Source organism: Phaethon aethereus (assembly GCF_964289735.1).
Source record: "Phaethon aethereus genome assembly, chromosome: 1".
Taxonomy (NCBI): Eukaryota; Metazoa; Chordata; class Aves; order Phaethontiformes; family Phaethontidae; genus Phaethon; species Phaethon aethereus.
Window position 1 is genome coordinate 85,184,262 of NC_138575.1, and position 71,573 is coordinate 85,255,834.

At 47.6% G+C, this 71,573-nt stretch overlaps 3 protein-coding genes across 3 annotated transcripts; 2 read left to right on the plus strand and 1 right to left on the minus strand.

Annotated features, from left to right (window-relative positions):
• Nucleotides 1–21,207: 21,207 nt before the first annotated feature.
• MFAP5 (microfibril associated protein 5) lies at nucleotides 21,208–30,529 on the plus strand (the record flags this gene model as incomplete). Its single annotated transcript, XM_082013053.1, is given in 10 exon segments — nucleotides 21,208–21,226; nucleotides 21,229–21,327; nucleotides 21,466–21,528; nucleotides 24,304–24,351; nucleotides 25,455–25,490; nucleotides 27,161–27,196; nucleotides 27,996–28,031; nucleotides 29,235–29,322; nucleotides 29,750–29,823; nucleotides 30,408–30,529. Coding segments are annotated over 10 exon segments (621 nt in total).
• Nucleotides 30,530–48,021: 17,492 nt separating this feature from the next.
• Nucleotides 48,022–49,794, plus strand: AICDA (activation induced cytidine deaminase; the record flags this gene model as incomplete). Its single annotated transcript, XM_082002684.1, has 4 exons — nucleotides 48,022–48,348; nucleotides 48,802–49,072; nucleotides 49,323–49,438; nucleotides 49,741–49,794. Exons 1-4 carry the CDS (start codon nucleotides 48,208–48,210, stop codon nucleotides 49,792–49,794), a joined length of 582 nt encoding a protein of 193 aa, XP_081858810.1. The 5' UTR covers nucleotides 48,022–48,207.
• Nucleotides 49,795–55,138: 5,344 nt separating this feature from the next.
• On the minus strand, nucleotides 55,139–64,214 carry APOBEC1 (apolipoprotein B mRNA editing enzyme catalytic subunit 1; the record flags this gene model as incomplete). Its single annotated transcript, XM_082002796.1, is given in 4 exon segments — nucleotides 55,139–55,299; nucleotides 62,342–62,381; nucleotides 62,383–62,543; nucleotides 63,767–64,214. Coding segments are annotated over 4 exon segments (810 nt in total).
• Between the last annotated feature and the right edge of the window lie 7,359 nt (nucleotides 64,215–71,573).

Below are 71,573 nucleotides of genomic sequence, written 5' to 3' on the forward strand. Positions count from 1 at the left end.
AATAAGTATAGGATATATAAGGGGAAGAGCAAATGTTTCAATGTCTTCAAGATGGCCAGCTGAAATGCAGTTTTCACTCAAAGCTACTGCGGTCAATATAAGTACATCTTTCAATAACTATTTAAGATTTATAAAATGAAAAGGAAAAAAATCATAAACTTGACTGCATAAAACAGACTGGGAGAGGTAAAAGGGTGTTATCAAAGTAAAAGCTCTATGATAAAAATAAAACTGTGTGTCACATCAGCCAAGCAGTCGCTGCTGCATTCTGTGAACAGATTCTTAGCAATTTCTAGAGGGAGCAGAACGCTCACCTCGACTTTGTGCTGTGGCATCCCTGTATTGCTTAAGCTAGGCTTTATTCCGGCATTCACACAGCAGCTTCCTCCCCATCACATGCAAACATTCTTTCTCCTGCCTTGAATCTGTCACACACGTCTAGCAGCTGTTCTAACAAAAGCATTCCCTGTGCCACTTTTCTACTTTACATCATATGCGAATATATTTCATTGACGTAACAAGGAATTCAGCCAATCAAGATTAGCTGTCTAGAGAGATCTGGAAATCCTCTCAGAAGACCATCCTTCTTCCCTTGAAGGGATCTTCTCTTCACAGAGTGAGCCTTAGAGACCTGCCTTCAGGAATGGGAGATTGGTCTCCACTGCCCATTTACTCCTTCTCCTGTCTTCAACATCCAGAAGCAGGAGTAAAATGGACTAGCCTTTTTTTCTTCATGATATATTTTCCCCTAAGCTGAAACAACAATAACCAGTTATTAGCAGATACTAATTCATTCATGTATTATTGATAAATGTGTACATAAAAGATACCCAGTATGGAAAAAGAGCATTCCACATCCTTTCTGTTCAGAATGAAGTACTCAGTGCCTTTGTAAATTAAAAAGGCTAGGTTGTTTCTTCCCTATGGGAATGACGAATGAAATCCCAGATGTTTCATAGCATTAGGAATCAATGGGATCGAGCTACCTCAACTGCTCAACTTGTGGTCTGATGTTGTAGAACACTCCCATTGACTGAAGTGTGATCTGGGAAACAAGTTAGTGGAACAATTATTACCATCAGCCCCTCCCGGAACCACCTCTTTTTTAGACCTTGGCTCACTCTCAGCCTCAAGTCAGAGCACTATGCAGCTAACACAACTCCATGACAGCTTTAATAGAGAGGTAAAACCTAATCTTAAATTTTACCATACCTCTAGGCATGTTTAATCCCTACAGCTCAGATAATGATAATAAAAATCTCATGGAAGTGAGAAGGAAAGAGCAAAGAGACTGACAGCATGACTGCCATGGGAAATGGAGAACTAGGAAAAATACAGCTCCAAGCTAAATAAGACTGCACCTTCGCATTTATCATTAATGCATATCCCTAACACTTGTTTCCAGAACAGTGTTATTCAAGTTGAAAAAGGTATTTTGCTTTCCTTTTTATCATAAATTAGCTAAGGCTTGAAACTAAGTACACACTTCCAATAAACCAATTGTCTCTACCATTACAGCAGCTTCTAGAATGCTATTTTGGAGGCCACATCTCAAGAACACCGAAGACCTAAGATCAGTTCGCAGATGTTACTAAGTCATCTCCTTTAGGAGATACCTCAAGGCAGATCTGATTTATAAAGTCAATCTTAGGTAGTAGACCGATTAAACAGCTAACAAAGGGTCAACAGGCATATGACCCAACATATGATCCATCATATGCTGTCACGGAAGTCTCCATCTCATCTTAATGAAAAGAGAGCAGTATTTGAAACATCCCAGAAATATGACTTCCTATGTCATAGGGAAAGCAGATCTGAAAACAGTCCACAGCTGTTTCAACTACAAAGCATAATTAATTTTTTTCCACACACAGATACCAGAATGATTATCATCTAAAGAAAACCTTAAGGAAGTATGTGTGGATGATGAATATAACTCATGGTGATAGATACACAAATAAAAACTGACATCTTGAACCACGTGTTAAAATTGCTTTAGAAAAATAAAGATAAATCCAACTCACTCCTGACACTGCTGCTTCATGGTGATGCGTAAGGACAACCTCAAGAAAAATTCCTCTCTTACCTACCAGAGACTAGTTTTTGTAAGACTGTCACGTAACTGTTTGCGAATTTTTGGAAAGAACACATTTTTAAAAATTGAAGAATCTGAAAAATTAAAATATTTATTTAAATGCATTTTATGTAATATATTGAGCATCTGCAGTGCAATCTGTCCAGTGCTGCTGCATTATCATCCGCCCTCTACACATGCATCATAGAATTTAAAGTCACTGCAGGCAGGTGAACCCCAAGCACATCTCTTTGAAAGCATTATCACAGTATTCACCTCCTTTTTCCCTGCAAGATCTGTAGACTGCAACAGTCGAAGGGTATGGGAATATCTTAATCGTTCCCATCCATTCCTCCACCCCCGCAGACGGGCAACTGCGCTCCCTGCGATGGCTTTCATCTGCCTGTCCCCACCTTTGCACCGAGCAACGTTGAAGATGCTAGCAGCAATCCTTCCAGGCACAACTGCCTCTCAAAGGCAGACATCCACACCCCCACGTCTTTCCTCTTCTATGTTCATGCTTGCAAGTAGGTGATAACATTCCTCATTCACACACCCCAGTTCCTCATCTCCAGTGATTAATCCAGCGATTAATCTTCCCGCTCTGCAGCACTGGCCCGATACTGGTCAGCATCAGCTATCCTTCTACTTAGGTCTCAGTATTTTTTCCCTGCCACAGGCTCCCAGCTTTTTCACCCCCTCTCTGCCCCGCCTGTGCGTGCACGCACGCCCGTGCAAGTGAAACACACATTTCCTCCCGCACCAGCAGCTTCTGGGAAGAGAGCTCCTTCCACCCCTGCCCAGGCTCCCCTGCAGTGTAGCACCGCAACCCCCTCCGCTCCCCGGTCCGTGTGGACACAGCCAGCTCTCCCTCCTCCCTTCCCCCACCCCACTCCGGCTCTGTGCGTGCTTCTCCCAGCGCCGGGAGTGGGGGAAGGGAAACATGCACCGTATGAATGAATGGGCTGAAGAGACTTACCAGAAATTTGGTGAGGGAGGAGTGGTGGAGGAAGAAAGATACCAAAGACGGGTGCTTCTCTCAGCGTGCCAAGTGCTGCTTCAGTCCTGGCTCCCTGCCCTGCTAAGTACCCCTTTTCCTGGGTCCCCTGCTAACCAAAAAGGGTGGCTAGGAGGTCTTCTGGGCGCCTCCCTGCACCGCGCTCCGAAGGAGGGAAGGGCGCTTCCGAAGCTCCCAAAGCAAGCAAGGGAGGAGGAAGAAGAGGAGGAGGAGGAGGGCAGCGTTCTCCCGGCCCTGTAACGGGCAATACCGGGCGGGTGCCTCGGGGACCAAGATGGATTTACGAGGGGGGGACGAGGGAGGAGATGACTGTTAAAATAATTCCCAAATTGTCCTCCCCTACAGGGGAGAAGGGATGGGAAGGAGGAAGAAGAGTACTGGTGAAGAGCTGTAGCTTTCTGTGGGAGGCAGACTCAATCCTCGTGTCCCTACTTCCTCGGAACTAAACCCCTAAATGACTCTGAAGTCACCAACACCTAGGGAGACAAAAAGAGGAGAAACATCCCTATTAGACATAAACACAGAAAGGTATCTAAAAAAGATAAACTAAATCCTAGCAGAAGAAAAGGAACCCTACAAGACAGCTAGCAAAGCCAAAAGATGGGATGAACACAATTAGGGGAAATGTACAACTTCAAATAATCTACAGAAACATACTACCACAGAAACCCATTGGGGGTTGGGGGGGAACACCCCCAAGCAGAAGGTTAAACAGTTTGTTCCCTTACTGAAGAATGTGCATTCAAAGGAAAGATGAATCTGTATCGCCACGTAAAGATATGAAGAAATTGAGTTTTAAAACCTATGAAAACTATCCCTATTTATTTGTGTGAGTCTTTAAACCCCTCCCCCAGAATAATATTTCGAATTCAGATGAGGAGACTGGAGAAAAGTATGTTTCAGGTCAGAAGCATGTAATCCTACGCGTCAGACCCCACTGCCACAGAAATAAACAGTCGTTTATAAACGGTGACCAAAAAAAAAAAACCCCAAAATAACATATCTAGAGGATGTTTGTTTAAACGATGGAGTTAATTAAAGATTAACAGTCGCACACTTTGGAAACGGAGCCCCTGGCAGATGGATGCCAGGCAGTTAAGTCACCCATGGGCAATCAGCTCTTTAAAGAGCAGAAAACAAAAGAGAAGAAACCTAGTTGTAAAGACTTCGTTGCAAGACTCAGCGGCAGGCACACACCCCCCTACATCACGTGAATAACTGCCCCCCACAAGCGCAGGTTCTCACATCCACGCTCACGGGAGCGGTTTTTCAACCCGTTCCAGCGGCCGCTCGCACCCACGAAGGCGGCGTGCATACCCGGGTGTGCAAGGCGGGAGGCGAAAGACAACCCCCCCGCCCTCCACGCAGCGCTACACGCGAGCGCGACCCGCCGCACGGCCGGCCACCCGGCAGCCGCGGCGCGGAGCGCACCCCCCAAAGCCCCGCGCGCACAACGAGCGGCCCCGACACCACCCACCTGGGCGCCCCGGCTGGCCGGCCCGCGTGGGCACGGCGGGAAGGCGGCGGCAGCTCGGAGCGCTGCTGCCCTGCTCCACGCGCGGCGACGCACAACCACCATGGGCGCAGCGCGGCGGCGGGGCGGGACGGCTGAGGGGACGGTCCCAACCCCCCCCTCCCCACCCCCCCCCCGGGCACGGCGGACCCCACCCCCGGGCTCGCACCCGCTCAGCCCGACATCTCACCCGCCCTGGGCACCGCCGAGCCCGAGCCTGAGGGGACCCGCAAGGGTCCGCGCGCCCCGCCGGCGCCTCCCCCCTTCGGCACCGGGCCCAGGAAGGGAAGCCGCGGGGCGAAGAGGGCTCCGGGGAGACTCGCCCCTTCCTCCCCGCCGGCGGCGGTCGCTCGGCGGCGCGGTCCTAAAGGGGAGCGGGCGACGCGACGCGACGCTCAGCCCCCCCCCCCTTCCCCCTCCTTGGTGTCCCTCCTCCTCGCGGCTGGGGAGAGGAGGCCGGCTGTTCCCTGCACCCAGACCCCCGCCCGCCGCGGCCGCAGCCGCCTCCTGCGCTTGCTCCCGCCGTCTGACTGAAGCGGCCACGGCGCTAACGGCCGTGCGGCGTGGGCACCCGCTGGGGGGTGGGGGGCCGCAAGGCGGGGCGCCCGGCTCCGGGGTGGGGCGGGCACGGGGAAGCGCGCGAGGGCAAGGGTGGTGGCGGCGCGTTCCCGCCTGACGCCCCGCGCGCCGCCTGGAGGGGCGAAGGCGACGGGGGAGGGGCGGTCGCGCCGGGCCGAACCGAAGCGCTGTTCGCGCCCCGCCCGGCGCCGCGCGCAGGCTGAGGCCGGCCCCTGTCTTGACGGTCGAGACCTCCTGTTCTCTGCTGCCCTCCCCCAGCGGCCCCACCCGGAGGTTTGGTCAAAGCCCCCCCGCCGTAGCAGGCCCCGGTCCAGGCGAGAGCCGGCTCGAGCTGCAGCAGCCTGGCCCTGGCGTGCCCGCCCGGCTTCTCCTGCAGCCCAGCCAAGCACCAGGCAGCCATGCCGGGCTGTATGCCCCACCTTCCACCCCTGGCTGCCCACTCGTGGGTGCAGACATAGTCCCACAGCCACGGGTGACCAGCTACAGAGCAGCACAGGTAACCAGCAGCCACACCATCAGGGGGCATGGCAAAATGTATGACGCCTGTTGCGCTCGTTGCTGCTGCTGTTGATACGTGGCACGCAAAGCGAAAACCTTTGTTCTTCATGTGACAGATAAACGTGTGACATGTCCCACACACCACCTGCCATACACCGTCGCGTGTCTGACATACCCAGTGTGCAGCCAGGGCTGCATCATCCCTCACTGCCATCACATCTCTAAAATAAATAACTGTTGGCAACAAATGACCATGACACATCCAGTGCATTAACCAACACATCTTGTTTACCAGTTTCTGTGGCACACCTCCTCAGCCTCCTCTATACCACACCCTTTTTATTCACTACATCATATCAGCTGTATACGCCATGCTGACAACACGTTGCTGCCAAAGCACACACCAGGCACACTTTGACACATAACACCTGGTGCATCCATCAGCGGTCCTTCCTCTTCCCCATCTCCTGTACTTCCACAGATGGTTGAACTGGCACTTGCAATAACGCTAAGCAGCGCACGTTGAAAATACCCTAGCTTCTACCTTACATCTGGTAACGGCCTTATTTCTTCACCTGAGCGGTATAAACAAAATGCTGCCTGTACAAAACTGTCACGTATCTGACAGTCCCGGTGCAACCAACAGCCTAGTCCAACATGACAGTTAGCAGGATATTCCCAAGAATGCCCAGATATTCACTGGTGGTGATGGGTTTGACGTCTGCCACATGTTACAGCAAACCCACACTATAGCCCTGCAGGCACCAAGGGGCACATATACAAACTGCACATATATGAATCGTCATTCACATGTGACACACTGATCTCCATTCCACCCATTGCCACAGGATCATATAGTAGTTGAGGCTGGGAGGCATCTCTGGAGACTGTCGAGTCCAGCCCCACTGCTCAAAGCAGGGTCAGATAGAGGAGGTTGCCCAGACTCATGTCCAGTCGGGTTTTGAGTACCTCCACAATATCTCTGGGCAACCTGTTACAGTGATGGACCACCATCATGGAAGGAAAAAAAAAAAAAAAAGAGAGAAAAAAAAGGTTTTCTCATGTTTAAATGGAATTTTTTTATATTTCAGTTTTTGCTCATTTAATAGACAGGACTGTTCACTGGGCATGACCGAGCAAAATCTGCCTCCACCTCCTTCACTATCTCCCAAAAGGTATTTATACACATTGATAAAATCTCCCTGAGCCTTTTCTTCTCCACACTGAACAAACCCAGCTCTCTCAGCCTTTCCTCACATGAGAAGATGCTCCATGTCCCTACTCACCTTCACAGCCCTTTGCTGGACTAATCCAGTATGTCCATGCCTCTCTCATACTGGGGGGAGCCCAGAACTGGACACAGGACTCCACATGTGATCACCAGGCTTCACTACACACACCAAATATATTGAACTTACTGCCCCAATTCTGTCCTCTGTGAATTTCTCCTTCACCAACCTTCATAACCTCTAGATACAGCACACACAGTCTGCGCCCCAGGTGAACAACCTATATATTGCTCAGCAATCTGTGTTACACGCCCAACTTTGCAGATACGGGACATACCCACTTGGTCATATCTGACACCCCCAGACACCCATCCTGTCATGAATTCAACCTGCTTGCTTCTGCCTCGTCAGCATGGGGTGGTTCTGTCCTAACCATCTTAATTCTCCCACCTGAATGACAGGCACTTCACATACCCCTTGCCTCCTCAGTGTAGTTCATCTACACATGACACATCTAGAACCATTTCAGACAGGCTCTAAAACCTGTGGTTGAAGAATAAAGAAGTGCCATCCAATGCACATCTTTTATGCAATACCCCCGATATTTAATTGGCATGATAGGACTGACTTCCACAGTAGTAACCTACATATTACAAGACAGAGTGCCCCAAAATCTGCTGCAATGTTTATTCTTTCATACTGCAGAACGATCTACCATCGTATCACATGCTCCTACTCTGGTATACCTTCTGCAAAATTACAGCTGGTAGTTAAAACGTCACAATGTAAACACCACTGAGCATTTCTAAGACTGACTTTACGGAAGGGTATATGTTTGTTCATTTGGTTGTGCAAACATCTGGGTCCCACTCCCCAAACCGCAGCTGAGATTTAGACAGCTCTTCTGAAAACTATTTGCCTCATAAGTATGCTATAGAAAAGGGTATCTCACAGATTATGTCAGTGGCCAAAATCCCCGTTTACCCAGACATCATCAGATGCTCTCCTGGCTGCTTAGGTTGCTTGCCAATACTTCTGGCTCCTCATGACTGCAAGCCAGAGACCAGTTCTGAATTCCATGTTCCCATTTGCCCGACTGTACAACAGTATAGGGAAAAATACACTATCACTCGCTTAAATGCCAACCGAAAGTACAACTTGGGAGCAGGAGGCAATCGTAGGCAAGTCCCAGCAGGGTAAATAAATAAATAAATAAAACATAAATTACACCAGAATGCTGGACAGTATTTTTATTACTTTGACAGTAACAAAATAATACCTTCTTTGACAGATTACTATATTCTAAGCCTTCTGGAACAGAGTTCCCACGTGCATCAAGTTCACACTTCTGAAAGTTGTAATTTCGGGTTGTGAGGTGCATGGGTTTTTTCACACAGGGAATTTACTGACAGAAGGCTACTGTGGTATCGCTGCTCTGCTGATGATGTGTGTAACCACCGCACATCATCTAGCAGGCACACGTATCTCAGAGTGAGAATTCTTCTGGATTCAGGTATGCCGCTTTTAAGATAGTATAAAGCAAAGAAGAAAGAAAATGCCCACATTAGGATTTACATAGCTGTAACCACTACAGTGATACAATAATAGCAGATTTTTTTTCTTTCGTATTTCCATAAGCAGCCAAGCTGTAAGGCATGTGCCTCTACCTCCCAAACATGGTTAGCAGTTTGTGGAAAGAAGAGAGCTGCACAGCTGAGAAATTCAGTAACATAGATTTTTTTGGCCACACAAATATGCATTTGGTTATAAGGCATCTGAGAGGAATGACGGGAGAGACTCAGCACGGTGACGGTAAGACACTTCATCTGCATCTCACACCGTTCGGGGTAGTCCAGCTGGGTCTTACGCTCGGCAACTAAATTGTTACTGTAACCAATTCCCAGCACTCTGGCATGCAAAATGTAGCCTCGTATTCCTGCTATTACTGTTTGCGGAGCTGCTGGAGTTGTCATATGTCGAAGTCGGGCACAAACAAACTTTGAGTGTTGAAGCGAGAGCAGCGATGGGAGTCAGCTGAAAGAGCGGGGTGGATAACCTGTGCCGCTAGAAAGATTTCCCATTGTCTAGAAACTGCAGTCAGTTTGGAGGGAGTCCTGGAAGTCTTTTGCTATCCCTTAGAAAGGTGGAGCAGGAGAAAGTGTCAATTTATTGTTCAGGACGTGCCCACTGCTGCAGTGCCTTTGGGTTCTTTTTAAACAGTTGTCACTGCAGCTGAGTTGGATACAGATGTTATACTTCCCTAGAATTAGGCAAGAATTATTTTCTTTTTTTCTTTTTTCTGTTCTTTTTTGCCAGCAAAGGTGAGGTCTCTCCTGTCACCTATAAATCCGCTCTCGGGACAAAATACTCGCTATTTGATAGTGCAAGGAGAATATTGGCTAGTGCCCTCAGTGTCAATGGTCCAGAGTACCAAGTTTCACCCTTTAAGAAAGAACTGTAATTGTAGTATCAGTGAAGAACGGACACCTCTGAACACTACACATTCCTGGCACCTTTCTTTTGAGATTTTTCCCATGCACTCTGAAATGCGTAATGTAAGGACTGGTCCAAAGCCTTAATGTATGCAAAATCTGATTTCACGGTTGATTCCGTGAAACATCTTTTATCACTGAGTTCACTAAAAATGCAAACCAGACGTTTCGTCCTGAAGCCAAAGTCTGCAGGACGTTATTCCATCATTCACATCAGAAAGTTTCATATACTGTCTCTGGTTGGATGTATCTGCTTGTGATGGAAAAATGGTAGAAAGTCCGGTCTGCACATGCTGCTAAGCTTAATTATTTATACCAATTTGCTTAAGCCTGCGCGCTGCCTGTGTCTGCAGTAGCTACTCATTTCATCAGCTAAGTCTCATAGCGATGTTTCTGCTTCCCGCTTGGATGACTGAATAATAAATATAAAATAAATAAAAAATATAAGGCAAGGTAAATGCCTTTGTTCACACATGAATGCTTGGGTTCACATATGAGCACAGATGGTCCCACGGAGGGAAACAATTTCTGGATTGTGTTTCAATGAGAAAATGGCCGTATCGTCCTTGTTTCACACTAGGACTATGCAAAATGGTGCAAAATCATCTTTAATTTCATACAACCTCAGTTTCTCACTGGTTCTGACTGTTACGCTAACTCCTGCTCTGAATGAACTACTGTAAGAGAGCAGAAAATGGAGGAATTACTGCCAACGCAAAGGACTGCCAGCTAAGGGGGTCTGCGGTCGAGTTCCAGGTTTCGCTGACTCAACCCCAAAAGTATTTCGGCCCAGCACCACGCGCGTCTCCAATCTCATCAGCCAGCTGCACCGGGCTCATCTCCCGGAGGCGGCGGCAGCGCGGCCACCACACGTCCCCTCTCCGGAACGCGCCACCCGAGCTTGCGCGCGGCTCCGTCGCGCGCGGCTCCGTCACGGACGTCCCCCACCCGGTCCCAAGTGCTTCGTCACCCCGAACCCACCGCCCGTCCATCGCCCCCCGCACAAGGGCTGCCCACGCGCGGCGCTGCCCCGCTCCCCACGTACAGCTCCACGCCCTGCTGCGCGTGGCACCAACCGGCCAGTTGCTCCTCTGCCCCCAGCGCCCCCACGCGCGTTTAGCTGAAGACCAGCCGCTCGCTGGCGGGACCGGGCCGGCCGCCGGGGCCTGCCCGCTGCTGCCGGCACCGACAGGCCGAGGGGCGGGGGAGGAGGGAGAGGGAGGGCAGGCTGAGAGGCAGGGCGCGGGAGGGAGCAGCCCCGGCCTCGCCCCCGCAGCCCACCCGCACGCGAGGCGCGGGCACAGGCAGCCCCGCACCCCGGGGGGGAGGGCGGCATGCGCATCCTCGCCGGTGCGCGAGCGCGCGGCTGCAGGCAGGCGGGCGGGGCGGGGCGCTGCGGGCAGCGCGCGCGGCCTGGCGGGGCGGCGGCGGCTCGCGCCCAGCGGCAGCCGGCTGGAACCGGCGCCGGCGGCGCCGGCGGCGGCAGCGCGGTCCCTGCGGGCGGCCCGGCTGCCCGCGCCGCCATCCCGCCCCTGCAGCGCCGGCCGGGCTCGGAGAGCGCCGGCGGGGGCGGGCTCGGAGCTGGAGCGGTGCTGCCCATTTGTCCCGGCTGCAGGGGCTTTGCGCCCGCCCAGGGACGGGGAGGCTGTGCTTAGCGCCCTGGCGGGGGGCGGGCGGGGGGAAGGGAGCGAGCAGGCCGCTAGGGACGGCAGGTAATCCGTGGGGTGCAAATACTGGGGCAAACCAGAAGAAGAGAGGCCTGTGCAGGTGGTGGAAGGTGGTGGGAGCCCCCTTCTTCCCGACGTTTGAAACGAGGACTGCAAAGGGCCGGGGCACGATCCTGCCAGAAGGCAGGGGCTGGCAGGAGCGTTGCAGGAGTTCTCCTGCCAGGCAGCGGCCGTTTGGGGATGCAGGGAGAATGCAACGTTGGAGAAGGTCGGAGGCCTCCGCTGTCCTTACTCAGGGCACGGTGTGAGAACCGAGAGACACAAAGAAGCTCAGGCGGGCAGAGTTAGACATCAAGACAAAGGGAGGGATGAATAGCGGCTGGTAGGCTCCAAAGCCTGGTATATAACCAGCAGCTCCCAGTTCCAGGAGGCAGGAGTGTGTTTCTCACTGCTAAGTTGCAGCTGTGGTGCAGGGAAAGAGAGAACAGTACTGAGGAGCTGGACAAAGAGAAAAACGTGCTTTTGATGGAAACATGTTTTAGAAAGAAAGCCCTTCTGTATCTCCCTTCTGCCTCTCCTTTTCACCTGCCTGGCCTCCTCTCCAGCTGTTTTTCTCACTCTGCATTTTCCTTCACCATCTTGAGAAAGTTCCTTTCTCTTTTCTGCCTGCTTTTGTTTCCTGTTCCCGTCCCTCTTTTTGATTCCTGTTCTGCCCTTCGCTGTCTCTTTCTCCATTGTCTCTTGATGAATGCTGTTGCAGTGATGACTTGGGGTTTCAGTGCCTGTTGGGAAGGATCTGATGCAACCGCACGGCGGCTATACCTTGCAGGCGTTTTGCTGCATTAAGATTGATAAACATCTGCCCTGCGAGCTGAAGAGCTCCAGGCGGCGGGTTAACTGTGTCCCCGAGTTCCTCCCCGTCGTTTTGGTGTTTTCCTCCTGTGTCCGGCGATGCTGTGCCCGGGGCCGACTTTTGAGACGCCTCTCCTTCGCGGGGCGTGGGGTCTTCATCCACCTCTGACGCTGCCGCCGGCCACCAGCGAGCGGGACCCGGCACCCAGCGCCCGCCGGAGGAGGCGGCGGGGCGGGCGCTGCACCTCGGAGCAGGGGCTCCCCGGGCGGGGTCCGGCGCCATTGCGGGGCGGGGGAGCCCCTCCGCCTGCGCCAGGTGCTGAGGGAGGAGGGGGCGGAGGTGCCGTGCGGGGGGGGCAGAACTAGGTCAGCGTTAGCGGGAACCGCAGCTGCTGCAGTGCGGGGGGGCGAGGAGCCCGCGAAAGCCGGGGGGGGGAGGAGGGAGGGAGCCGTGCGCGTTTGGGGGGGGGGTGTCTCTGAGAAGTTGCAGGAGCGGGACAGCCTCCCGCAGGCTGATTGCACGGCTGCCAGCACCCTCCAGCTCCCCCAGCCCCTCACCCCCTGCACCCGCCGCCGGGCGCCCGCCGAGCCCCTGACCCTGCCTGCCCTGCCTGCCCTGCCTGCCCTGCCTGCCCCGGGCGTGCGGAGCGCTGTGCTGGCATCGCGTTTAGCCATCGGGGAAGTAATGCTGGGGTGGGCAGGAAGAGGACCGCAAAAGGGGAGAGGGTGGAAGATAATGCTGGAAGATGGATTGAGAGAAGCATGTTAATAATGGCGAATGGAGGCTGTATGGAAATGGAGAAATGGAGAAAAACCTGGGCAATGAACAAGGAACAGATGGAGAAATAGATACTAAAAAAAAGGAAGAAGAGAAGCATGAAAGGCAACAAACAATGACAACTGATGTTTCAGCACCTTGTAATTGGTGCAGTGGGGAGGAGGTCATCTGCATTCCTCACGGTGCCTAGGCAAAAGGACACATCCCCCTTGCCAAAATCCACAAGGCAATAGAGCTGTTGCAGCCGGAGACTGCCAACACGTTCACCATCACTAGTAGCTTCAGCGGTACAGATGTACCTCGCTACTGTCCAGAGGTCATGCTGTTATGGCCCATCGGAGTGCAATTAAAGCGCATTTCAATACGGTTTGCAGTTTGCCTTGTTTGACCTTTTGAGTGTTTCTGCATCTCCGACGTTGCCTCCTCTGTCACAGTTCCGAAGAAATTCGGCGTGCGAGAGCTGTGTTCTTTTGTCGTTGCCGTACAGCCTAAGCCTTACTTTCGCTCTGACTTTCTCTCCCTCCTCCGTTTCCCTATAGCTTTTCCATTTCCCCCGCCTGCCTCCCTGCCCGCACTGCCGTGTGCCTCCCTCCAGCCTGCGCTCCCCACTCTGCGCGGAACGGGGCAGCCTGCGGAAACGCTCGCCCTCCTCTTCCCCATTTTCCACTCCCCCCTCCCCTCTTCTCCCCAGCCCCACTACAGCCTTCCTGTCCTGACGTTGGCAGCGTGTCTCCTCCCTCACCCCTCCCCTCCCCTCCCTGCCGTGCTCCCCCCTCACTGCAGTGCAATCCATCACTCCCGGCCGGGGTCCTCACGCCAGGGGAGGGGGAAGCCTGGCTCCCTGTGGGGCTGGGGGTGGGCAGGGAGCGCAACTATCCTCCTTTGCTAAGAAGTGAGAAAAGCTCGCAGAATACAGACCCTTCTGGAATTGAAACCTCCCGTCTGCTTCCAGCTATTTTATTTATTCATTTACTTATTTAGTCTCTTTGTTTTCAACGAAAAAAATTTTTCTGCCAGCATTCCAGTGAAGGTGACTGGAAGGAAACCAGGGAGACAGAGAGAAAGGCAGAGTCAGAAAAGCTTATGCAGAGACAGAAACCAGGAGAAAGAGCACAGGGGAAAAAGAGAGAGAGAGGACATAGACAGAAGAGGAGAGAAACAGAGGAAGAAATAATAAAGAGGGGGAGAAAAAAGATTACATGAAGGAAAAAAAAAGTAGGACCAAAACCAAAAAAATGTTGGACAAAACCCAATTCATTATTGGAGATAAATCTGAGATGGCAGGCATGGCAAGAGAACTCAAGGAGGATACAATAAATAGCCAAAGGAGCCTTGCTACGATGAAATAACATTTAGATATTTTAACAAGCAAACCCAGCATGCTTTGATTTGAATACAAATGTTCTATACAGCTGCATGCAAATGAAATTCCAGTGTGTTTTTATTCTAAGAACAATTACAAATTAGGAAATAATGGGTGAATAGTTGAAGTATTTTCTTCATAAAAATATATGTATCAGGGCAGCTGCAGATACATAAAAATATATGTATCAGAGGCAAGAATTGCTTGGAATAATATCAGATAATGTTTTTCAGCTACCCATGTTGTTGCCCCTTTACAGGCATGTTGTAAAGGTGCAGAATGGTCTACATTTGGTGCTGTTTTCATCTCTTTAAGAGGTGAGCTAAAACGGTGCAGGCCCTTTACATGTATACATATTACATTAGGACAGATTTTCATTAGCATCGCTTGCCTTGGTTTCAGTCTGCCATCAAGTCAGAACAGCAACCATACATGGGGAAGGTCAGAAGAAAATTCAAGTGGTCTGGTTGAAGTCAGCTGTACCTACAAGAGAGACAGTGATTTATATCAATGCAGTTCCATTAATGCCCAAAATCTTTGTTTGATCAAATTCCTCTGATGTCAACTGTAGAATAAAGCATAAATGAGTATTTAAAAGATAAGTCAGCCTTTGCAGTCTCTGCAAAGGTATAGGAAATGGAGGGGTAAAAACCTGAAAGGTGGTGCTTCCTATTTTTCCCCACAATATAAACTCTTATCAATTTGTCTGCTAACATGTAGCATCATTTGCGTTTCTTCTACTCAGTGCAATTGCTGTTCTCCTTACATCCTTTCAGAAGCAGAGTAAGTGCTGTCAATGCTGACACTGAGAAGGACTTCAACAGTTTGCATATTTGGATATGGCCAGTTTAAAAAAAGGCCTTGACAACAGATCTTTTTCTAAATGTTACAGAATTTAAAGCAAATAATTTTTAAAGTTGCCACTTTCACCTCCTTCCCTGATTATGTTTAAAAGCTTATAGGGTATCCTATTTTTTAACATAACATAACATAACATAACATAACATAACATAACATAACATAACATAACATAACATAACATAACATAAAATAACATAACATAATGTAATTTTTCAAAATTGGTATTCCTGCTCCCAGCCTCTATATGTGCACATGAAACATCCTATGCGTGTACCTGTACACCTACCTCCCTCTGATGCCGTTTTTAACTGAAAGAGGATGTCTGATTCAGGCACTGCAAGCTGTCCTGATTTCATCACATCTTGTAATAACCAGTACTCTCCATACCCCCACTACTGGACTCGCCAGGTTGTGCGAGGATCTCAAAGTGACGTACACCTCGGCACCGCAACATTTGCACATCACAGTAGCCCCTTTAGGGTGTGATTTTTGAAGGAGATCTGCTTGCGGGGAGGGCTAGGGCGGTACCACTCCTGGTTTTGGACTGTTCGGATAGGCAAAACTACCAAAATCTGTTCCACCTTGGAAGACTACTAAAAGGCAATGAAACGGTGCAAAAGGCTGGACCCCAAGTGAGACGGATACCGTAGTGATGGGAAAGGTCAGCTATGACTTGATCTCTGCCAGACCAGCTCTGGTGAACCTCTCTGCGTCGGTGTAGGACACCCCCCTGCTTCCTAGCAGTGACTTCTTTAGCCAGCTCTGGTTACTGCTCCGGTGCACAATTGCCATGCCGCGACAGGAGTATTGATCCTCCTGACTTTGCTCCAGGGTTTGTGATGTGCAGAAGAGATGGGAGAAGGGGAGGAGGAGTCAGTCATGTCTTTACTGGCATTTAACTCGTGGCCACAGCCTCGTCCGGATGGAAAACTTGCACCAGTTTAATTAAAGGTGGTGTTTCTCTGTGGTCCAAAGACCACATAGACTACGTATGGACACACATAACTGGGCTTACAGGAGGGGTTTATAGGTTTGTTAAGCTTAAAGTGCTACCTGTCTCCCTGAGAGAGTGATCTTGGAAAAAGTGCCCTGAGAGAAGCTGTATTTGAGCTCAGCTGCTTGGAGAAAGGGGAGTGCCAAAGGACATGTGAAACAGCCAGGAAGAATCGTCCCTGAGACAGTACAAGGGACCAGAAAGAAAGGATGTTTCTGATAGTAGGAACTACAGAAAGAGCAAAGAAGGAAACCCTGAAGGATAGCAAGTGAAGAAGGAAGGTCCAGGTAGCTCACCATAGCCTTCTTGGTCATGAGAAGCCTGAAGTACATGGCCGAATCACCAACCAAACAGCAGAGATCTCACTGACTGCCTCTTCTTGTGCTCAACTCTTCACAAATGCTGAACTGATTTGAAGGAGTTGAGCAGGTATTAATTAGAGTTTCATGGATTCCTTCAGGGTGTTTTGTGACAGCAAGACTGCCTGCCCTCTGAGCACTGGCTTGTTGATTTGGAAATAAAGGGGTGAAGAATTCCTTATTCTTGTAGATGGGACAACAGAAAGCATGACTGTCAGTCAAAAAGAGGTGGCTTGAGTCCAGGCTCCTGTTCTTTCCAGTGTTCCCGCTTCTACAAAGTCAGACATGAATGTCCCAAAACCAGGGACAGATGGAGCAGACCTTGGTCTCATGTCCCTTCCCACTGATGACCTCAGTGACATCAGTGGAACAACTGCAGGATAGTGTCAGACCTCAGCTATTAATGGAGCCCATTAGCACTGAGAAGGCATCAGTGCGGGTCCCAAGAAAATTAATTTCAGCCCAAATTCACATGACCAGTAGTGCTGCATTACTGACCTGATACATTCAAACATCTTACAGCAGTTCATTAATTTCTCATCACTCAGACGTAACTTAATGCCCAGTTACTGTGAGGATATGTGGAGGCCAGGGAGGCAAAGAGAGAGGGAAAGAAATCAGCTGGCATTTAAATGTCTTTCCAAGACCTTTACAAATAATGTGTCCCAAGATCGCTTACCTGTCTGCTGAGATACAGTAATCTCTGGGGTGAAATACACCAGGAGATTTTTATTTCTAGGAAGAGTGATTTTGTGTCTCACCCAAAATACTATGCCACCATCGTTATAGCATCCCTGGTAACATAATGCACTCAGTACCAACCTGGAAAGAAGAGAACTTTTTGCTGAATCACTGTCACTGCTTCTGATCTTAGGTAAACACCTACAGGCACTGGGGTCAGCGCAGCTTAAGGGACTATATGTATGGAAACGTTTGCTTTATGAGTCACCCACGCTATTTACTGCGGCACAGTTCTCCTTCACACCATACTGTGGCACTGATACCTGACTTTTTAGAGGGAAGAATGCTTCACCTTGAGTCATCTGCTGTCCCCAAGATACCCACGCTCTGCTGGAGAAGGACGGCTGGATGCAAAGCAGAAGACAGCAACATGAATGAGAAGGGAAGGTGCAGAAGGATGTTAATTATTCGTATCTCCCAGCAGGGAGGGCTGTCCAACTGCCTTAGTCAATGCCATGGGAGAAGGATGGGGGAAAAAATAATAAGATTCTTTTCCGCCCCAAGGAGCAAAATGGTTAAAGAGTTGTGGATCCAGCCCACTGACAAACGGGGGAGCTAACAGGAGACCCTCATACCAGGTCGGGGCCTGCGGACGCAGAGCCACATCTCTCGAAGTGTGTGCTTGGACTGCAAGAGGGAAAAAGGGGCTTCGCGTGCCGGTGTGCTGCGGCTCCCTCCGGTGTCCACAGCGAGCAAGAGCAGCAGGATACTTAATTCTCTGCGGTTTGTCTCGTATATAAAATACCGCACTGCTTCCCAGCTAACGATTCCATCACCAGCCACATCCCCCTCCAAATCCAAGCTCTCCAAATGGAGGGAGACCTGCGTCTGGACTAAAAATATATGTTTTCTTTGACCTCATTACTTTAACTTGGTTTGGCATCATTCAGATCAGCTGGACCAAAAACATCTTAGGAGCTGGTTAAATGCAACTAAATGTAATCACATTGTTTTACACTTTTCTCTCAGGAGACTGAGAGACAACATCAACCCCTCTGCAACTCTGGGGCTGTATCTTTTACTTGCAAAGTTGTCCCTGAATCTGCCATGTGAATAAACAGCCAGTCCTGTCATCCAGCAGTCTAGCAAAGTTTGAGGCAATCCTGTTATGTTTTACAAAAGACTTCTTAACCTGCACATTGCAAGTGGCAATGCTTTAGGTTAAGCTGACCCTTCTGCAGTTGCTGTGCAAGTTTCAGCTTCCCTAAAACTACTTCCGCACAACAGAGCTGCCTATGAACCCCAGCATGGAAGTCACAGGGTTATTGGCCACCACAAGTGGCCTACCCGCACTGAGCAGCTGCTGGAGGACACGGTCTTCCAGTTTGAAAAAAGAATTTAAAGCTCAAAAGCAATCACAAGAAGCCTTGCCCAGGACTAGAAGTGAATCCTGCACTCTGTGGGAGATGATGGTACATCAACACATTGCTAGACCAAAACGTACGGCATCAATGGAATTTTCCAAATAAATGTGTGTAGAACTCACAAGGTCTTCAAGGTATTTTAGTCATCCAATTAAGCAGTAACAGAGGCTTGAATGACAATACAGGGGCACAGAAAAAAAGCAAAAGCTGTGTGGAAAGGTGTAGCCCAAACATACTGCTATGTGAACTTCCAGAAAAAGCCAAGAATCTGAGGGGATTCCCTCAAACCAAGGTGCAGTTATAACCTCCATCACTTTCTTTTGGTTGCTTAATCATCTTTTGAGCATCTCTGGTGGACTGAGTTTTAGGCAGTCCCTGAAAGTGGGAATGGTGGTGTCTTGCTCCAGTGAAACAGTGATGGTACTTGGGATGAGAGGGCTGCCCTGGTGAGCAGGGAAATGCCTAGCTTTCCCCATCCCCTCTACCCATCCTCAGGTACTGCCCACCACCAGTGCTTCCCCCCACGAGTCTTGGGAGGACCAGACATAGGAAGGAGCAGTTATTCTGTCTTTTCTCTTGAGCACTGCCTCAACCAATGCTCAGCCACTGTTAGGTAGGAAGTTGTGGCTTCAGGTATGTCATGCGAGTAGCACTCTTCTGGGTCTATCATGGCAATGAGGATGCAGCGAGGACACAGCGAGGGTTTCCTTAGTAACTGTGTACAAGGCATTATAGGATTTTATTCCTAGTCTGAAATTTGTTGAGAACAAAGGAGGGTTACCTAGCTACCAGGACAAGCCTTAGGGGACACAGCTTTCCCCTACAAGGTTTCTGTCTTTCATTGCTGTATGGAGGGAGCTCAGGTCATTTCCTAGTTTTGTCTTTCAACACTTTTAGCTGCAGGGCTGAGATTGTGCCTTGAAGCTTATACAAGGGGCACCGTCCAGCCAGTGCCTCATCAGACCCAGATGAGTAATTCCAGGAGCAGCAAAGGGAAAAGAAGTCTCTGAGAAAGCAACAGGAGGTGGAGAGCCCTGGGAGATTGGAGGAAGGGTTGGGAGAGAGTGGCTATTCCAGTGGGGCTGGTTCATAAAACACAGCGTGCTTGGAGGTAAAGCAGTGTTGCTGCTGACAGTCTGAAGGATGGCACAATGAGCGTCAGATCTCATTCTTCCTTTCTCAGTATATGTCTCTCTCATTTTCCTACTTTCTTTTTTCACCTTCTTTTTTTGGCACACACTTTCCCTGTTCCTCACTTTTCTCAGATTGGCTAGAATGGCAATGGTGTTGCAGAGTGGACCCCATGTCCTGGTGCCTGTTCCCTGTTCCCCCTGCACATGAGCCTCGTCCTGGGGGAAGCCCCATCCCCATCCCCATCCCTATCCCTATCCCTATCCCTATCTCCATCCCCGTCCTCATCTCCATCCCCATCCTCTTTTCCACCTCCATCCCCATCCCTATCCCCATGTCCATGCCCATGCCCATCCCTATACCTATCACCATCCCCATCTCCATCCCCATCCCTGTCTCCATCCCCATCTCCGTCCCCATCTTCATCCCCATCACCATCCTCATCCCCATCCCCATCCCTATCCCCATGTCCATGCCCATGCCCATCCCTATCCCTATCACCATCCCCATCTCCATCCCCATCCCTGTCTCCATCCCCATCTCCGTCCCCATCTTCATCCCCATCACCATCCTCATCCCCATCACCATCCTCATCCCCATCTCCATCCTTATCCCCATGCCCATGCCCATCCCCATTTCCATCCCTATCTTCATTCCCCATCCCCCTCCCCCTCCCCATCCCTATCTCCATCCCTCTCCCCATCCCGCCGGGAGGCGCCGGCCCCCTCCCGCCCCGGCGCGGGGCAGCGGGATGATGTCATCACTGTTGCTGCCAGCCGATTGGCTGCCTGCCAGCCCGCCATCTGCCCGCGCTCGGCTCCTGCAGCAGGCCGGGCCGCCTGCAGCCCCGCCCGGCCCCAGCGCCGCGCCCGGCGCGGGGAGGCCGCGCGGTGGTGGCGGCTGGAGGAGCATCGCTGGCCGGGCGGGCCGTGTGTCCGAGCGTGACTGCCCGGGAGGCTGCCGGGGGGCCGGGAGCGCGTCCCAGCAGCGTGGCAAGCCGAGCACGTCGTTTAGGCGAAGAGGGATGCGGGCTCTGCGGTGTCCGTGTGCCAGAGACGAGCGGGAGGACAGTAATAAAAGAGGAGCCGAGGGCTGGGGTGGAAGGAGGCAGCTGAGTGGGGAGACGCGGCTGGATCAAGCGGCGTAAGGAGGAGGAGCGGGACTGCGTAGCAGGGCGAAACGGAAAGGGACACGAATGTGCAACACAGACACAAGAATCCATCCCTGGTGCTGGGCCATCCTGGGGGAATGGGAGGAGCGGGCTCCCTTCGGAGCATAATAAACTCTGGAATGAGGGTGTGGGCTGCGGCTCCTCGCTCCCCCCCTCATTCCAGATGCATGATGACACCACATCCCACCATCTCGCTGGCTTCTCCTTTTTCTTTCTTTCTTTCCTTTTTTTTTTTTTCCCAAAATCGTATTTTGAAGACAACCAAAAGTAGAACGTGTTCTGGGTGTGGCTGCATGTGATTTACCCAATAGCCAAAGTGAGGGCGACCGCTGAAGGGGAAAGACAGAGCGTCTGCTGCTGCAGGGAGCAGAGTCCGAGGGCTGCAGTAAGTGATGGGGACCCTATCTATTCTCTCAGTGCTCCTCAAGATAATTTAAAAGTAGAAGAGGGTGGAGGGAGATAACAAGGGGAAGCTTTCCTTTGCATGCTGGGGGCATGTGCGGAGCGGAGCTTAGCCACCTGGATGAGAAAGGAGATGGAGACAAGAGGAGGTGGAAAGAGAATGAAAGCAGATGGAGTTATACGTTCAGTGCAGAATGTTTCAGAAACACCTGGAAAACTGGCTGGATTAGAAGGGAGACAGGTGAGAGGGAAGCTGGGAGGACCAAATGTTCTTGAGAGGGACATGGAGGCAGCAAGCAAAGAGTTTCTGTGCTGTAGGGGAGGGTACCCCCGTTCTTGCCTTAGGCTTCCTCTGACTTCTCTCTCTTCCACTCCACAGGGATGAAGACCTCTGGAGCCTGTACACTGTTGTGTCTCTTAGCACTCGCCTTGTCCCCAGCTGGTGAGTCCTTACAGCAGGGGGAGGATTTCTCCTCCACCCTGGCCCCGTGGAGTTTCCTATGCAGGCTAATGTGCAATGACCTAAGGAGAAAGAGAGAGAGACATGTAGATGGACAGTGAAGGGGGAAGGACTAAATAGGGAAGGCAAGGTGGATATAGGGTTGTAAGGAAAAATTTAGTAACTGGGGTCTGGTTCCCGTATGTGTCAGCTCTCCAGTAAGTACTGGGAGTCACAAGAGGCAGAGGTCTGCAGCCTCCGGTGCAGGGTTGTTTGGGTAAGCAGAACAGCCAGGTCAAGTTGAGAAAGAGGGTTAGCTGCGCTTTGTGCTTACTGTGGACTGTGCTGTACCTCACATGGCTGACCACCTGTGTTCGCATGATCTGCAGAGCATTTCCCAGTGCTCCACAAAACTTACTCTGTCATAGTTGTGAAACATTTGCTGTCACTAGCGGTTCCTGCTGGAATGGCCCCATTCCAGGCCACTCGGCTGCCAGGAGCTTTTGTAGCTTTTTGTATAGCTGTTTTGAGAAACCTAACCTCTGTAGTTCAAACTACTCTCTGCTTTTGTTGTTGTTGTTCTGTTTTGTTGCTCCATGTCTTTCTTTGCTTGGAGTTACTTTGGTAAAAAATCAGGTGGGATCAAATTTGTTAAACAAAAAACAAAACAAGAGGGCAGCATCAGACATTACCGTTGGAAGACTCAGGACAGACAGCAAAAGAAGATTAATACCAGTGAATGGAGAAAGCTTCGCTCAGGAAAGACTATATGTAGGAGACAGATGACTGCACCGATCACATTCAAATCAGGTTATTTCAATCTAGTCTTCTCAGTCCTCCCCTCATGCTGAAGCCTGATTCTGCTTCCAATGGCACTTTTTCCTGTAAACGTGCACAGTAGAGGCTGTCATGTTTGTGACTGTGACGCAGGGTGGAGAGGCATCCAAGAGATGAGCCTGTCGATGGCCTACAAAGAGGCAGAAAAAAAAGACTGTGTTTTTTATGATGCATGAAGGAGGCCTGAAAGGAATATTTCTTACTTTTGTGTATTTTGTTTTAGCATTTCTGGTTTTGGTTTTAGTTTGGGTTTTTTTTGTTTTAACTTGCAAAATAACAGGAATCACCAGATGGTCTCTCATTGTCTCTTTTGGTTTTGGGTGAGCTGTAGATTTGGTGAATTAGGGTTGCAGTTTTCTCAGACCTTAAGGAAGAGTTTATTGCAACTTGGACAACAAAGTCCAATCATTTATAAAGCATATGAATTGGGTACCATAGCAAATATGAATTGAGGTGATTGAAAATCTGATAAGAAAGTCACCTCTTTTGTCTCCTCATATACAGAGGTTTCACTACACTTCTGTCCTGTTCTTGTAGAGTTGGACCAGTTTTCTAGTTATCTGCTAGGGAGGGGGAAAAAAAAAGCTAGTAAGAGCTGACTTTCCAATGTTAGGAAAAAAGGGGGGAGCCTCCCTCCTTTTTCCGTATGACTACTGTTTCAAATCTGACCCACTGTCCTCTGCAATGGTTTCAGAATTTGTGTCCTTCCTTTTGTATCAGAAACAAATGAGAAAGTGTTCAATATCATTTTCCTCCTCTACTTGTTACCATTAAGAGATAGCCAGAACAGGGAAAGTTTTGGTCTGCGCTACATTGTGCACTTAAGTTACTATACATGTCTGGCTCTCCCTGGGACAGTCGCCAGCAGCTGAGCCCTTGCTGGCAGCTGAGTCGGGAAGGAAACAGCAGGGTCCAGTGACTTCTGTAATGCTGCAGAGCAGGATTATATAGGCGTCCCAAGAGTCCCTCTGCAGCCTGCAAGTAACTGCTCTTGGAATGAGGAAGAACTAAGACTAAAGCTCTAGATCTGATAGTTTTTACCCATGCAGTGCTCCCATTAAGAACAGAAAGCTAAAGGCTGAGTTCGTAAGACGCAGCAGGGTGTACTGTTTTTTCGGCTGGTCCTGTACACATCCCTGCAGTGCCCCAGATCACTGTTTTTTTCCTGCCAACTCCTTCCTTCGTCCCACCCCAGTTATGCAGGCATTTCCCTCCTGTGTGGCTAGCAGGAAATATTTTCCCGTTCCTGGCTGCTGTAGGAAGCAGCTTTCTCACTCTTTATATTTGGACAAATGAACAGTCTAGCTCAGTTTCAACTTCTCCCCTTCCACACAGCATGCACAGCCAAGCCTTTACCGTTTGCCCTCTCCAGTGTGCCCAGGGGCTGAGAGGGGAAAGATCTTCTGCTCTGTGCTTCATACCCAGGCAGGATGATGGACCAGATAATTATTTGCCTAAGGAGCTACGAGACCTGCAATCTGTTTCTTACTGTGCCAATGACTCAGTCTGTGACCCAAAGCAAATAATTTCCATGACTCAGTTTCCTCTTTTATAAAATGGAGATAGGGATTTTGGCCAACCTCCAGAGCAGGGAGGCATCATGCAATTTGTTTTCAAAATGCAGCAAATGGGGTTTCAGAAATGCAAAGTTCAGTAGCAGACCTGGAGGTATATACTATCGTGTCTCTGTGCCTAGCCGTTGACTGTGGTGGTAGCAGCAGGGATAGGATCAGGACCCGTTGTCATCCACAAGTATTTAAGGAACAAACCCAGCTTTCAGTGGAGGCTGAGGCAGAAAGGAGAACATTTCTCCCTTCAGCAGAGGGCAGTGGTGTCTCCTGGACAGATAAGCAACTCAAAAAAAAAATCTTACAAAGCCTGCAGGCCATAGAAATCCCTCACTCTGTCCTTTCTTCACTCCACTCTCTTCTTCTCTTGCAGACTGGTTTCCATGGGTGGTCAATGGGCAAGAACTGGAAAGTGCAACTGGTAAGTATTATACGTATTTTATGTGCTAAAGACTGTGCATGTGACTCGGTTGTCCTATATACTTACAGCCTGTTTAATTGCAAATGCTGTTTCCTTGCCTCTGACACTGTGAGCTTGCCTTTCAGTGAAGATTAAACAAGCCCTCCAAGACAACCTGCTCAATGTTGTGTGTTCTTTACAAATAATCCATTAGTGTTGAGGTCCTGAACACTTAGCTGAAGCACATGAAGTTACGTTCATAGTCAAGCGTTGTGGGAGATCCATGAGAGCTAGTAACTCTTCAGCCGTGAGATGCTAGGGGAACTCTACTGCTGCTCAGGAAAATGCCAAGAAAAAGGGCAAAATGGCATGGTGCTGTAGCAACGAGGCCACTGAGAAAGGATATTGACTTCATACTAACTGTGATGTTGGGGGTGAATCGCTTTATCCCTCTGGACCTTTTTCCATTTCTGTGACATGATAAGATAAAATGAACATATGTTTGCTTCATGCTTTAGCACCCAGAGGAACCACAAGGGCCTGCCTTTTCTTCAAACTGAAACGCCTGACTAAGCCGTCAGACATTTCCCAGCTATGATCCTGTCATATGCAACACCTGGGGCTTCCCAGAAAACTATTCAGAAGCCAGTCCAAAAGCTTCCCTTTTCTTCGCACTTTATCCCGCCATCATACCTACCCCAGCTTTGCCATCAGTTGCCTTTCAAAGAAACTGATTACCTTCTGCGGTCAAGGATAGGTTCTGGAGTTGCCTCCCTCCTTCTCTGCAGTGGGTCCTACTGCTGCGGGAGCCATCAGCGCTTTTGTTTCAGACGTCTTTCCTTCCCATCGAGATGCCCACAGTGGCCATACCTGAGCAGTCAGAATACGAATCCAGAGTTCAGTAGAGTTAATGCAACTAAGAAATCCAGTCCTAGGCCAGTCACTGAAAAGGGGGATGGATAGGGGTGGGATGGGGTTATTGTGTTTATGTATTTACTGGATTGGATCCCACTGTCTCAGGAGCCTACCATGGCGGCCGAGGTAATTCAAGCTCGCTATGGCTAGCTATGTAAGGGACCACAAAGCAAAGACAAGCTCTCTCAAGGACATTCTCTCTTTTCCAGGTGAAGTTAGCACCGACTCTCTTATCAGCACCTCTGGTAAGCTCCTTCAGTCTCCACTTCAGGCTTCTTTTCCCCTTTCCTCTTTATTCCTGCTTACAGTAGCCCCAGAAATTGTCCATTATGCTCAGAAACTCCTCTTCCCTGCTTTTGACATTTAGCAGTGCTCTTCCAGTGTTTATGGCTATCTGGGAGTCCTTTCTGTGCTCTATTCAGGGAGATGAATTTGGGGTGGCTTAATGGCCTGTTCTCCAAGGAAATGCCAATATATCTCACCTGGTCTGCCAGGGCTCTCTGAAGCTATTTTGCACTGCAGGAAGCCATGAGATCTGAAGGTCACACAGCCTGGGCTTCCAGAGGCGGTTGCAGGAATAAAGAGGCTAAATGACAAGGGAGAGAAATTGGTCAGGTTCACCAGTTACCAGTGCAGCACTGGGACACAGGCTGTGTGTGTGTCTGCTGACAGCTCGTGGCCATGCTTGAGTGCTCAGGAGACAGAGGTAGCAAAAAGCCGAAAGACAGTAATAAAGCAAACTCTGAGCAGTGGTGGAATGGGGAGGTGGAAATACTGTTCTTTGAGTACTGTCTTCCCTGCCGTGCCTGCATCTGTGTCACAGGGGGGCAGCAAAATGTATGCGAAAGATGGGCTAGATGAGGTCGCTTGAAGATGAGCACTGGTAGCATGCAATGTACCTCCTTAGAGAGCCAAGCCTTGCTGTGGAGATAGCCCCAGGGGAAGGACACAGAGCTGATGGGAGTGTATGCATTTACAAGACAGGCTAATCCTGCCGGACTCACAAGGGGGAATGCAGGAGAGGGCCAGAGGCTCAAGAAGGAGCCTCCCCACTTTTTCCATATGAGTCCTGTTTTGACTCTGACACCACTGGCCTTGGCAATAGTTTCTCTCACTTCTGGGGCAGTCTCTCAAACACATCCCTTGGAGGTGGGGGGGACCAGGCAGGGCAGGGAGAGGGAGAACACATCTGGTCGATGATACGGTTCAAAAGACAAAGGAGAGGCAGCAGCGCTTGGCTGTTGCTGGGAAGTGTGCTCTGAGTGTAGGAAAGTTATCTGAGAGTGGTGTCCCGTTCTCCAGGACAGCAGTTCCGTGGTGTCTCCTCTGCCCCTGTGACTCTGCTCATCAGCTGGCTAGAGTATTGTGGGTCAAGCTGATCAACTGTCATGGGACAACACTGGAGGAGAAAAATGGAAGCACTATATTGTATATGCAAGGTGGATGATCTTCCTGGTAGGGTTGGAGGTGAAAGCAACCTGTGTCAATCTCATGTTAAGTGTGTGAGGCCTGACAGTCTGTAGGAGGGTAGATAAGACTTGGTGTCCAGACCACACTGATGGTGGTGAACCTACATCTAAACCTGAAAAGACTAAATGTGAAGCCTTTACAGCAGACTTTGGCTTCAAAATGCTACTGTTGAGGGATCAAGAAGAAACTCTTCACAAAAGATGTGCCATGGGACCCATCTCTGCTCTACAGCATCCCCTCAGCTCTAGAACACCCAGCATATTCGCGGGGAAAGCCTGCAGTTACCCTGACAAGTCAGATAACAACATCACGATCAGCATTGTCTATGAATCAGATGTGGGATGGCTACTGGTCAGGAGTGGTGAGCCATCGGCAGAACTGTGGGAGGGGGAAAGATGCTGAAAGTTCAAATTAAGATCTTTCAGAACGTCTTCTTTTTTTCCAGATGCACCTGTTACACCACCTGTGCTTCTTAGTCCTGGTGAGTTTATTATCACTTCACAGATGAATGTTGTGGACTCCCCTTCCCTCTCCTTGCCCAGTCCCATGCACACCCAGAATCCCGCCTTCCCTGACTGCCCTAACCATAGCCCTGATGTCCAAAAGACTCCTTCTCTGCCTGTGTGTTTTGTCTGTGCCTGGTGTGTGGTTGTCTGGTTGACACTATGGCATGACAACAGGAGAAGTTTTGGTCCTCTGTAACTGTTGATGAAAACTTGTGCCTGGCAGTCAGTCCTCCGAGTTCCTTTCCAGTTTGTCACTGGGTAAATAATAAAATGTACTGATTTACTGTGGTACAGGTGGGTTGCTTTGTCAGAGGGAATAACAAGCCAACCTCCTTTTGACCACTTGTCATGGACATTGAAGAACCAGTGGTCTGGGGATGCTGTTTCTTAAAGGAGTCACTGTTCCTTAGGAAGAGGCAGTCACAGGCTCCTTTGCTTCTTTGTGTGGATGGACGGCAATTACAGCAACTAAATACATTTACCCGAGCTTTTGAATCATAAGTCAAATGCCCTTACAGTGTAATTTTGAACAGTAATGGTAATGCTTTATGATAAAGCTTGGACAGATTTTTAGCATTGTTGGCTGGGTGGATTCATACTGGATTTGTAATTTGTCTTACAGTTTCAGGTCACTAACAGTGAAATCTTTTTCCACATCAGAAGTTACAATGGAGGGCTCTTGAAAGAGCTTTCCAGTTATTTGTTTTGAGTAAGCTGATGTCTAGGAATGAATCATGGTAAATCACAGTAACTTTTCTACACTCTGTCTTCCAGTTCAGTCTGACAGTGAAACTACAACAGCTTCATCAGGTATGTTTAAGTTTGCTGCCTGCACCCTCTCCCAGACCCACTTTCACCCACTCTGTTACCTCTTCAGGCAGGTGCTAGCCAAGCACTGAGCTTTGTCTCCTGGAAAATTCCCTTCACCCTGTTCCTTGAGTTAGAAATACTGGAGAATGACAGTAGTGGAAGCTGAAGTCTTCCCCTGGGTGGCATGCGCAGGAGGGAAGGAACTGGCAGATCACCAGACCAGACACGCTGGGTCAATACTCTTTCATTTTCCGTAGCCAAGACCTGGCATTTCAGAAGAAAATGCAAGAAAACCCATCATAGTATCATAGAATCTTTGGGTTGCAAGGGACCTTTTAAGGTCATCTAGTCCAACCCCCCTGCAATGAGCAGGGACATCCTCAACTAGATCAGGTTGCTCAGAGCCCCATCCAACCTGATCTTGAATGTTTCCAGGGATGGGGCATCTACCACCTCTCTGGGCAACCTGTGCCAGTGGTTCACCACCCTCATTGTGAAAAATTTCTTCCTTGTATCTAGTTGAAATCCTCCGTCTTTTAGTTTGAAACCATTGCGCCTTGTCCTATTGCAACAGGCCCTGCTAAAAAGTCTGTCCCCATCTTTCTTATAAGCCCCCTTTAAGTACTGGAAAGCTCCAAGGTCTCCCCGGAGCCTTCTTTTCTCCAGGCTGAACAACCCCAACTCTCTCAGCCTTTCTTCATAGGAGAGGTGTTCCATCCCTCTGATCATTTTGGTGGCCCTCTCCAACAGGTCCATGTCTTTCCTGTGCTGAGGAATCATCGTTAGCTATGGGGTTGATTGTCTGGAAAAGAAAAGAACCAGATTTGTGTCCTGAAGTGTGAGATTGCAGATCTATTAGAAACATGTATCTTAAACATGCAACTACGATTCACATTTTGTTTATTTGTGTCCGTCCCCTTAACACCATCTGCCTTCTGTATTGAGGATTCCCAGTGGGCTTGTTTTGCACTTCGCTCAACTTTCCCTTACTTTTGTCTTACAAGGCGAGGGGATCAGAAATGTCTGCCTTATTTTCCTCTTCTCTAAACCATCCCCAGCTTTCACAAGAGAGTGGAAAATAGAGGCTAGGGGCCTTTGCTAGAAGCCTGGAGGACAGTACCTAGTGGTGAAGTTCAATGTGTGCCAGAATGAGTGCACCTGCCAATGATGCTGGATTACACCTCTGTGTGTGTGTGTTCCCAGATTGTCGTGAAGAAAAGTTCCCTTGCACACGCCTGTACTCCGTTCACAAGCCAGTAAAGCAATGTATCAGCTACCTCTGTGTTACAAGGTAAGAAACCAGCAGTCCTAAAGAAAAGCCCTAAAAACTCTCCAGAAATGGCATGTCCAGTTCAGCAATTGTTTCCTTTGAAGAGTAGACGTTCCCACCAGTTGGTATGATGAATCCTATCCTCAGAGTGTCCTTTTAGGGTGATAAATCAAAACAGCACAATAACTATTATCTCTGCAGCACTAAGGAGCTGTAATGTGCCCTATATTGTAATCCATATTTAAGGTATTTGGCCACTTCACGAAGTCTTGACAAAGGTTACTTTCCTATTGATAACAGCCTTATTCTAGACTAACTAATCCTAAAAATATAGGATTTGCCTCCTCGTCAGTGAATATATATGTTTATTGCCTGTATCCATTTTTTATTTCTTTGGGTCCCCATGCCTTTCACTACTTTCCTTGGCGTGTTCCTGGTGATCCCTCAGTGTGCGTCGCATGTACATAATAAACAAGGAGGTGTGCTCTCGCATTGTCTGCAAGGAGAATGAGGTCATGCAAGGTGAGTGACAGCACAAGCTAGCCTGGGAGAATAGCTGCAGCCATCTGATAGAGTCTCCGAGCTAACTAACTACCCAACCCCAATCCATATGTAGTAGTTTTCCTGGACTTGGTTTGGGGAAGCTCTAATGCAATGCAGCCTTGCATCCAGTTCGCATGCCATGAAAAACACTGGAAGTAGATATCATACTACCGAGAAGTATGAGAGCTCTGCCTTCCTTGATCTTGATCATGCTCTACTAGCCCCAGAGACACCCTTACTCAAAGTTGCATTGCTTTTAGGTTAAAGAGTAACTCTCAGTATTTCTATTCATGAATAGAAACAGAATCCAGTCTAGATTTGTTATGCAGTCTTTGTTGCAGTATAATACAAGTGATTTTATGTATTGTGCATGAATAAAGCCAGAAGGAAATGACTAAAAACCTAAGTATTTGTTCACTTTCCTCATGTATATGGGGATTCAGCGGTTCCAACAGTTCCTGTAGATGCAGTGAAGGATGTACCTGTATCTGTTGTGATGGTGAAGAATTTAAAGGAGGCTTTGATTATCTGTCAACATGTGTGTGTTTCTGCTATGTCTTCAGATGAGATCTGTCGCCAGCTGGCTGGCCTTCCTTCTCGACGTCTCCGCCGATCTGGGCAACCCCTGCATCTCCCTTGCAGACAGCTCCTGGAGCAGCAGCGCAGAAGGCCTGATGCTCTGTGAGCTACCAACAGTAGGAGAGGAAAAGGAAGGGAGAGAAGATAAAACATCATCCACTACCTACAATCCAAGACAAGTCCTTCTCGCTTGTGATCTCCTCAGCATTTCCTCACTTCTCTACCTTCCCCCACATCCTCTTCTTCAGGTGCTGCAGGACACAGAGTCACCTCTCTGCTATTGTGTCATGGTGGCTGTTGTCATCTTCTAAATCTGTTGCTGAGGATGTGGGATGCTCCCCTCTCTTCTCTCAAACTCTGTCTGGCAGGCCATGAACTGCTCATTTCCCAGAGGTCCTTATAAATGTGCTGCCTCTTCTCTTGCTTTGCCCCTGCAGAGAGACATGCATGGGCACAGGATGTAGTCCTCTCAAAGCTCCAAGCTGCCCTAAGCTGCGTGTCATGTGGAGGAGCGCAAACCTTTATGTCCTAAGACTCCTGGCCTAAGTTTCTTGCATGGCATCAGTATGAGTTTGGTTATGGTTAGTCAGCCTGAGCCTCTCCGGTCCTCCTGAGCCATTGAGTTTGCTGTGTGATAGCACAGCCTCGTCCTGTGTCTGCTGGCCTCAGAGAAGTGATAGAACTGGGAGATCAGCTGTCCTCAACCCAAGGCAAACCTCATTGTCCCTGGATGGCAGCAGATCATTTATAACTACCTCTGGGAAGTTCTTTGTCTCAAGCCTATTGCCTCCCTCACGCACAACTGCTACTGAAAGGAAGAATTCTGGATTTAGTATGGCATTATATTTTTCTCAAGAAGATTACATTGGAACAAAGTGCTGCCTCTTCCTCTCCCTCTGCTCTCCCCCGTTCTGTCCCATCCCCTCCCAAGAGATGAAGAAATCTCTTGATGCCCATTCCAGGCAAGTTCCAGGGAACAGTAAGTATGCCTGTCTCTGCTCCTAAGCCCAAGACAGCCCATGAAGAACCTGTGTGCCCTCGCAATACTGGGAACTTGCAATGAATTAGCTTCTCCTGGTGACTTGTCTTGGTCTGGCTACCTCCACACCTTCCAGTTGCTGAGCCTGCTTTCAATATCTCCACTTGAGTTCCTTCCTGCTGACCTGGGAGCTCCTGCACAAAGCCGAAAGGAGTCACGAATTGGAATGGGATGTGGGAGAAGAATCATTGTCTGGGATCCCTTGGTTTTCCTGCAGGTTCTCTGCCTGTGCTGACTTGCACAGAGCCAGGTGCTGGTGGGGAGGGAAACTTATCTGCAGCTGTAAGCATAGAGGCAGGCCAACCTGGGGAAAAGAATTCACTCTGGTAGCACTGGATGTCTGTGGTCTGCTTGAGAACTTTGTTTTCTAGATATATGGAAAACATTCCCAGGTATATGGGCAGTTTTCACTATGAGACTGGGTAGGGTAAGTGGGGAAGAGCTGTCTGAAGTGTATTAATCACTTATGTGACTCAGTGTCATGATTGTGTGGGGCTTCTGAGCTGAGCCACTTAGCTCACTGCAGCAGCAGCTCAGCAAGACCCTGTCTCTAGGATCTCTAAGTGTTGTTGCCAACTAACGGAAAGCCAGTTTGCTAGAGTAGGCATTCACACCCTTCACAGAATATACTCTGCTGCTGAACTGAGTACCATTCAGCCTTGCAGGAGCACTGGTCTGCTGCACAGAGCCAGAGTCACACAATATAGGGGACAGTTTGCTGCACAGAGGCAGATGCCTCCGAAAAAAAGAGCAAAAATATCAGAGTCTCCCTGGGACTCGGATTTCTCCTGTATGCAGCAAGAAGCTGGTTACATCCTCTGTGTAGGGGAAGACACCCCTGTGCAGACACAGATTGGTTCTATATAAGGTAAAAATTGTCCATAGATGGGCTAAATCTCCCTGTATTAATCCAGTATACAACAGAAAGATTCCCAAGCTATCTCGTGACTGGAATTTCATCCTGTACATAGGGGCATAGCAGCCCTACACAGAGGATGATGCTCCTCTTGAGTACTTGAGGCTCATGAGACTATGGATGGAGGAGGAATTTCTCTGTACTGAGGGTATGCATGTTTCTGTAGAGAGGGGGGCACTGAGAGCTTGATCTCAAAGACATTCAAGCCACTGGCAGTCATGGACTTCTATGGTGGGACGCCTGTGGAATTTGCCTGTGTGGAGGAAGGTAGGATGGAGATGAGATGTTAGAGTGAGCTCTTGGAAATTGGACTAGACCAAGTCTCCACTCTGTATTTAGAGTTGAATGTAAGCTGATATAGATATAGATACATAACTGTATAATATAGCTACTGTACAGTATATAGAAATTTAACATTCATACAGTTTGAGGAATGGTTAGAAACCTTTCTGTTGCTTGCTTTCAGCAGGGACAGGAAAGAGGTGCTCCTCTCCAGGAGCACACTGTTCTAATGCTAGAGTCCATATAATGCACACAAAAATATTAAAAGAAAATCTATTTCCTGTTATTCTTGGCAACTCTCATGTGTTGGGGTTTATTTGTCTCTAGCTGTGTTTCCTCCAGATTTGTGGGCAGACTACTCCGGCCCAAATCTGCCATTTGGACCTCTTTACTCCCTGCTAGCCCAGTCCTCAGCTGCCACCCTCCCTTTACTCGTGAATCACAGGTGTTCCTGAGAGGTCATTATATTTTCTAGAGATAGAGAAAATTATCTTCAGCAATTTTTTTCCATGGATAGTTGTGCTAGATTTTCCTGACAGTTGATAGCTGCTGAGTACAGGGATAACTCCTCCCAGCCCATGAGATCTGTGCTGAGAACACATCCTTTCACTGCGCATGTGCCATGACCTGCTGGTGGAGAACTACCATCGTCAAGTAAAATGGTAAGATGGCTGAAGTAAGAGAAGAGCTGTGATATCTCATATGCAAAGAAGAATTTGTTTGCTAGAGCTGTTTATGAGCAATGGGAAGTAATGGGAAGGCTGAAAGACTACATTAAAAATTACACATCTAGGTCAAAAGGATTAGGAAAATCTTTCTTTCATTGAATTTCTGACTTTTGCATTGATTCATCAGGCACTAACTGTACATCATATTTTGGTTGAAAAGATTGAGCACTCAGAGCACAGGGACTCTAGGCAGTGTATTCATGTGCAAGCAGTCAAGTCAGCATTTAGATGGTATTTCTAGAACAAAAGTGGCTGTGGCCCAAATTACCCATTAAACTGTCTCTAACAGTGTCCCGTAGTTCTTCAGGACTGAGCCACACAATGCAGGCTGTTGCACAACACTATCCCCTAGAATCAATGCTCCTTCCTGGCTAACGCTGCGGTGTCCCTATCTCAGACTGTTATAATGAAAACAGCCTCAGCCCGAGTGACTGTAGATGTTGCTCCCATCTACACAGGCCTGCTCTGACTCATGAGCTCTTGGTCTTTGCAGTGTCCTTCTGTTAGTGTGTTCCACCAGCTGTGTGAGCAGAGCACAATGTATGCCACCGACTTTTTGTAACTCAGTTTATTCTTGGGGTCTGCAGACAGGCTTCCCCATCTTCATTAGCACGTGTCCCATACACAGATTTATCCCCCCTGCCATTCCAACCTGAATTGTTACGGTGCTGCATCACTGGCCTCTGGATGTTGCCTGTTCTCAGCACCTTGTTTATGTTACCTTCTCTTGTAATCCTGGGAAATGGTTTTAAATATAGCTCCAGCTAGCTCTAGCTTCTTATGGAGTTGGACTAGCCACAAAGGCAGCTGCCAGAGTCCCATTTTAGAAGCATGATCTAGAGTCTGTGGCTGATTTTCATAAACTCTTCTGACCTGGAGCAGGAGTTAGATGGCCTGCAGTCACTTCCCACACAACGTTGTTCTTGCCCGCTTTCCTGTTGAGGTTCCTGAGTACTGATCAATGTTGCCAGTTTGAAGGCTGCTATTTCAAGGCCAGTGCTCTGGTGCCTGGTCCCCAGTTTGAAGAGGTACCTCACTTTGCTGGGTGTAGGGAGCTGGAGCTCCCCACGGGAAACTGGCCACTCTGAGGGCTTTCTTGCTGCACCTGGAAAGCAAGAGTTGTTCCATCTTCTCATCTCTCCTTCTCATCTTTGTTCTCTGCCTCTGTTTTTCTCATCTTTTCTCTTTCTTCTCTGTTCATATGTTCATCTCAGAGTAAGAAACGCAGTGAGGAGGACAGTGGGGCTGAAGTGGGCTGGCAGGAAGGGTGCTCGATGAGGTGACACACGGCATTGCCAAGTGGGGCTGGGGGCAGAGCTTAGCCCATGCCAGCTCACCTTTTCTCTTGCCCTCCAGTTCTCACACGCTGTGGCTCCCTCAGTTGGGATCTGTTGAAGGGAGGGACATGCCAGTCAGAGCAGGGAGGGGAGGATGGCAGCTCAGGTCAACTTGTGCACTGTGGGAACAGAAACCGCATGCCTGGAGGTGGCAGCCCCTGGTTGCAGAAGCAAGGCGGGGAAGAAAGGGAGTGCTGCAGGAAATCACAGGGAAGCTGGTGGAAGCAGCTGCCATGTCACCTGGAATCTCCATGTTGCCTGGATCTTGTCCACAAGAACCTGCAGCGTGAACAAAATGCGTTGCTGTCAGGTCTCTCAGCTTGGAGGGATCCCTCAAGAGCGTCCTGCTGGCTGGAGTGTGGGCTTGTGCTCTGCAGAGGGAAGTGGTGCTTGCAACCCATCCAAAAAGAGCGTCTCTATTACATAAAGAATAGCTGGGTTGAAACCAAAATGGATTTTAGTTTAAAATTATATTTTAAGCTGGTTTTTTTTCTTTAAAAGAATAATATTTTAAAGGTGCATGATCCTGTAACGTTTAGTCCTGGCACCACATAGTCTGACAGGAGATCTGAATTCCATTTCTGGATCTCCTTTTCACCTCCTGCTCTCTGATCTTTAGCATATTGCTTCGTTACTCTCTTTTCCTTGCCATCGTTAGCCATTTTAATGGTGCAAGTTGGAATAAATTCCCACAAAAGAGAGAGCTGGATTTTAGTCCATTAAAAAAAAAAAGTGTGTGAAATATCATTAATTAATTTGATTGTCTACTTTTGCTATTGATGTAAATGTTTTTTTCAAAGAAAAATGTTTTCAATAATATAAATTCTATCAGTTAAAATACAAGCTGCATGAGTTTGTTGCTACTTTGTTGAAGTATACAAAAAATATGAATTGGTGAAAGTCATCAGAAGAGCAAAGGTTCATTTAATGAATAAATTATCTTTCAGAATTCTGTTTTGGGCATTTTACTATGGTGTAATTAGCATACAAATACAGCTTGTCACAAATTAGACATTAATGAAACAATGTAATAAATAAATATATGTAATTCAATGTGTCTAAATAGAATCATAGCATCATAGAATCTTTGCAGTGAGCAGGGACATCCTCAACTAGATCAGGTTGCTCAGAGCCCCATCCAACTTGACCTGGAATGTTTACAGGGATGGGGCATCAACCACCTCTCTGGGCAACCTGTGCCAGTGGTTCACCACCCTCACTGTGAAAAATGCCTTCTTTGTATCTAGTCAAAATCTTCTCTCTTTTAGTTTAAAACCATTACCCCTTGTCCTCTCACAATAGGTCCTGCTAAAAAGTCTGTCCCCAGCTTTCTCATAAGCACCCTTTAAGTACTGGAAGGCTGCAATAAGGTGTCCCCAGAGCCTTCTCTTCTCCAGGCTGAACAACCTCAACTCTCAGCCTGTCCTCACAGGAGAGGTGTTCCATGATCCCTTTGATCATTTTTGTGGCCCTTCTCTGGACCTGCTCCAACAGGTCCATGTCTTTCCTGTGCTGAGGGCTCCAGAGCTAGATGCAGGACTCAAGGTGGGGTCTCAGCAGAGTGGAGTAGAGGGGCAGAATCACCTCCCTCAGCCTGCTGGCCACACTAATCTAGTTGAAGTTGTCCCTGCTCATTGCAGGAGGGTTGACTAGATTACCTTAAAGGTCCCTTCCAAACCAAAGATTCTATGATTCTTTGAATTTTAATTATTACAATTAATTATCTTCCTTTGGGGATACTGTTAAGAAATGTAAATGTAAAACATGATAAAAAACAATGGTTCAATTAAAGGATTTACACTCTGTGTCCCTAAAGCGGAACTCTTTGTCTGTGCTTATATAGCATCTACCCTCTTGTGCACTACCTTTTTAGCCTGAGACCACTTGTCGATTTCTCTGCCTTGGGTTTTACTGTTTTGCCCTTAGCTGGATCTTTGCCTTTTTCGGTCTGTCAGCTTTCATATTCTCTAAGCTCTTGATTGCCTTCTTGGCCATGGTGGCTGCCAGTTTCTTGGCTTTCCTTGGGATTTACTTCATAGCCACAGCTATTCTGGGCTTCTTGGCAGTGCCAAGGGTCAGGTAGTTCTTGGCCTTCGCTGCCTTCTTGGCACCTTCCTCTTGGCTTGTTGTTGCATATAAAGGAGGTAGAAGCACCAAGTCCTCTTGTGCTGCCCTTCTCCAGGCTCCTGAGCCCCAGCCTGGTGCAGCTGTTGTTCTTCTGTACTGCATAGACTTCAGTTCCCTTTCAGAGTGGTGAGAGAAAGTTCTTTTGCGCTTCTTGGAGACAGTCATCACCCTCATAATCAGCCCCCTGGGAGACTGGGGGCTGGCAGGATTTGGATCCTCCTGCCACCTTCTCTGGCTCCTTAGCCAATGCCTTAGAGGCTGGAGCAGCAGTGGCACATGCAGCAGCCACCATTGCTTCAACCATGACAACTGGCACAGCCTACCAACATGATGTCTTGATGAAGGTTTTGGTTTCACACTGATGTGCATGTCAGCATGCTGCCTCTTGTATTGGGTGCCTTGTACCTACAAAGCCTTTCCATGATGAAGGCGTTCCTGTGGGACTTACTGCTCCGATTGTTCCCTTGTAGCACCGAAGTCAGATGGTGTTAGAAAACACACCCACTAGAAAATGCTTACACCTCACTATGTCTCTTGTTTGGTACCCAAATGGCACAGGTCAGCTGGAGCAAGCTGCATTAGCCATTTTTATGGATTAAGAAATAAAACATTTTTTTTTCCACAACCTAGACTTAGCCTCCAGCCTGGTCTTTCTGTGGAAGAAGGGTTCAAAAGAGTTTCCTTTCTGCCTGGTGCAGTGTGAATGTAGTCATTCCTGAGACTGTCTACACTGTGATCACAAGTAATTGTCTCATCAGCTCTGCTTGAGTCCAGCACCATAATTACACCATTCCTCTTGGCTCTGTTGTCCATCAGCTGCTTTCTTTGTAGTTTCCCTTTGGTTTACTTTAGGAAAGGCATCTGAACTCTTCATAGTCTCTGCAAGCCCCTTTGCCATTTCTGTTCCCCGAGAGTCTGCAGGGGCACTGCTGCAGGGTAGATTTTTGCCTCTCCAATCTGTGAGCTTTTTTTGGTCTTGTCACCATTTTTCCAAATTAGGATGGGACTAAGCTAGCCACCTTACAGTAAATGTGCCTGTGCCTTACCCTACCTGTACTTGCGCAGAAATGGTACAAGTGATGCGTGGACATGGTGTGCCCTTGTTGAGTACGGACTGGGCAAAGGGGAATGAAATGGTTGTGTACGTGAATGCAAGAGCTGTGTATTTTAGTGAGATACAGTTGTTTTGGGGCCACATCTGAGTGAGAAGCAGAAGCAATACTGCAAGAATTGTCTAAAACCAATGGACACCAGTCACAGAATCACAGAATCACTAGGTTGGAAAGGACCTTCAAGATCATCAAGTCCAACCATTAATCCAGTGCCACTGTGTCCCCTAAACGATGTCCTGAAGCGCCACATCCACATGTTTTTTGAACACTTCCAGAGATGGCGACTCCACCACCTCCCTGGGCAGTCTGTTCCAATGCTTGACCACCCTCTCGGCAAAGAAATTTTTCCTAATATCCAATCTAAACCTCTCCTGGTGCAACTTGAGGCCATTTCCTCTCGTCCTATTGCTAGTTACTTGGGAGAAGAGACCAGCACCCACCTCACCACAACCCCCTTTCAGGTAGTTGTAGAGAGCAATAAGGTCTCCCCTCGGCCTCCTCTTGTCCAGACTGAACAACCCCAGTTCCCTCAGCCGCTCCTTATAAGACTTGTGCTCCAGACCCCTCACCAGCTTCGTTGCCCTTCTCTGGACATGCTCGAGCACCTCAGCATCCTTCTTGTAGTGAGGGGCCCAAAACTGAACACAGGATTCAAGGTGCGGCCTCACCAGTGCCGAGTACAGGGGCACGATCACTTCCCTTTTTCAACTTTAAGTGAATTAAAGTTTCTGATAATAATAATTCATCATCAGTAGTTTCCCAGGGTCTCTGTTTCCCCTTCATATTCTTCCTCTTCTTTCTTTCCTCTGCTTTCTATGACCTGCCACCCTTTTCACCCATGCTTTTGGCTGGAACATGAAAGGGTATTTTTAAAACTCTATGAAATTAGGTGGGAAATTCTCAGACTTCCTATCCTTCTAAGTGGATACCCTCCACTGCTTGGGCAGCTAGCTCAAGTGTGTCACAACTTTGACCTCACTGCTTACACCTGGGAGCCTCCCATGTGGTCATAGTTAAAGAAATACTGATGTTAACAGCACAGATAGATAGGCATGGCAGTGCCCTAGCAAGGAAGGAAGACAGCAGAGATATTACAGCAAAGGAGGAGATCCTTATCATGCAATGAGAATCACTTTTCACCCCCTTCTTCCTCTCTTCATTGGCCTCAGGATGGGTGTCCCATTCCACCCCCATTGACAAGAGCACTGGGCACCCTGGAAGCGTGTCAGGGGTAGATCCTAATTCTACTGCCTGACACTTTGGCATTAGGGGGTAGAGGTTAGTGGTGGCATCCCACAAACCTTCTAGATGTGGCCAGTGGTAAGAGCATAGGGGCAGCTCTCAACTCTAGGGGGAGGAAGACAAGAAGCAAGGCTATCTTGAATCTTCTGAAAACGCTTGCTTTGTTGGTAAGAAAACTTGGTAAGATGTAAGAACACTGCTCATGAAGACCTCCAGCAAAGGAAAGTTTATACAACTGCAGGGAATTCTCAACACATGACTGCAAGCCAAGGAAAATGCAACATGCTGCTCTTCAGCGAGCTCCCAAGCACTTCTGTCCCAGCCTCGACAGCAAAGGACTTCTCCAAAGACAACAGGGAAATTAAAATCAGGATTTAGCACCCAGGCCTCAGGTGCAAGCTTTTTTTGCAATGAGTAGCATGAGCTGCAGCAACTGCACAAACAGGCAACTTTGGTCTGTGAAACCATAACCACAGCTAGAAGGTGAGTCTCATTGTGAAAAACTGCAGTGCAAAACTGAGTTTCTGCCCGTGACTAGCTGATGATTGCAGAGATACAGAGCCAGTGACTTCCATTAAGGAGGGGGAAGATGTGATTGGGAGCAGGGTCTGGGGTGCCCAGATCAGGAGGCTGAGCTGTTGGAGAACGAAGTAACATTGGAATGCAACCTGCAGCTCCCCATGCAAAAAGAGGGTGTCCTGTCAGTCTTTGCAGCATGGAGTCAGAAGCCTAGTCAGATGGGCAGGGCATGCTGGAGGCCGGAGCTGCGTGCACTGCTATGGGAAGCAGCGAGGTGCAAGCAGCTCTGGTGGGTACTTCCCCACCCTCAGCTCTCAGCATGGGGAAGGCGCATTCTACTTTGATCACAAACTCTGTGTTTTTCGTAGTGTAAATGAGATAAACTGCCAACCATGTCATGGCCTCAAGCTAGAGAAGACACTTGAGGACGTTTAGTGCAAGTACTTGGACCTTGGTCACATTTCTTACCTGCCTTCATGGTAGGGACGCCATTTGCTAGGTCTTAAACTCCTCAACCCAACCCAGCCCCTTTCCTCCCTTCCTGCTGGTGATCCCAGCAGGTGTCAGTTGCTGGTAGCAAGGGGTGGAACTGCTGCTACCTAGAGACTTCGTGGGGGGAATTAATTCAGTCAGGGAGAGAAAAATTTGTGGTGTCACAGAAGCAGCATTAAGAGTCATTAGTTCCTATGAGGAGCCCCAGGCTGGGCTAGCAGAGAGCAGCGGGGCAGGAATGAGAGGCACTCACAGGTTAACTGTGGTTGAAAATGTATACTCAGTTCAATAGTTTCACCCTAATTTGCCTCATCCCCCAGCACCAAAACAAGCTCAACAGTGGAACAAAAATAAACCATGAGTCAAGTCACCAGGTAAAGATTTTGCAGTGCAAGCCTGGAAAGCCAAATAAATAAAATGATGCAAAATACATCATAACATAATCTTAGTGCACACCCAGCAACCAGATGCCCTCAATTCCGCATCAGTGGCATCACCTACAATCCTGCAGCATGCAGCAGTGCACAGCGCAGGGGTCCAGGCTTCATAAACCCACCCCCCCAGTGGCACCCCCCCACATCCTGAACTCCTGCCTTCTCTCCTTCCCACTTCCTTCTCATGACCTTGGATCCCTGCTCTCCTCTAATATAGGTGCAGTCTCAGTGACACTCACCCCACAGTGATTTAGGTTTGCATTTCCAACACGCTGCCTGCCCCACCCCCCCCGGTGATGTCCAACCCAGGCAGACCGCACGTCCTCAGAGCTGTCACGTATCTCCGTGGGGCTGCGTATTCCACACCACGGAACTCAGTGCCTTGCCATGCCGCTGCTGAAACCTTCTGCCCAGGCATGGTATCCACAGCTATGTCACAAGATGAGTTGGCAACTCTAGGGACAAGGTCCTTTGCCCCATGCCCCATGCGGTCGCAAGCTGCCTCTACCTCTAGTGCAGATTTTTTTTACCCCCAGGACTAGAGTAACGGGAGTGGTCTGCCTGGCAGAGTGCCTGAGCAACCTATGTGTTGGGTCTGTCGTTCAAAATAGGGCGGTGAACCTGTGTGGAATGAACACAGAATATAATGTAATGTGCTTATAGTAAATAAGCACATGACATTATATGTGCTTATAATAAATAAGCACATCAGCTTATTTATTTACCTGTATCTAACTGCAAGGAACTCTACAACTCCCCGGCTTGAGGTCTCTGTGCAAGTCAGCATCCACGGTGCATCAGCACTTGTTGAGCAGAGAAAGTTTTTCTGCTTGAGGTTTTCGCTTGAGGCGAGGGGAAGCAGGTGTCTGCGTTTCTTGCGTTCAGCGTAAGAACCAACCAACTGGTGATGTTGGCGCTTGTTTCAAAATGTGATTTCTGAGCAAAGGGTGAATGGAAAAAATAAATATGTATTTATATCAGTACACACGAACACACGACTTCCTGTTGACTAAACAAGCAACCTCTCCTCTGCTTTGGGGCTAGGTAATTACTTTTAATTATTCACCGCATTTTTGCTCTCCGATTTCTACTAGTTTTCTTTCTGAATCTTTAGTAACAGTAATGGTGGTATTCCTCCTCCCTCCTTACACCTGACCACTGCTCTTCAGCCTGCTGTTATTTCTCTGTTTCCCTGAGCACAAGAAACCTGAATGGATGCTAGGACATCCTTCTGTGATCCTGATAAGCTGGAGCAGTGTCTCTTGCTAGATAACCCTCCAAACATGTGAACACAGGAACCCTTTCTAGCCTTCCCCATTAGCCTTTAACTGACCTGGACTTTGAACAGAAACAGAGATGGAGTGATCTTCAATAAAATTGTTTTTCTCTCACACCCCCAGTCCCTTCTCCAAATAGGTTTGCATTGAGCAGAAAGGAAGGAAAACCAGAGTGGTCAGCACCTCTCCTCATGTATTAGCTCCCCGCCAAAGGGGTCCCACCATATGTTAAAGATTTGGCAATTTACAGCCGGGGAGGAAGCTGGACTAGCAGGGATCAGGGATGAGCAACCTTTCCATGGTTTTCCAAACTATCTTTTTTTAACCAGAGCAGAGATGACGTCTGCTAATGAACAAGATCTCGCCTTGGCAAGAGACTGCAGCTCCTGCTTTAGGCAGAACTGCATAGAAGCTGAGGGTTCCTCTCAAAATGTTGCCCTGGATTCGCTATGAGACCCTAAAAACACATCCACACCAACACTTTTCTGCTCTGGGGATTAGTTCTAGAGGCAGAGAATAGCTGCCACTGACTTTGTGCACTGGCACCTCCAGTGTGAGGGAAGTTACCTGTCTAAACGAAGGGCATTAGAAAGTCTACACCAGTATTTAGACTTGAGAGCCCTGCCAAAGAGTGACATAAATATAGTTAATCTATGCATTTGTTCATTCTTTCATTTTTATCTCTGTGGAGAACAAAGAGGCTCTCAACATTTAAGGAAAAGATCTGATGTTTTAAACACAGAAAAATGAATTCCACTTAGAGGCAGGACCAGAGAAAGGACCTAGTTAAATGTTTTATGATATTTGACATGTTACAACTTGGAGAAAATCATTATGTATAAATTTAACTTATGGGGAAGACCAGGCTGGACATGAAGATATTTCTTGGCTCTTTTAAGAGCAGCAAATGTTATGTAAAATTTTCTGCAAGCTTTTGGCTATGGAAATTAGGAGCCAGAACAGTAATAAGGCTGAAGCTACCTTAATTTATCTGATGAAAAACAAACAGTTGTGATCTCTAAGAAGCAGATTTCCCAGGGTGTGTTCCTTTTTTTTTCTCTTCTTTTTTTAATGTCCTGTGTAACAAACATCCTCCTTGTATTGTTAAAAGAAAGGTATAGTATAAAAGGGGGACAAAACGACTCTTGGTTTGACCTAGGAGATTTGTCACAAAGTGCTGCTAGGGCAAAGGCTGAAAGGGGACAGCTGTTTCATTTGCAGGAGTGTCCTCTTTGGCCCTGTTAAGTAGGACAGGAATTTGCAAGGATTGCAGGCTTTTCTAGCTTTGGTCAAACACGAGGAGCCAGATCCTCAAAGAGGCTAATTGCCACAACTCTTGAGACCAATGCAGCTGCCAAAATGTGGATTCATTGAGTGTGTGCCCTACCCGGACATTTCCCCCAAAAGTAGAACAGCCCCGCCCTGGACCTTCCAGGAGTGCTTCTCCTTTTCCTGAAGTGTGCCATGCCAGCCCCCCTCAACGACAGGTCCTGTCACAGTGCTGGGCTAGAGAGTCAGAGTCGTCCGCTCCATTCTGGCAACTAATCTCTCCTTTTCGTGTTTTTGCATATACTGGTTTCACACAGTCTACCATGCTGAAAGCCAGTAAAATTAATAAGGGAAGTAAATGAAGCAGAGAAAAAACGAAGAACTACCCTAGCGTGAGGTAAACAAAAGCCCTGTTTCTCAGCCGTAGCACTCACCGTGCCCTGCTTTGAGGCAGAAGCAGAGCACCTCAGCACACTGCGCCTCCTCAGCACCCTGCCCGGCTGAAGCTGCTGCCCCGTCCCTTGGCTGTCCTTAGCCCTGCCGAGGGGACGGGTGCCCGGGCAGGCGCCGCAGGGCCGTGGTGGAGCGCAGCCCGGGCGGCAGAGAGTGGTGCTGGCGGGGCGAAGGGTCCGCATCTCGAGCGGGAGTCCGGGCGCGACGGCGTACAGCCGCACGCCGGCGGGGCGCGGCTCAGGTGCAGGGTCCCGGCGGCCGCCCTGCTGCCGGCAGATCGCAGCGCCGGTGCCACCTGGAGGGGCAGGATGAGGCCCCGAGTCATGCCCCGCTGGCCCTTCGCCTGCAGTTTTGCGGTGCAGGGTCGCCACCACTCCTGGCGCGGTGGCGCGGCTCAGGTACCCGTGGACATGTTCAGGTGCCGAAGGGGGGCCGGGCGCTCCCCACCACGCCCTGCGCTCTCTCCAGAGCTCCGTCCCTCTCCGTCTCCTCTTCGGCTTCAATGTTGCCCTGTGCTGCCAAGCGGCTGCTGGGCATTTCAGGGGGACACGGAGGAGAGGGGCAAGCCTGCCTACAGTTTGGTGTTCCCTGAGCTCCTTCCAGCTGGGCGGCCGCAAGGCGCGGCGCAGAGCTCCCTCTGCGGTGGGGCAGGGCAGGGCAGGGTCACCATCTTCACTGCACAGCTGCGTACCCTGGGGCCCGGAGGGATAGTGTGGTTTTGCCCACATTCACGTTAGTGGTACACAAGCTCCCAGGCCCCCCTCTAACCACTAGACAATGCTTCCTGCCTCGTTATGTTATTGATATTAATTCAGAATAATTCTGCAGGCGGGGAGGGCCCAATGGCGAGTGCAGCGGGGGGAGGCGACCAATGAGTACCAAGCATCTTTCAGAACTGATGCCCCTTTGCATCTCAAGCCTTTGCTCTTCAGCTCCTGCCGCTCCAGAGACCTTTCTAACTCCTCCCTCAACCACACCCCAGCAAAACCCAGCAGGGGTAGATAGGGGTGAATGGGGAGGGGACACACGAGGCAGCCTTCAAGTCAGAAGGCTGTACAGACGGAGCCTGCGAGACAACCTCCCTGCAATCCCATCACCTGAGAGAGAACCTGGCCATCATGGACAGGTAAAATGAGTGCCTCCAGTTTCTTGCTCATATAAGAAACAAGGGTCTTTCTCTTGGAATTAACCTGCTCTCCATTGGTGCTCACCATCCCTTTCCCTTTCCCCATCTGACTCGGTGATCCTACTCCCTGCCCTGCACTACTCTTTCACCTTGCATCTCTGTGTCTCTGTCATCCTTTCTATTTGACTCTCTGACACCCTGTGCTCTTTTCCCTTTCTGTCATTTCTCTTTCCTGTGACTATTTTCTGTTCCTTTTCATTCTTTTTCTTTTCTAGAAACAAAAAAGAAAGATGACAGAAAGGTGAATATTCAGATGCTATCCTCTGCTTAAGCATCTTGGTGCCTGCCCACTCTTCCCTCATCCACCTATTCTTTCTCTTCCACCAGATTTCTGTCTTACTCTGTTTCTGCTGCTGGCACCCTTGTGCTTGTAAGCACAGCCCCTTCCAGCATCGGATTCTTCTACATGCACTACAATTACTCTGCCAGCTAATTATCACTAATCACTCTCCACAATTGCATGCCGCTCACACACTCTGATTTGAGGATTGGTTTCGTGAATCTTTACTTGAGGAAAAGGTCTCTGTTCAGTCTACTTCTTCAGTGCCCGGATATATCACAGCTCCTGTGTGGTTGCTGTTTTCCCTTGAGCTATCCTATAGGTATAGGAATTGCACATGTACCTAGAACTTTGTACCTAACCGCAAATTTTCTCAGTTGCTCCCTGCAACATCTGCTCATTCATTCATTATTTTTCTTGTACCAGTCATATTCTGAAATCCTCTCCACCAAAAAAAGAAAAAGCAAAAAAACCCTGGGACAGTGAACTCCAGAGAGAAGGGAAAACAGGAACTGATTTTAATGAACATTTCTAGTTGAACAAATGGCTTCTGTGATTCAAAATTTTCTTTGCTTTGTTCTGACACTGAAAAATATTCCAAGTGACCATCATTTTATTTTTCTGGGTTTTGGGTTCATTTCTTCCCCCTTATTTGCATCCACATGCTGCTCCGCAGAGGAAAAACCATTGAATAGAGACAAATGGGAAGAAGTGAGAAAAGGGAGAGTTAGAAGAAGAATCATAAACATTTTGAAAGCAAATGGTTTTACCCAAAACATCACAAAAAGAGAGAAAAGGGAAAGCCTGTTGTCCATAAACTTTTTGATGTGTTGAAAAGCATTTTTCCATGTGGGTTTTGATGAAACATCAACATAATTGTCGTTGTTTTTCATCTGGCTTATATAGTTCTTCAATAAGTGATTGAATTTTTCACAATTCCTCTGCTCTGTGTTCTGCTGTTGTGGCACACCTCAGGCAAGAACTTTTCAACCCTCTGGTCTATCATACCTGCTTATTTCCCGTGTGATTGTCTGGGCTATCCTCTCTGGACAACCTGAGGATCCGTCACACGTGGAAGGGATGTTTCCTCTCCAGCACCTCTGTTACAGGGGACACTCTTCCCCATATCCCTGCAATAACACACATCTAAGAGGGAGAAGCCTGAGGTGAACCACTGTTTGACAGTTTTTTGAGGGGACCAACACGTGTGTGTCAGGGAATATACACACATGTTCATACATGTTTGTACAAAGGCAGAGAAACAGGGTGAATCTGAGGTGGTAGGAAGTGGCACAGCTCTAAGTGTGAGAAATGAATCAAAACTGATAATGAAGAACATACAGTGCAAGAGAAAAGTGGGTAGGGGAAACACACACCCAACGTGAACTGCCAGAGAAGGGGGTGATGAAATGCAGTGGGATCTGTTTGTGCTCTACTCCTGACGCAACCTGGAAGCCCAGCAGAGCAGGACTGGGACAGTGCTTACAGGACAGACCTCCAAGAACTGCCTGAGGCTGTTGTTGGGCTGAATAAAATGCTTAGTAATGCTAGTAAGATGCTTTGCCCTCTGAGCGTGTGCAGGACTTTGCAGAGCCTTGTCTTCTCTATGGACTTTCTCTTAGCAGGAGACATGCCACAACTCCCATGTGATCTACTTCTCTAGGAGCACATGTATATGAAGAGGGGCACAACTGAGTATGTGTGTGCTTGCTCTTTCTGTGTGAGCCGGACAGGTATTTTTGCACTGCAGGCTGAGGGTGACATGGCAGGAAAGAGGATGTGTGCAAGTGGCTTGCCTATCTGTGAGACAATCAGGGTAGCAGGGGTGCTTGAGGGAAGCATGTGCCTCTCTGGCGACGTGGTGTGAGGTGCAGCAGGGAGTGCTGCAGGAGGGCAAATCACGGTGCACTAGGTAACAAAAGGCAAGAGGATGTGCATGTATGAATATGAGTATGTATGAATGAGTACCTGTGGTGCAATGGCCATGTGTGAGGGTGCGCAATGGAGAGGAGCTCCTGGAGGAGCAGAGGGGATGCTCTGTTAGCTAAAGATTAAGTGTTCTGCAGTGCTCAGGCTTTATGGTGACATTGGCAGACAGGCGAAGGGTGTTTGTATAAGAAACTTTTCCTTGCTTAGACTTTCAGATTTAAATCTGATTTAAGTTCCTAACAAACCTGAATTCCCCTTTCCTATGCCTCTCTGGAGACCCCCCAGAAAACCCAGCTCGGTATCACTTAAATTGACCCCATCTCCCTGCTGAACACCAGCCTGTCAGAGGGAAAAGATGACAAAGGACATCATTATTTTTAACCCATTCACTTCTGTTTTGCATTGCTGTGGGGGAGGTATCTCACCTCAATGAACACAGCTGTTCTCAGTTGCCTATGTACCTCCACACTAAGGCTGTTAGATACGCTCTTGACTACCTTACCCTCGCTGTGCCTCTCCCCAGCAGAATCCCTGGGCATGGGAGCAGGCCCCTGTCAATCTCGATGTTTGTCTAATGTGGGAATGGTACTTGTGTCCGTAGAGGTGTCAGCAAGCCTACCACATTACATATTCTGTTATCTAGTGCATGGCACCTCACCCAAGCCCCTAGTCCTGTGCTCTTTCAACCATGCTCTTCTTTTGGGCAATGCTAGTCTTCAAGAGGCTCTAATTTGATCCATCCCTTGCCCCAGTGGCTTTTCAGCGTTTTGTACAGCAGAAATGATATTTCTTGATGACTGAACTCCAGACCCTCTCATCTTCCCAGGTCTTCTCAGACACCTTCATCCTTCTCCCTTATTGGTGTCCATCTTTTGGATATTTGCAGATATTTTTGCACTCTATCCAGCCATAGTTGCTGTCTGACTAATCAGTACTAATTCACTTACTGTTTCCACTCACAAGGTCACCTGCTTCATCCCACAGTCACGTCTGCACCCTTTCCCTAACACATTGCATGCAAATTACTGATGCTTTTCTTGTACTGAGAGGCCTGGGCACGAGAAGGATATTTTTGCTTCCGAGCCCGCAACAAAGACATGGCCAACTGCTGGCTCCAGGGTGGGGCTAATGTAAATCCTCTCTTGTCTTCTACAGCCTCCTGATGAAAAGGAAACTCTTCCTCTATAACTTTAAGAACCTGCGCTGGGCCAAGGGCCGGCGTGAAACCTACCTCTGCTATGTTGTGAAGCGCCGTGACAGTGCCACATCATGCTCTCTGGACTTCGGATACCTGCGTAATAAGGTATGGGGAATACCTTGGTATCCTCTTCTTATACCCATGCTGAGGTGCATGCAGCTCCAGTTCGCCTGGGGCAGCCAGGAAAGGACACCGCGCTGGTACGTACTGTTTGGGAGATGCAGCCTCCAGGTAAACCTGTACTTTATGCTACCCCTAAGTGTGTTACCAGCAACACATCCATACTCCCTGCTGCTTTACCAGTCTACCTACTTTTCTACTTAGCTCCCACCCATTCCTCTTGTTGTACGTCCCTACACACCAGTGCATTCCTGTGCTTTTCTAGCCAGTCTTCCACTTGTGTAGCACTGTGCCTTCTTCCTCTGTACACTAACCCTAGGACCTAGCCCCCACCTTGTTTCTCCTCCCCTCACACCCCATCCAGCTCACACCTCACCCCTCTTACACCCTGCTCCCCCTCCCCGCCTCACGCCTTGCCCCTCTCCCTCTTTCATGAAGATGGGCTGCCACGTGGAGGTGCTCTTCCTGCGCTACATCTCAGCCTGGGACCTGGACCCAGGCCGCTGCTACCGTATCACCTGGTTCACCTCCTGGAGCCCCTGTTATGACTGTGCCCGACACGTGGCCGACTTCCTGCGTGCCTACCCCAACCTGACCCTCCGCATCTTCACAGCACGCCTCTACTTCTGTGAGGACCGCAAAGCAGAGCCTGAGGGGCTGAGGCGCCTGCACAGGGCAGGGGCCCAAATTGCCATCATGACCTTCAAAGGTGAGATGTGCAGGGCAGTGGGGGGGTGGGGGGTGAGGAAGACACAGGATTGTGGGAGGAGTTAGGACGAGGAGCCAGAAAAGATGATGGCAGGACTTGATTTACAGTTGGACTTGATGATCTTAGCGGTCTTTTCCAACTTTAATGATTCTATGATTCCATGATATTATGATTCAGTGATCCTAGGAGAGGTCAGTGTCCTCTCTGGGGCAGTCCTGAGTGCTCTTTAACTTCCCTCTGGCTTGCACAGATTACTTCTACTGCTGGAACACATTTGTGGAGAACAGGGAAAAGACGTTCAAAGCCTGGGAAGGGCTGCATGAAAACTCTGTCCATCTGTCCAGGAAACTTCGACGGATCCTCCTGGTGAGGGCCAGTTCTCCTTCCAGTGCCTCTTCCCCTCAGCTTCTTCCTCTCTTTCTCACTATAATTCCTCTCTGCTCTTGCTGCCCATCTCTGCCTTCTGCCCTTTCATTCATTCCCGTGTCTTCACTTTCCATGTCCCTCATTCCTCTCCCCCCAACTTCCTTCATATCTCCCTCTCCTCATTCTCTTCCCTTTCTCCCACCTCTCATCTGATCTCCTACCATTCCTAACTCCTTTCCCAACTTCATAGGGAACCTATGCTCACTTGACAACTAACCTACCATTTATGTTTTGTCCTGCAGCCACTGTACGAAGTGGATGATTTACGAGATGCCTTTAAAACTCTGGGACTTTGAAGTGAAAGTCATCAATTGAACAGAAGACTTCACAAACACTTGTTTTTTGATTTTCAACTCTCTCCTTTACAACAGGTCTTTCTCTTCCTCCCTCTTTACATCTCTCTTCCAGCCCTGTGTCTAGACATAAGACTATCCTTACTTTTTCTTTTCCAAGGAGATTTAGGCTGATCTTCTGAACACACATTCCCCAGACTCACACCTCATCCATTTCTAGCTAGGAATAGCCAGAACTGCAGTGACATTACCAGAGAGTGATTTACCCTCCCTGCATCCCTGCAGAACTAATTCAGGTGGTCCAATAAATGGAGTTCTGGGTTTAGCTTTGCCCAAGTGGGAGCAGACAGCCTGCAAAGCTGTTTGTGCAACTGTGTTCTTGCTGGCACCGCACTGACCTGCATATTCACAAGGGCTTTGGGGAGCACATCTCTTGGCTCTACACTGAGCTGCTCTGTGTTTTCCCCTGTGAAATGGTTTATTTTCTGGATGTGGGTAGGAAGGTGAAAATCATCACCATTTCAGTGGTATAGCCTATGTCCAAACAGCAAAATTGGCCAGTTATTGGAAAGCTCAGCTGAGAGTATTGAAGTGAATCCTGGACAGCCCAGGTGACTTAGCTTGAAAAGCTCACTTGAAGCCAGCAGGTCTTCTAAGTGGATTGTGTGCAGGCCCAGACAGTGTAGTGCCTTTTGCCCAGAAAGAAGGGAGCTTCCATAGCTGTGGGTCCAGGTTTTGTGCCCTAGAAGAGTTTGAAACTAGACAATAAAAGCTTAAAATGAAAGCAGAAGTTGCTGGCCAACATTTTCAAGTGTGAGCTGCAATTCTGGGTGTCCAGCAAGAGATTTTCCATGCAGAAATAGGAAGTCCACTCAACTCCTATTAACTACGTTGAGAGCCATGGCAGCCCAGGGTCAGTACTGATCCATGTGTGGACCTCCCACCCAGACAGGAAAGGAGCCACCAAGGCACTTCACCTCTGCAATGTTTTTCAAGCATATATCTACTAGAAAACACACTTCATTTCCACATTGTATTGTCCCTCAGACCTAATTTCTCCTTCCTGTGGTTTGAGGCTGTGGTATTTTAGATTGTATTTTGGCACCCGCATCAGTCACCATGTGTTTCTTCACGTAGCTCAGGGAGGAGCACCACAGATGTCACTCCTGGAGTACTCTTCATCCACTGAGCATTTCCTCCTAGATCAGACCTGCAATATTCTGCCTCCCTAGCCAACTGTCCTCTACCGGAAACACCTTAACAGTCCCACAGTCTTCTGGGTTTTGATGCCTTTTACTGTCCATAATATGACCAGCTATGGATAGTTGGTGATTGGACTGAGAGCTGATCAGAAAAAAACACCTCTGATGATAGGCCAGCCACAGGAGGACAGCAGAGAGCCCTGCTCCCACTGCCACCTCCTGCTAGGAGGAGGAGAGGTGGCAACTGGCTGCATCACAAGCTTCCTGCAACTTCAGGCTCCTGAGGCACTCTCAGCTTGAGGAATTTCAAGCAGGCATAGCAATGAGAGTTCTTTGCAAAGCATTAATTTGCAAGCATGGTGTTGTATATTTGTTTGATATGGTGGATATTATTTATATAAATAAAGGTCTTACAAGTGAGCATCTGGTTTTGTCATCACTTTGGTACCGTGTGGGTGAGGGAAGTAAAAGTTGACACAAAGGATTGACATCTTATCTACCCCTTCTGATTTCTGGAGAGACAAACTCTCTTTATCCTTTTCACTTGTAACTTTGAAGTTGTTGACAGTGTCACCCAGCAGATCAGAGAATCAGAGAACCATTTGGGTTGGAAGGGACCTTTAAAGGTCATCTAGTCCAACCCCCCTGCAATAAGCAGGGACATCTTCAACTAGATCAGGTTGCTCAGAGCCCCGTCCAACCCAGCCTGGAATGTTTCCAGGGATGGGGCACCTACCACCTCTCTGGGCAACCTGTGCCAGTGGTTCACCACCCTCATTGTGAAAAATTTCTTCCTTGTATCTAGTCGAAATCTGCCCTCTTTTAGTTTAAACCATTACCCCTTGTCCTATTGCAACAGGCCCTGCTAAAAGGTCTGTCCCCAGCTTTCTTAGAAGCCTTTAAGTACTTCCTTTAAGTACTGGAAGGCTGCAATAAGGTGTCCCCTGAGCCTTCTCTTCTCCAGGCCGAACAACCTCAACTCTCTCAGCCTGTCCTCATAGGAAGAGGTGTTCCAACCCTCTGATCATTTTTGTGGCCCTCCACTGGACTCACTCCAACAGGTCCATGTCTTTCCTGTGCTCAGGGCTCCAGAGGTGGATGCAGGACTCCATGTGGGGTCTCAGCAGAGTGGAGTAGGGGGGCAGAGTCACCTCCCTTTACCTGCTGGCCACGCTGCTTTGGATGCAGCCCAGGATACGGGTGGCCTTCTGGGCTGCGAACGCACATTGCCAGCTTGTATCCAGCTCTTCATCCACCAGTAGCCCCAAGTCCTCTCTGCAGGGCTGCTCTCAATCCCTTCATCCTCCAGCGTGTACTGATACTGGGGGTTGCCACGACCCAGGTGCAGGACTCTGCACTTGGTGTTGTTGAACCTCATGAAGTTCACACGGGCCCACTTCTTGAGCTTGTCCAGGTCCCTCTGGATGGCATCCTGTCTCTCAGGCATGTCAACCACACCATTCAGCTTGGTGTCACCTGCAAACCTGCTGAGGGTGCACTTGATCCCACTGTCTATGTCACTGATGAAGGTATTAAGCAGTGCTGGTCCTGATATGGACCCCTGAGGGACACCACCTGTCACCAATCTCCATCTGGACATTGAGCCGTTGACCACTACCCTTTGGATGTGACCAACCCACCAATTCCTCATTCACCAAACAGTCCACCCCTCAAATCCATATCTCTCCAATTTAAAGAGAAGGATGTTGTGGGGGACTGTGTCAAAGGCCTTACAGAATTCCAGACAGACAACACCAGTAGCTCTTCCCTTGTCCACTGATGTAGCCACTCCACCATAGAAGGCCACTAGGTTGGTCAGGCAGGACTTGCCCTTGGTGAAGCCATGCTGGCTGTCTCGAATCACCTCCCTGTCCTCCATGTGCCTTAGCATACCTTCTAGGAGGATCTGTTCCATGATCTTCCCAGGCACAGACCTGAGGCTGACAGGTCAGTAGTTCCTTTCGACCCTTTTTAAAAATGAGTGCAATGTTTCCCTTTTTCCAGTCTCCAGGGACCTCAGCTGACTGCCATGACTTTTCAAGTATCATGGAGAGTGGCTTGCCAACTACATCAGCCAATTCCTGCAGGGCTCTGGCATGCATCTCATTAGGTCCCATAGACTTGTGTATGTTCAGGTTCCTCAGGTGGTCTCGAACCTGATCTTCTCTTACAGTGGGAAGGACTTTGCTCCTCCAGTCGCTGTCTTGCAGTCCATTCCCTCGAGAGGTGTGGGAAGAGAGATGGCCAGTGAAGACTGAGGCAAGGAAATTGTTGAGTACCTCAGCCTTCTCCTCAATCATTGTTACCAGCCTGCCAGTCTTCCTCATCAATGGGTGTACGCTTTCTTTGACCTTCCTTTTTTTGGCTGACATACCTGTAGAAGCCCTTATTATTATTCATTGCATCCCTTGCCAAGTTCAGCTCCAGCTGTGCCTTGGCCCTCCTGACCTCATCCCTACACAACTGGGCAGCATCCCCGTACTCTTCCCAGGATACCTGTGCCTGCTTCCACTGCCTGTGCATTTCCTTCTTGCCTTTTAGTTTGACCAGCAGGTCTCGACTCAGCCATGCTGACCTCTTGCCTTCCTTTCCTGATTTCCTGCACCTAGGGATCAAGAGCTCTTGTGCTCTATGGAAAGCATCCTTAAAGATCTGCCAGCTCTGTTCTGCTCCCTTGTCCCTGAGGGCAGTTTCCCAGGGGATCCTATTGACTAACTCCTTGAAGAGCTGCAAGTTTTCTTTCCTAAAATTCAGGGTCCTGACTTTCCTCTTCACCTGCCCGATATCCCTCAGGGCTACTAACAACACCACTGCATGATCACTGCAGGCCAGGCTGCTTCCAATCTTGATGTCACCAATTAGCTCACATGTGTTGGTGACCAACAGGTCCAGTATGGCATCCCCTCTGGTAGGGCTGTCTATTACCTGGCATAGGATCAATGTGGATAAAGTGTTCAGGCAAAAAGTACTTTGGAAATACTACCAAAAATCTGTCATGTAAATGCTAAAGTTGTTCAAGATGCTTTCTTCGTTGATTGCAAGCCTGTTGTCCCCATTAATGACTCATAAATGATGAAAGTGGACACAGAAGTGCTGACTCAACATACTTCACAAAACAAGAGAAGCGGAGATGAAAAAGTATCTCTGTCTCCCAGCTTTTGCTATTGGCCTGTACAAACTCTTGCCCTTCTCAGTAAAGTTGTTGGAGAGCTAATAGCTAATAACTTTTTCTAAAAAAGCAGTTGAGACACTGGCTTTTGCTTAAATGATGTCAAACACTGAGTTGAAGATACTTGTTGAAACATGACAGTCGGTGACATTATACAACAGGAGAATAAATGCAATGAGTAAATGCAAAGAAACATGCACTGCATTCAGAATACATTCTAGGTTGCGACTTCTGAATCTAAAGCGGATTAAAAACAGAGTGGACTGTTTAGCTAATCCATGAGATTTAGCTATAGCAATTTATCTCTCCTGCTATAGAGATTCTTTTTAACTGCACTTTTTCTGTTTTCAAATACCAATTAATATTATTTGTTACCAAGTATTCTTTGAATTGGCATTATTAATTAATTCAACCTCAAATGCATTAGGTGTCTCTGCCAAGAATAACTCCCTGGACGATGACTGTTATGTAGTAACTTTTTCAGCACAAAATTTTTTTAGTTGCTTTGTAGACTGCGTATATAGGGAATATTTCACTCTCCTTATATACTCTCGAGTACCACTTATATTTACAGCCTGTCCCTTATGGAGATGGGCCTATGGTGCTAGCTGAGAACGCCAGTCTCACTTGGTCCAACACCCCGTGGCTTGCAGCGATGAACAAGGCACAGGCCCATCCAAATAGCTGTACAGCTGCTGCCCCAAGCTGTGCTTCCTACGAGGTGTGCCTGCCTCCCTGTTCCCTTGTTCCTCACACCCTAAGGACTACAGCCGCGATTAATGACAGGATACAAAAGATTCCCAACAAGTCTGGCACAATCGTGAGCTCTCACCAGGCCTGTCCCTGTGACTGGGTGTGTAATGTTTTGGGTGCTTTTTGCGTGGTCAAGCTTTATACACCGTTACTGTAAGCACACCTTCACCAGGCCCAGGGGGCTGCTGAAAACCACCCTGCCCTTGCGCTGGGGGTAGCTCCTTCACCCTCGCTGAACGTCATCCTGCATATCTCTGCACACAGCCACCCGCATGACCCCGTGGCAGTCGGACCCTCGGGACGCATCCAGCCTTATGACAACTGCCATGCGCTTTATCACCCCGGGGATGGGATACAGAGATCGGTCTTGTGAAAGCTCCGACTCTGCAGCAGGGCGAGGTACAGGGCCCGTCTTTGACAACGGAGGAGCAGGATAAACAGGGGATGGGATGGTTATTGGTACAGTGTGGAAACCCGGGCATGGCTGCCATCCCCTGGTGCACGGGGGTGCTTGGCACCCTTTACGAGGGTGTTGGCTGGAGGGGTGTTGTTCCTCGCTGCAAACAGCTCCCAGAGCCCGGCTCTCGACAAGCCCCAGAACGTGTCCGTTGAAGAGCGGGACACTGACATCATTCCCACAGCTGCACACAGCCTTACTCCAGGTCAGTACGCAGTGTCCTTGGACATCACATTGCAATAATAAGAAACAGATTACCATTAAACAATGCAAAGACACGCTCCAGGCCCTTGCAAATACAAGGGGGATTTTCAAAGCCTGTGCTCCCCTGCTGCTTGCTCTCTCTCCCTCTCCCACATGCGGGTACTTGGAAACCAGGACAGAAAGGGGCTTCAGGGTCATGGAGTCCAGTCCCCTGCTGCTTGCCCCTCCAGGGGATTTTAGCCTATATGCATTCATGTCCTCTAGCTCAAGTAGTTTTCTCTGCCCTCCCTGGTGCTGACCCTTTGGTGTTTCTATGCGCAGAAATTTCATTATCTAATCACATATGTATTAAATACTTGTGGCAATAGAAATCAGATTTAGTTCGCAGAACAAACATGGAGGGGTTTGGCACGTAAGATACCATTTGTTCTGCCAGTGCCAGCAGGTATAAGCAGAGCCTCAAAGGGAAAGGAGAAAGTGGGTTGTTGCCAGAGCAGAGGTCAGAGCAGAAGGTAGGTGCCAAATTGTGGCAAGTATTTTGAAGGCTGCTTTTGGCTTTTAAATCTCTCATACACTTTTGTGATGGCAGGTTTCCCTTCTGGCTTCCAAACCTGCATAAGACATAGCACCATTGTTGTTGCTGTTGTTGTCATTATTATTATTATTAAGCATACGAGCTGAAGGACTGATCTGACTTTCGAGGGTGCAGGGCTAATATTGAAAGAGGTAATCTTCCTGCCTACAAGGGACCTGTCTCCTCAGGTGGGTGAGTGCACCCAAGGGCAGGGCAGGGAGGATGTTGATATCTCCACACTGTAATTTTGTTATTAATCGCAGCTAAGAACTATCCTATTCGACAAGCTGGAACAATGTTTTTACCAGTCCAGAGGGACAGAAGAAGATCAGAGTAGACCCGCTCTCTCTCTCTCTAGGTTACCTCTATAGGCTAGCAGTGTGGTAGACCCATCTTTAGGCCCTTACAGGCCCGTAGGCGCACAGTAGGGATACAGCAGCTTGCAAGTTCACTCTGGCAGTTAGAACTGGTGTAAATAACTTCACTGGGCTAACTTGGAACCGGCAGGCTTCCAGAGGGACCAGAGAAAGTTTGTCCTCCTGTCTTCAGCTGTAGAGGGTTGAGCCTTCCGTGAAGAATCATGCACTCTGGCTAATTCATAAAAATGAGTCTGTGCACTTCATCCAGGCGCTTCTGTGGAGCTGAATGACTTGGTAATGCCCAGAGCTACTAGTGGTAGCAGAACTGTGACCCATAACATGGATGGGGATGCCAGAGATCTCTGCCTCATTACACCCCAGTGCTCAGCTGTAGCAAGAGACTATCCCCAGCCAGATGTGACTGGGGGAGGTGGGGGCACCAGGCTGTGACAGCATTCACTTCAGAGTCCAGGCTCCACTAGGAGTATGGCATCATCTCTCACACTGCCCCGCTCATCATTTCTGCTTTATCATGTGTCCTCTTGCTCCTTTAGAGATAGTCCTACATATTACAGGATCACCACCACTGCAAGGTTCTTGCCTAATGGACTAGGACTGCTGCTGAAGAAATGGGCGCATCTCTGTTTCACCCCTCTGATCCAGAATTACTTGTACTGGGGAAGGGCCAGAGGACCCTGATCACACTCCAGTTGGAGTTGTTACAGCCTCCATAAAATGCTGTCTCTGCTTTCAGCTGTCTCCAAGATCCTGCTTCATTTCCTCTCCCAAAAGAGCAGTGTAGCTGCTTATGCTTCAAAAAGGGCTATTGAATACTCAGAAACCGCATTTGGCCTAGGAAGAGCTGAAGAGGACTGGAGCCTGGGAGTGTGTCAGGCAAGAAGTATTATATCTCACTTTGTTCTCCTCTTCCTTGGTATTTCACTTTCGGGAACCTGTTGTTGCTGTGTTTCTCTTTTGGGATGTCTAGCAAGACTGATTAGCCCTTCTGAGAAGGAGAAACACATGAACAAGAAGCTGGACAGAAAAACAGATAATTACAGGGGACAACAAATGAAAACATTTGTTTTTGTGAGTAAGTTTGTCAGAGAGTCAAAACTCTACAGGGAGCTGAGAAGGGACATAAACCAGCACATCCCTATGCAGGCACCCACTGCTCCCTGAGAAGCCAGTGGATACTTGCCAATATTGCTTTGAGATAGGACGACGGAACAGGAGTAGACCAAACAGCTTCTAGGATGTGTGTCCAAAAATCATCAGGCTGCATACCCATCACATATTCTTGTTAGTGCTGACCTACTGTTATTAATCCCCAAGGCATCCCTCACAACCTGAAGAGAATTACACCTACTCCACCACCTGTCTGAGATAATGCTGCAGAGACCCACATTAAATGAAACTAAGGAGCCTGGTGGCATCTCGTTTTCTTCCTCCTTCATTGACCATTTTGTCCTCTGCTGTTCTGCTGTATATCCTGACTTCTCCCTTGCTTTTCTCCCTTATCCACCACCCCAGGCTCATCCAAGGCTCTCTGGCCTGGGGCTAGACAGATGAGTGTTAGCTAAAGTTCAAAACAAGAACAGGGTACCTCTTGGTGTACCAGGAACAACCCCTCTATCCTGCAGTAAAGGCACTGTCCTCTATCTTGCCTGCAGGAAAACAATTTCATGGTAATAGTTCACTGAGATGGGCCTTGGGCTGTCAGGAACAAAGTTGGGGGATTCACAGCAGGGTCTTTACTCACCCTCAGATGATACTCCAGGAAAAAGCAATTATTTTGGAGCGGGTCACCATACTGCTGATATAGGATTAGGATCAATTTTGGGCTGATATGTTCCTTACTGGACTACTGGTCCTTTTTTTGTGTAGAACGATGTGGTTGACACAGCCTGTTGGACGGCAGTAATGAGCACACCTGCCGGAGCTGTGCCCAGACAGAGGAACTCCTCCGCTTAGTGACAGCTCTGGGAGGAGGTAAGTAGGTTGAGGAGTATAAGGGAGTCCAAGAGAGAGATAGACTACGGAATTGCACCCTAGCTTCCCTGGGACAGGCCCAACAGGCAGACAGGACGCATGTTACAGAGAATTCCATCTCCTCTCTCCGCCCGGCTGAACATGGTGACTTAAGGGATGGGGGGAATGGCAACGAGTTCCTGCCCAGCGCAGCAGGTGCATCTCCTCTGTGACTACCCCACCTTCCCAGGTGCCCTGGCATAACAGGTATGCTGCTCTGCAAGTGGAACCAAACAATAACAAGGACAATGGTTCATCTAGCTTGGAGGTGTTGCTGGGGTTAAGTTGGCCAATGCCCTGCATCAAGACCACTTCCTTAAGGAAAAAAAGATGGGTCATTGTCATAGAAGACTCTCTCCTGAGGGGAACAGAAGGCCCAATATGCAGACCAGACCCACTTCTCAGGGAAGTCTGCTGCCTCACTGGGGCCGGGTTTAAAGAGATGAAGAGAAAGCTTCTAGAATGGCTGGAAAGAAGTGATGTGACATCCAGTCTGAGGACCTGGATGAAGGAAGAAAACTTTAGCCACGCTATACATTGCTTGGAGTAATTTTATTTGGTTAAAATGGGAGACACTCCCCACCCAGGTGCACTCAGCTTTAGATACCCTCTCAGACAGCAGGGGCTGGAGCTGCTTCCTCAGCCATCAACTCTTCTGGCTGTCTTGGTTGTCTGCTAAACATCTGGAGACTTTGGCGTGGCCAAAGGATGCACTAAGCATTAATCAGCTAGAAGAGGCAGGCATGGTTCCCACCAGCCCCTGCCTTATTCTTCAAATGATCCCTTGTGCCTGCATGCTGCAGATCCCAGCAGCAGCACAATTCCCGATGGAATCACACAATGGGCCACTTGCTTGAAGGGGCTGGGAATCATGAAACATGGAGCTCCCAGCATGATTCATTCAGATGTTTTGCATTATTTGCCATGCAAACTGAAAACTGCTGCAAGGCCCAAAACACCTGTATCTTTTTTTTTGCCTTGTGCCTGTAGAGATAGCTCAGAGCTTTCAGTATCTCCTACCTCACCATTCTAAGTCAGTGCTTCCAGCTGGAAAAGCAGAGACTTTTTACTGTGTTCCCCCAGTTTGCAATGAACAGCGGGGAGTCCAGAGTGTGGAATTACAAGGGAAGGATGGGTGCCCAGGAACTGAACAAGAAAAGAAAAGTTTCCACAGATTGGACAGTTTCTTTTTTATTCTGTTGTTTCTACAGACATAAAACCAGGGATAGTAAAATCTTAACATGAAGCAATATAATCCTTAGTAATATAATTGTATTATATTGTAATAAAAGCAGTAATATAAAAATATCATATAAAAATAATAGCATGAAACATTTTCTGAAACATACACACATAGCCATAAAAAGTGGTCTTCATAAGAAATTCTCAAAACCAGGATGCATTGTTCTGATTACTTCTTTGGAACTGATCAGAGCAGGAAAAATGTTACTCGCTGGCTTCTCAAGAGGGTACTCACAGAATCTGATTGCAGAATCCGTAGATGTGAAAGGCCTGATCCTGGGGCATGGTCCCCATCCCCACTGGACTCTCCGGAAGCCTTGTAAAGACCTAGAGCACTGTGTCCTGGCTGCCTGGTTGCATCATCCGAACTTCCTGACTGTTTTTACATGCTCCTGCTGCTGTGTCCAATACTCAGCAACATTCAGCCAGTGATTAAGAGCCTTCTCTGATGGCAGTATGAAGCTCATAGTTCAAGGCCATAGTAGGAAAGACTGCCAGGGACTGGCTTTTCCAGGCTTGTAAATAAACTTATGATGCACAAAGTGAGCTTGAGAGCATTCTGCTGCTTATCGTTATTATTCATTTTGCACACAATGGAGGAAGCCCCTAGCAGGAAGAAAGAAACATGAACATTAAAAATTAGATGCCAAAAGCTTAAGTTGTCTCTTCAACATGATCCAGAGTTTGAAAATACAGCATCTAGTCCAAGACATCACTCTGATCCAACTTCAGCCTGTTAGGTAATCTTCCTTGGGACACAGCTTTCCAGACAACAGGGTAGCACCTTGGAATTTACTGTGCCATGTAAACCCCTCCTAGAAAGACAGACCACTCAGGAACAGAAGCATTTAATAGATGGCAGACTGCATAGCTGAATCCAGGGGAAGCAAGTGCCTATGGAAAGGCAGAATTTGGGGGTTAGAAAGGCCCTCTAGAGGGCTCTAGTCCAACAACATGTTTGTGGCATGGCTGACTCCAAAGCTCCATCAGGCAGCTCAGAGGAAAGTTCTCCATGTCGCCAGGGATGGAAGTCTGACAACCGCTCTGGGCACTGCGGTTCCAGTACCGCACTGCTGTCAGGGGAGACTTTTCCCTTCTGTCCAGTTGGAATTTCCTTTGTTGCAGCTTGTGCATGTTGACTCATTTTCCCTCTGTGCAGCTTTGAGGAGAGTCTGGCTCTGTCTTCACTGCCTTCATGCAGTGGAAAACTATGGTTAGATCCCACTTAGCCTTCTTTTCTTTACGTCTAACAAAGCCAGTTCCCTCAGCCTCTCCTTGTAGGGCAAGTGCTCCAGCCCCCTAACCATAGAGGTGGTACTCCACCAAGCCCTCTCTGGTTCCTCTGTCTTTCTTAAGCCAGGGAGGCCAGCACTTGACACAATGATCCGTATTTCTCTGAAGCATGTGCCTGGAACTTACTCTTCTCATTACACCTCTGTGTAATTAGTACAATAGGGCTGGGTGTTCACAAGGGCTGAGCACGTAGACCTTCCCATTCCTCCTGTGGAGGTTTGGTGGTTAGTCAGAACTGCTGATGATGGGCCCTATTTGCCTTCATTTTAGGGATGGTTTGAGTTTGGCTGAGACAGCAAAGCAGTTGAGCAAGTGCTTGACTTTCAGCATGAGTGTCCCAGTGCAAGGTCCCTAGCCACCAGGACTCTGCAGTAATCAACAAGGTTGCCATGAGCACAGGAAGGGACAGGTCATTTGTTAGCTGGCTCTTTAAAACCAAGACCTGAAGGTCATATTCACCTTGTACTGCTGCCCAGGGAACTGTGCTGAGTCAGCTGTAGTTTGTCAGTACTCACAAGCATTTAGCAGACAGCTCTGTTCAGCTCCCTGGTAAGCATCACACTATGCATTTGATTGTGCTTAAGCTGATAAATTATTTAATTATCTCAGTCGTTAGGAGACTCAGAGAGGCTGGAAGCCAAAGGAAAAATATCTCCTAAGCAGTTACAACACATTAACTACTTTATTAGATCAGCTAACTGACTGGATAATGCCACTGACTGTGTATCCTGTCACCTGAATGTCTTATTCCGACAGTTAGAATTAGAAAGGTCAGGTCCTGGGTTATTAAAGGGCCTATGTAAAGTTTGGGGTAGACAGAACTGAAATGAGGTCTAATGGATTGCAAGAAATAGGGAATGCAGAGCTCAGTCATATGATAGTCCTATCTGTAAGCTCTGATCCTGAAAGTGAATCCACCCCTCTGGGCTTTTGAACTTGCTCAGAACTTAACTAAAATCGGTGGCCCTGTCCTGAGAAGCAAAAAGAGTGTACGTGAATCATGTTTACACAGCTGAATGAGCTTTTGGGATCAAATAGCTCCAGTAAGCTGCAAGCTAATGAAGTTGTAGCTGATCCATGTAAAGAGTTGAAATAATTTACCCTTTCCTTAGTAAAAAAACCTGAGAGTATTGATAAATCTCATCTCTACTCCTGGCCACAAAGGCACAATGTAGCAACACAGTCCTTGGCAATCTCTTGCCTGCTTGGCCCTCTGTTCATGCAACATCAAGCCCATGCTTATTTTTCTAATATTTCTGCTAATACCATTGCAGGATCCTCCAAACCTCCTTCTCCTAGGATTTTGCATTACTTTTCACTTTCAATGTTTTCTTTAAGTGCCTACTAACCAAAAGGATATGATGCAGCTCTGTCCAGTTCAGAAAGATGTATGAAGCAAAGTGCCATGGCCAATAATCATCTTCTCCATGTTGGTATGCAACAAATCTTTTCCAGCAGTAATGGTAATCTGAGAAGAGAGACATCCAGTCACTCTTGATGGAAAGCATGCCTGGTGCTTTTTTCATGAATATGTCAGAGAGTCCTTTCTTTCTCAGTAAGACAATGGTAAAGGGCAGGAGAAAGATATTCATCTGAGGGTATTCATGCAAGGGACCAACAGTGACTTGCAACTATACAAATAAGTTAGTGGAAAGGGGAACCAAAACTCTACAAATAGCAGTATGTCTAAAAAGGGGAATTGCCAGAGAGAGAGAGATCACTACGGTTGTTTGCGCAAACCCTATCACAGCACATCAGGGCATAAAGCCAGAGCACACTGGCCAAGGGAGAAGGAATCAGTGAGTGGCAGGCTGCTGCTTTGGGAGGGATTGAAAAGGGAAGTGGCACGTGCAATCAGGGCTGTTCAGGCATATCTTTTGGCAGCCTTGTGCTTGACCACAGCAGCTTTGGGTAAGACAATAAACTTGTTGCTTCAATCACAAATCTGACATATCTCAATGATCACGGAAAACCTGGAGTGAACACCCTAACATTTAGCAGTTTCATATTGATCTTAGTGCTGATAGGATGGCCAGAACTTCTGTCAATGCTCTGGTAGTATCCCAGAGACAGGTTCCCAAGATAAGCAGTGTGCTTTAAGTTTACATTTGACCTGGTAGGTTTTGTAGCTGCACAGTCCAGTAGTAAGTATCCAGACAGGTACATGAGATTCATCTCTTCAAATGTACATTACTTTCTGTGAGCTACTTGTCTGGACTACTTTTACAGCCAAACATCAACAGGCAAGCAAGATATACATACAAAAAACACACATGGAAGGCATAATTGTTCTCTGTGATGCATCATCTGAAAGTCTCCTCTAGATATGTCTCCTTCTCTTCTCCAGCTATCAAGGGAAACGAATTACTTGCTACATCTGGCAAGCTGATCTACATTTATTTGCAAGGAGGGACAGGTTCTATCTTACACTCAGGATCTTTCACTGTGTATAAAGGAGGCATGGATGGCTAGAGAAAGACATAACTCTCCTTGTTCACATTTGGTGAGAAGAAATGACCATGCTGGTCCTGCTGCTGTATGGGATTGGGGAAGAAATAAGGCATTTTTGCACTCACTAGTCCTCCCCAATGCCAGTCATCGCCACTACTACAAAGCACAACTGCTGAGAGTGCACATAATTCCAGAACTTTCAATCCACACCTAGACAAAGCCAAAGAGTAGTTGGGTTACCTGCAAGATTCATGATACGTATAATGACTCCATTCATTGCCAGGTTCCTGAGACCTTGCCGGTTACGCCTATCCAGGTGCTTGAACAGCTTGGCTGCGTATATTTCCAAGGTCACATTGGGATGTACCCTCAGGAACTCCTGAATTCTTCTGGAGCATTTCCCACAGGGGGTAGTAGATAGGACCCAGGTGATGGAGCAAAAGACTGATGGCATGGCCTTGAAACAATTTTCCAAGAAGTTGACTTCAGCATGTTGGGTAGAATTGTTTGAGCACCAGTTCCTCCAGGTGGTACCTCTGCTCCACCTGATTTCATACAGCAGGTATACCACCTTTGGATGTTGGCCAGGTGAATAATTTCTTTTGAAGTCATTTGGCTGTATCTTCCACCTGTGACAAAAGTACCAGCAGTACTGTGATCCCAACACTTCAGTGATGTTTGGTCCCATTGTGCATTGCCTGCTCTCACCACCAACCAAGCCTCCCACTCTCAGGCCTTCCTGAGAATGTTGCAATCTAATGATCTAATTCTAAATTTGGAATTTGATGAAGGCTCCACAATTATTTCCCTAGAGTGGCCCTGGTGAAACACCCACAGCACCTCTTTGAGAGGTGTTTGGAGGGTAAGCAACCCCATCACCACTCTGAGATCAGCTCTGATGAAAGCAGTGAGGCAACTGGAAAGGAAGATTGGGGAAAGGAATGGTAAGAGGAAAACAAGACATAAGGCTTTTTAGTTTTGCCTGTCTCTGGAAATTGCCATGGGGCCCAAGCAGCACACAGTGATAGAATTGTAACTCTTTCTTACCCTTGGTTGTTCTCGCTGGGTGTAGGACCTGTATAGAAAAGATTTGTGAGTCATATGGGTGTGAGTGATCAGAAAGTCATCAGAAAGCAAAATTTCTTCTACACCTCCTATCCTGGCCCCTTTCAGTCTATATACTCCCTGCCAAATCTCTTTTCTCTAGAAGGGCTTAATAAGTAGTCCCTGCACAGCAGGTAGACACTCTGGGATGCAGGAGTGGTGGATTTCTACCTGGGAGCGAAACTTGATGGTTGTTTAAACTAAGCTGTACATGAACCCTTGCTCACTTCAATATATTACGGTTGACTGTGATCTCACTTAAGTTTAACTTCACTGATTTCAACAGCATCTGCTTTTCCCTGACTAATCAAAGAGCAGAATCAATACACCCTTCGTATCTTCCAAACCACTTTTACTAGGCAAAACTTGAGCTATTTTCCTGTTGGTACTTGTAATGTCAATCTAGACAAAAACATTTTCACAGCCAGTGATTCTTTCTTTTCTTAGTATGAAACTGTTTCAAAAGCTGAAAAAATATCAGTGCCAATGAGAAAATATCAGTGCAGAAAGGATGGTGACTTCTGACTAACAAATACCTATGGGGTGGCACCACAGACCTGCCTGATTATATACGTATACATTTACATATACATACATAATACATTTACACCATTTCTCATAGTGGCAAAGAAGTTCAACCCTATGATTCATTCGTCCCTTCCCAGCTGAGGGTCTAGATGAAAACAATTGCAGGTGATCAAGGCTAGTTATTTCTTCCGTAAAATCCAAGATCTAAGATCTAAGAAACCTCATTTTATTAAAGAAAATAATGGATTTACTTAGAATTAAGATAGTAAAGGCACTTTTCCATAGCTCTTTCCATAGCTCACACCTCTTTAAGATGAGGAATTATGAGTGAAATTAGATTTCAGTGGGAATAAAACAGTCTTCAAAAACAGACCTGATCAGCTAGGAGCCTTATTGCACTGATTCTTTAAGAGGCATTTTCTAGCTGTTTATTGCATTGAAAAAAAATAGGTGAAAAGATAAGCCAACTAATTTGCTCCATTCTTAATTGCCTTTGAGATATTTTTTAACTTTAAGAAGTCTTTTGGAATTTGAATTCTTCCTGTCTAATGCCACATCAGGGTTAACAAAATTGTATTGATGTTTTGACGCTGGACCTAAGACTTAAGACATGGTAATGCATTCAAAGAGGTAACACACACAAATTCACAAGTGTCTCCTGTGCATCTTCATGTGCCAGCACACACACACATTTGTCTGTACTCACCAGTTCCTTAAATACAACTACAGTAAATATCAACACTGACTATGGAGAAATAGACCTGTTTTTCATATACATGTACTTACCTGTATCAGTGACAGTGGCCATGGATATTTCTTGATTTGTCTGTCACCTCTTGGGTGATGGAAGTCCCTTTATTAGTCTTACATTTGTTTCAGTTTCTATTCCCAAAGACTGAACCTTGGACGTTATTAATGTTACTCATCTGAATGTTTCCTCATTGTGACTTGGTCTTATGCAAATACACTATGTCACTGGGTGAAACCAAAAGCAAGTTCCTGGCAGCAAAAGACTGCTGAAGAGGGTGAGTCCCATTCAGAAGGGGATCTGGGGGTGTAGACAAGGTTGCCTGCCAGAAGCTGGAATTAAAAGGTGAGCCCTTTTTTTTTGCAGTGCAGAACAGAAATTATCTCTTTATTACCACTAGCCCCAAAATAGAAAAGCAACTCTTCTCTAGTCACCTCAAGACAGAAAGAGCATCTACACAAATGGCATCAAGTCACATAGCTGTGGCATGGCAGATAACTTTTCTGGCACTCAGATATATCAGAAAGTTGAGCAGAACCCAGTGGAGAAAGGGAAACAGATGTCATCTGCAAAAGCTTGCGACTTTATGGATCTCCAGCAGGTGGTGATGGTTACTGCCATTTCCCTTCATGGGACCATTCTGTGGTGTGCCGAGGACCACCCGCACCCTTGAACCTGGGTCCTCACGTAAGCAAGGAAGACCCTCAATGAGTGTGAGGACACATCTGCCACTGTGGTCAGCGACTGGGCAGACATTCTCAGGCTAACTCTAAGCAAGCTGCCCAGTATCCAGGAGAGCTATGGCAGTAGACAGCTTGCTGTGGGGGAACACCCAGATATTTATGAAACTTTGCAACGGAGAAGAGCTCTGTACTCACATGGTCACCCTGAAAGCAAGATCTGAGCAAGCTGGTGAGTATCTGCAGAAGCTATTGGTCATGACAGTTCAGTTCCTTGATGGATATAAAAAGAATAGGCTTTTTCCAGTGCACTGAGAAATCTACTGAGCATTATGAACTGGGCATCACCTTCCTGTGATCTGTTCTGTAACTCACACAAGATGCAGCAAAAAATATTTCCCATTTAATCAGAAAAATTAGTGAAACAAATGCTAGTTGCTAGTGAGAAGCTTTCCTCCGACTGACACACCAACACTGGCTTGCAGAGCAAAAGTACTACAAAAGAATTCTTCATATGTCTTAGCTAGAGATGACTATGCTGAGTCAGTCTTTATCACTTACAGTTTCCTCTGGTTTTGTGACACAATAATTTTGTGGCTTGATCCAAGCTGCAGAAATGGATCCCTAGTGAGCCTTCATCCAGTAATGTGCACTCCCTGAGGACAAAGCCATTGCCTTCCTCAATGCCAAGTCTGATTTAGGATTGTAAAGCTAGGGGAGGGGAGTGATTTATTTGTATTCTCCATGGCCAGCCCTCAATATTCTACTGTCAAAAATACTCAGTTTCCTGCAAGGGCAGAACAAACAGACGTGAACATGAATGGTGGAGCGCGGGAGGAAGAGGGATTCAGGCACTGGACCCTCTGTGAAGGAAAAGGCTAGTCATGACAGGTTATCAGGCATTACAGTGCCAACACAGCTCTGCCTTCAGGGCCTCTCCTGCTGCAAGGTCACCACTCACTTGACAGCACAGAATTGTTCCCTAGTGGTTGCATTAGTTCATACCTTAGGAAGAGTGAATGGGATCAACTCTGACACTCTGAAACTTCTTGAAACAAATAAAAAAGTGTTTGACTAATGTGTTTCTGCATTTGTGAACATGATACGCAGTAAGGTCAGAAATGCATCAATACTGTAGTATTCTCTTAATTTCCTTCTCTCTGCAGTAGATATTTACAAATATGCAGTTTTAAATTAGACTTTGAGATGCTTAGTTTGATCTGCAAGAATGGCTTGATTAGCAGCAGTGCTCTATAGCAGTAGTTCCTGATATAAAACCAGCAATGTGCCACAGAAAGCAGTGAGAGAAAAAATGAGTCGAAGCAGAAGCAGGGAATTTGGAACACATTTCCAAGTGTCTCCAGAAAGCTGAATGTGCTCTATGAGATGGTGGAAAACCAAAAGAAAAAAAAAAAAGGGAAATGTCATTCTGTCATTCACAACAGCCTAATGTGAGAAGAGGAATCCCTTCCAACTCCAGCAGCTGGTTTATCCCTAACAAAATCAGAAAGACAAGGTTACCACTCAAGTGAATTTTCACGCTTCAAGAAGAACTTGCACATCCTGTCTGCGTGGACGAAACTTCAGTGCTTCAGAGAATGATGATAATCTCCAGAAGGGTCATATATCTTGGTGGGAAAACTCTTTTTTGGCCTTTAAGAACAGCAGTAATGCCTTTAAGTTGTTAAATGTCTGTAGCAAGTGTCATATATATGGGTGGGACCTCATATTACTCAAACAGGTGTGACCAAAATTTTTTCTTCTATTTCTCATGCTGTCAGTTACCTCCCGTTACAGAAGTTGCTTAAGATAATGTTAGAGATAAATGTGAAGGTGGTTTGTAATGCTGAGCTATTGGTAACATCTGAATATATCTCCAGCAAATTGATTTTTTTTTAAATAACTACCACCCTCATATGCATACCCCCCGAACACAAATGCATTTTGGAGGAACATACACAGCACAAGGCACAGAGAACGGTGGATGTACACCCACGCATGACTCCTTTACCCACCAGGTTCCTTAGACCTTTACAATAATATCCCTTTGGTGGTAGTAGAGCCATGCTGTATACATATGACCAGATTCACAGGGAATAATCATCTAGAAACTTCACAGTTTCTTCAGAACTCTTCGCAGAGGAAGTGCAGGGTATACACTAGGTGACCAAGAGGTGGATAGAGCAGCAGGGAGCTAGCTCCCTACAGATGTCTCGCAGGAAACAGATTTCAGCATAGCAGTCCTGCAGCATGACAGTATTACAGTAGTGGTGTCTACCGGATGTACCACTCCCCTACTTTATCTCACTGAGCCAGCTGTGACTCGAGAGGACGGGCACATAGTTTGCAATTTTTCTCAAATGTCTTTCAGCTTTATCTGACACTTGAAACCCAAGTCTGGTAACACCAACTCCAGCATCACACTGAACAATTTTATTCAGCATAAAACACAAACTTGGACTGAAGTAGAAATCATAGAAATGGAAAAACAGAAAAAATTAGGAAAGACAGGCAGGTTAGAGAGAAGAAAGAGAAGCACAGAAGAAGAAAATTTAGATCAGACACCACAGAAGACAAAAAGGGACAAAGTTTGAAGTCGCGAAGATCCCAGTTTGCAAATCTCTGAGGATTTTACAGGTACTGAGTTTTCTATTCTCTGGCTGAATGATCTATTGGAAAGAGGTGAGAATCACTTGCTGGAAGTCTGGAAGCAAGGGGGAAGGCAAAACTTAAATGTGACTAAAAACTTGGAGCTCATGCCACAGAGGCTTAAGTCTGAATCTCCACTTACAAGCTGCCTCCTGAACTTAATTTGTAATAGTAAATTTTGTGTTAGTTCAAGTGTTCTGCTGCTGGCAGATTTGTCAGTAAAAGGAAAATCCACTGTATGTTTGCTTGGTTTCAATGGAGTTTTCTCAGTAGATATCTACATTTTTATGGAAAGAAAAACACACAGAGCCTTTCGATATTTACTCTGTGAACTTCAAATTTTAAAAAGCGCTGAAACATTTCTCTGTGTGTGTATGAATATATATTTATGAGTACACACTCACAGAGATATTTACATATCTATGTATGCATAATAATGCAATAAAGCATATTTTAAAAAGCTTGTAAATACACAAAAACACATCACTAGCAGCATATGAGTTTACAGCTCTGACTGATAAGCACACCCATGGCCTTTTTATCTCTCCCACCACCTTTTCTTTCCTTTCCTCTGCAGGTTACACAGCAACATCATACTTTACCAAGACTCTTGTTCAGTTTCCACACATGGAAACGGAAATGTAAGGGATTAAGATAACTGATGACACCCTGCTACTACTGGGTGAGCTTTATGAGTCTGACTCCGAACAACAAAGTGAAACGGCAGCCAGCCACGAGGGTGTGTGGGCAGAGCCCTGACCCAGGCAAGGTGGAGAACAGGTGGTTAGTGGGAAGGATTTACCTGTGTGCTTACTTCAGTATTAATTTTTCTTAGCTAAACAAAGCAACCCAGGACCCTTGTAATATAATTCTTTCACATTAACTGGTGAGGCTATAGAAATCAGAAAATCAGAAAATATATTTCATGAGGAGTCTGTGAAAAAAGAAAAGGTGTAAATCCTGTATTTTGGATGCTGATTTTCTACTCTAAGCAGTCCTACAGTCATTTCACACTACTTTGCACCACAGAAGTTCTATATATTTATATTTCTGATTTTGCCTTGTTTCTACCTCTTTGTTTCAATGCACGTGCTGTGTCAAAGCGCTTGGCAGAACAAGTACCCCAAACCAGAAGCAGGAGCCCAGTGGACATCAGAGCACCCATACTTCCTTTGAGAGGCTAAGTCTGGCATACAGTCATCACACATCTGGCAGGGTTTTAAATAATGAGGGGGATGACAAAACCAGGTGGACTTTACTTGAGAGAAAGCAATGTTCCTTTCCTGTCAGTCATACTGGAGAGAGTGTTCAGCTCTAGGAACTTTCAGCACTGAGCTTTTCTTTTCCAAGTACTCAGGGATTGCTCAATGGCAACCATATGGTTAAACTCTCCCCAAAATTCATCTGTAAGCTGTAGCTCCCATGAGAGGTAAAGCCTCCATCAGAAGCAGAAAACCTCCATCAGAACCAGGCATTACAACCACTGGGCACCATCAAGGATGAAGTTAATTTTCTTCATAGCTGCCCATATGGTGCTGTAGTTTAGCCTGGTAACCAAAACAGTCTTGGTAACACACCATTTTAGCGATTGCTGAACAATGCTTGCACAGCGTCAAGGCCTTCTCTGTTTCTGACTTTGACCCCAAGTGAGTAGGCTGGGGGTGGGCAAGATGCTGGGAAGAACACAGCTGACCTGAATTGACCACAGCGATCTTTCATGTCATCTAACTGTATGTTCAACAATAAAACTTGGTAGGATTTTTTCTGAAGTTGCTGTAGGGAATGCAGCTGAAGTGGTGGGTCTCAATACCTTTTCCCAGGTTGAAGCTGTGTTGCTTAGGCCAGTCAGCAGTACAAGGAGGAGCCACACCTGCTGCAGTGATGGTTATGGATTGTGTTCATTGCATCTGAGTAGATCTTAAGAGAAGTGGTGGATTAAAAGGCGGATATGGGGCTGAGCAGTGTTTGTGAGCAGCAGATGGCAGAAGTGGAAAAAAATGAGATGGAAATAAAGATGTAGCTGGGAACTGAGGGTGGAAGGGTAGACCTTATATCCAAAAATCCAGCTGAGCTATCATGGTTCACTCAGGTGAGTACACCCAATGAGGTCAACTGTAAATGCTGATCAGATCCACGTATGAAAATGGCCTGAAAAACATTTCCATCTACCCAAATAGTCTTGGCCCTGGTGCTATGGCATTCACTGATCAGGATGCTGCTATGGAAAGACCTCACTATAGGGTAGACCGGTAATCCAGATGGAATTTGGAAGCAGAGGGAATTATGATACCATGTCTCAGCAATATGCCCAGTCACAATTTTCCTGTCTTATCTTAGA